Source organism: Heterocephalus glaber, unplaced genomic scaffold (assembly GCF_053883595.1).
Source record: "Heterocephalus glaber isolate CG9 unplaced genomic scaffold, H.glaber_assembly_v1.0 deba00001613, whole genome shotgun sequence".
In the NCBI taxonomy this organism is placed as follows: Eukaryota; Metazoa; Chordata; class Mammalia; order Rodentia; family Bathyergidae; genus Heterocephalus; species Heterocephalus glaber.
Window position 1 is genome coordinate 29,259,626 of NW_028258384.1, and position 60,948 is coordinate 29,320,573.

Consider the following 60,948-nt stretch of genomic DNA (forward strand, 5'->3'; position numbering starts at 1 on the left):
ACCAAAGAGGCCCTTTCAGCTGCCTTGTCTGTAGGCCTATTTTCAAAATCTTCCGTGGTGCTTCCTTTTTGATGATCAGTTGCATGAATGATTGCTATTGCTGCTAGGGGCATGAAATTTTCTAAAATTTGTCTAATTACCTGTGAACCAGCTTCTTTACTTTGCTAATTACAAAGTGACATTCTGCAAAGATTTTGCCAAAAGTATGAGCTACCTCACAAGAATATTTGGAATTTGTATAAATTGTACCCCCTTTCCCTTGTAGGAGTTTGAGAGCCTGATTTAAGGCATATGATTTACATTTGTGCAGACCAATCATTAGGCAATCTTCACCCTTCACAAAGAATCCTTGATTCTCATCAATTATGGCATAACTCACATCTTTTTCCCTCAGTAACTTGAGAGGACCCATTGATGAACAGTTTAACCTCATCATGGAGAGGGACTTCTCTTAGGTCTGGTATTCTATAATGTCTAGAAATTCATGTTCTATTTTCCTTGATTTTCTGAGTTTTTCCAGGGAAAACTAGCAGGGTTTGAACAAGTATCAGTAGCCATTACCAGATCATCTCTTTCTAGTAATATACCTTTATATTTTAAAATCTGTGGATCTGTTAACCATTCTCCCTGTCCTTTGGTTTAAGATATTTCTAACCTGGTATGGCATACTCACTATTAAGTCCCTCCAAAGGCTAATTTCCTACTTTTTTCTACCAGTAGTACAGTGGCAGCCACCACTTGTACACATTTTGGCCATCTCTTAGAGACTGGGTCCAGGCGTTTGGAAACAAAGGCAACAGGGTGTTTTTTCCTCCCCAGGTTTGAGTAAGAACTCCAAACACCACCCTCTGGTCCATGGTTACCAACAGGTGAAAAGGCTTCTCTAGCCTTGACAAGGCTAGAACTGGAGCAGAAATGAGGGCCTGTTTAAGGACCTCAATAGCCTGAGTTTTCTCTGGGAACCATCCTAGAGTGTCAGGTTCTTTTTCTAGCAATTTTGAATATAGATCTTTAGTTTTATGTGCATAAAAATTACTCCACAACCAGCAATATCCAATTAAACCCAGGAATTTTCTAAGTTTCCTTTTAGTCCTTGGTAGGAGCACACCTATTATTCCTATGATCCATTCTGGATTATGTTTTCATTTCCTTTCACTGACTAGATGTCTCAAATGTTTAACTTCCTTTTCTACAAATTATAGCTTACTTTTAGAGACATGCAGTCCTTTGCTCCCCCCCAAAATTAAGCAGATTTATAGTGGGCTCTGAGACCTGATCTTTCTTTTTCTGCCTGAGATTAGCACATCATCCACACAATGCAATAATTGGGTTGCTGTGCTTGGTTGAAATTCTTCCAAAATTCCTTCTAAAATTTGGTCATACAAGTTTGAAGCTTTGTTAAAGCCTTGAGGCAATACCATCCAGTGGTATTGCTGTTTCCTCCCAGTTATAGAGTTTTCCTACGGAAAGACAGAGATCTCAGCTGTCACCATCTAAGGGACATGCCCAGAAAGCATCCTTTAAATTCATCATACTGAATCATTTATGTTCCTATAGAAACTTACCAAGAAGTGTATACGGGTTGAGCGCTACTGGGAGGCAGACTTGAATAATCTGGTTTATAGCTCTGAGTTTTTGCACTAGTTAATATGTCAAAGGAGGAGAATTGGGGTGTTTTATAGTGACATACAAGGCTCCAATTGTTCATCTCTGATCAATTCTTCTATCACTAGTTGTAAACCATTTTACCCTCCATAGGAATGGAATATTGTCTTCTGCAGATTATTTTTCCAGGTTGTTTAATTCAATTTGTATTGGTGTGATTTTTTAGACCTCCTTTTGAGGGAGGAGATTAAGGCATGGCAAAGCTGGCTGGCGAATAGGTGTGATCTGTTAATTACAAAATCCCAGGATACATATGCAGAATAGTTTCCAAAGCCCTACACATAGATTTTTCATGAGAACTCAACCAGGCTTTTGATAGCATGGCCTAGACTTGATGTCAGCCTGAGGAGTGGGTGATACAAAAAGGACAGTTCCACATTGAGTTTTTGCCACTGTTGTCACTTTTCCATGGTGAACCACCCTCACTCTATGGGGCGTACTTCTTTTCCTACTTTTTCATTCAAACTCACTCTGCAGAGCCTATTTTTTCCTTCCTTTAATAGAACTTTGCTAGCATTTGTGCTTGTCTTGACCAATTCTTTTATCAAGGCAAAGAAACAACCTAGAAAGCACCTCTAGAAGGAGACTTCAGCACTCCCAAACCCAGTAATACTTGATTACTTTTCCTAACCCAGACAAGGGAATCAATTCTTTGTCCATCTTCTTCCATTAAAAGATTAATTTTTACTTTTAATTGGCTTTCCTCTATTCCTAATCCATGGCCCAATCTTAAAATCAAATCTCATTCTAGAAGATTCACTCCAGCTTTAGGAACACAGAGCAATGATCCTTTGATTTGTTTGGACCCTAATATGATTAACATTTTCTCAAATATGGGGACTGGAAATCCTTCTGGGACAAGAAATTAGGGATGGCAAAGCCAGCAGGGGAAGTAGGCCTGACCTATTAATTACACAATCCTGGGACCTGCACAGAACAGCTCCCAAATCCCTGCACATGGACTTCTCATGACAACTTGAGCAGGTTTTCAATAGGATGGCCTAGACCTGACATCAACCTGATACATGGGATCCCAGCACTACCTCTCACTATCCATATGTAGAAGTTCTTGCAGTTTTCCTTAAGATTTTCACAGCATAAAAGGAAACAGAGGCTATGAAGACCTTGCTCTTATGGCTTACCTCATGATAACCCACCCTGTGTTCTCCAGGGTGTACTTTTATCTCGCTTCTTCCTCTCAGGCTAAGTTCACTCTGCAGAGCCTGTTTCTCCCTCACTCTTCACTTTTACCTCTTCAAATAAACTTTGTCACTGTTTGCTTGTTTTGTCCAGTTCTTTGTTTGAGATAAGAAGAACCTGGAATCCAACTTCAGAAGGAGTGGTGAGCACCACAAAACCCAGTAACTTTTATTTGGCCAGCCACTTTTAGAAGGAGCTACCTGTAACACTTCTGCTTTAACTTCTGAAACTACTAGCTTTTCTTGAGGTAATTTTGTGGGGGGGGGGGGTTAAGAAAATCAGTGAGGAACAGGTAGCACCTTTATCTACCAAGAATGTTATTTCTTTTTCTCTTGGTCTCACTCTTAAATTTGTCAAGGGCTCCTTGTAGGACCCAGGTAAAAGGAACCCCTGACCTCCCTAATTCTCATCAAAGGTTTTTAGGGAAGTAACTTGTTCTCTCTTCAGTTCATGACCTTCTCTCTTGAAATGTACAGGTTTCTTGCATTTGTATCATACATTTGTTATCAGATCAGATTGTCTTTGCTTGTCCTTTGATGAATGTTTGGGGTTTTTACCCTTTTTATTGTAGGAGTCTTGATTTGGTTTCTTTTTAAAGACTTCTACCACAGAGACCCTTATCTTTGTTTTCTGTTTTTATTTTTTCTTCCTCTCTTCTTATATAAACTTTTTGTGCTTCTCTAAGCAACTCCTCAATTAACTTCTAATTCTATTCATCTAATTTTTGTAACTTTCTTGATATCAGGTCAGCTGTTAGTTGCAAAATTAACTTTGAGGAGGACTTGTTCCAATTGACTCTAGGGATCCGGCCCAGAGTTCTTTCTCATTTGGTCTTTTAATCTCTGTAAAAAGGAAGATAGAGTTTCCTCCTTTTTTTGTTGAACCTTAAATACTTTAGAAATGTTTTGTGACTGGAGGACAGATTCTTTAGTGCACATGATTATCAAATTTCTAAAACCTTGCATTTGAGTCCAGTCATTTTTAACATTGTTGTCACATTTAGGGTCTTCATTTGGGAACTTTTGATCTGCTGTGCCTACATCTGGTCCTGGAAGATGAGTTTTCTCCCAGGAATGCATAGTTGCCCTTCTTTGTTCCTTCCCCAAGAATAAATTGTTCAGGACAAGATATCAGTTCAGCCCATATGTGTAAGTTAGAGCCTAGAAATTGTCTAATTTTTCCCTAGCCCCAGATGATCTTCAATTAATAACCACACCTCCTTTCTTAAGGCTCCTGATTTCATTGATAGAGAGGGGAACATTAACAAATCCAATTTGCTGTCCTCCCCTTGGTACCTCATGAAGAGGAAACATTACAACTGGATTGCTTCTCAGGGAGGGGAAAACTTTCTAAGTTCCTTCTACATTGTTCTAATTCTCTTTTTAAATTTGGAAATGAAGGGGCCATTGGTGAGGTGTCCCTCTCTCTCCCGGGCTCCTTGATTACTTTCTTTCCCTCCTTGAACCTCTTCATAGTGGCCATCATCCTGAAAAATTCTGCAGCTGTACATAGGGTGGGGGAAAACAGAATAAAGGATCCCATGACTTTTTATTTTGAATTTTCTCCTCTTCCTTGAGGGGAAACCTTGGTGTTGACCCTGAAAGGCAACAGAGGGAAGAACTCTCCTCTTGTGAGGCTGAGATTTTATCATTTACAAAGAGGACTAACACTTATCAGATCCAGTCCTCCTCAGACCCAAACTTGGGCCAAAATACAGAAGTCCCTTTGATTGGCTCCCTGGGCCAAGAAAAACAATATTTAATCATTTTCCTCTTATTTTTATCCTTGGTCTGAGAACTGCCTTCCAAGTTCTCAAACATTCTTCCTGATGGATTACCACACAGGAGGGGGTGGGTGTCCAGGGTTTCTTTCTTCCCTGACTCCCTAGGCCTAGATTGTTTGTTCCTCATTCTCAAGAGATCCATGTTCTTGAATTTCCTTGGGCACTCACACCCCTCCCTCACAACCTGATCCCAGTGGAAGTTTCTTGCTCAACCACAAGAATCACTTCTGTCTCTGGTCATATCTCTTACAGGAGGATGGAACCGCAGATTCAATACTGCACTCACTTTGTCTCAAGTACAGGTCTCAGCCACACACACTCAACCTTCAGAGGATGCGACCCAACCACCAAAGGATAACTTTAGTCCAGTTTTTCCTATCTTGACTCCTGCATGAAATTATGGTTGCTGCCTTTTTTCTTTTTCTTTCTCATGTTGGTTGCATCATCTTCAGAATGTTCTCCCATCTTTCTGTGGTGAGATGCAAAGGGGGGATGAGCCACCTGAATCTGGGGTGGGAGGCATCTCCTCCTTCCACATAGGGTCGCTACAGGCTGATGCAAAAATTCCAAATAAGCCCCAAATTGTGAAAAAATGATCACTACTCCAGCCCCAAAAGAATAAACTCAGACATGAGAAGTGCAATGGAAGTGAGATGTTTAATCGTAGGAACTTGCAAGGAAGGTGCCTGTACAACAAACAGGCACATTTGATTTGAAAAGCAGTGAGCTTATATTCTCCAACTCACAATATTCCTTCCTGCAATCCTTCTTTGGCTGAGATCAGGGAGTTAAAAATCTATAAAGAGGGCACCTGTTACTTTCCCCTTTGACACCGCCCCCCCGCACCCTTTGCACATTTTTTTCTGTGTGGTTCTTTATGACTTTTTGGTTCCCAAGACTAAAATTTACGAAAACTTGTTTGCCTAGCAATTATCTCTTACTTCAGTAACTTATCTTTGAGTTTAGATTCTTTAGGTGTGAATCATTTTGCACCCTATATGTCCACGATTTAACCCAGTTATCTGTGGATAAGGGTATTAGCCAGCCACTAAAACTCTACTGAAGTGTTTGAGGTTAAAATGAAATATATACCATCTAATTATTTTTTCTTACACTTAGCAACAAAAAGTTTGGTGATGGGCGACCAAATGTGGCCAGTTTTTGTTAGTGTTACAAATACCTTCTAATTCCTCAGCAAAGTTGAATAAGGCCTAGGAAAATATAAAGAGGATAGAGATGTCTGGGAGAAATGCAAGACTAATTCTGAATGAGGAGGTGAGAAAAAGTGGATATTTGGAGCACAGTGTTGAAGGGAATAAAAGGGCATGAGCATAGGACACACAGAAAGGAGGGCATATTATGGAAAACAAACCAATAAATATTTTTGATTAAGTTTTGAGATCTGAAAATCCTAGGGTAAGGTGCTGTGAGATTACAGCTTTAGTAACTCACCTAATTTAAGAATTTCATATGCCCAGCACTCCTCACAAAGGGTAGGCTCCAGTTGTCCTGTATGTTTTAAACTTCCAAAAATGTGCCTAGTAATAGGTTCTGTATTTATATTATGACTTCAGCAAAAGAAACAGGTACTTGAGTCTTTTTATCTTCCCAACCTGAATCTATTTTCCAGATGTACATATCGCTATTATACTTCTGTTTACGAAAATTAGGTTTACTAAAAAATTGGAAAAAAACCAGGAAATTATCTGGACAAAAGTAAAAGAAAAAAGCACAGTTACAATCATCACTCTATTTCTTAACTTACTCAACCATTTCCAATTTGATTTCATGGATTGAACTGTAAGGGAAATGGTGGCTATTAGTGACTAAGAGGAAGGTGGGTAGAAGAAAGACTGCTACTTTTCTGTTTTTGTAGCCTAGAAAAGGATGAGTAATCCTCTTTATAAATACAACCACTTAAAAATTAACAATGGGAAGATACAGTCATGGTAATAGTAATCAAAGAATGGCAGATTAGAACCATAAGGAAAAGGGTCAATTTTTGACCTCTGAAATTAACAAAGACAAAAACAAATGGCAAGAACTTGCATGGTGGTGAAGGATTTGGTAGATCATTCACTGTTGGAAGGGAGGGGAAAATGGGGACCAGAGCTGGAGGATGACACAATCCGCATGTGATCAGGAGCTGATTTGAACTCAAATTCTTATATTCCCGGGCTTCTTTTCCCCTCTGGATATCAGCTCCTTACTACCCTCCAGACTTGCCTGCTTGTGGCCAAGGGAAAACAAAAGATAAATCCCAGAAGGTTGATGTGAAGGAAATGTTGGGATACCTGTGGTAAGAGTGGTTGAATCCAGTCATTCAAATAGGTCCACACTTTCTCAAAATCCCTACAAATTCATGAAAGATAACTATATATTTTGAAGGGAGAAAACAAAGAATAGGTGGAAGTCTCGTGAGAGACCACTAGATATTTACTGATAATTTAGAAAGGGTCAGCTTCTCTCATACTGGAAATATTTCTCTTTATCTTTCTCACTGTTTTCCCTAATTCATTGAAGAAAATGATAAGTCTAGAGTGTGGGTTGGTGGATGGAGAAAAACTGAAATCATGGGATGGAGACAAGATAAAGTTAAAGATCATTTGAAAATAGTTCCCTCGTTCAGCCCTGGCCTGCAGTTGTAGGGTGAAGCAGGGGTGGAGATGGAGAGTCTTGCAAGGACAGGGGCTGAGGATGAGCACAGAAATCCTGGAGGAAAGGAAAAGGACAAGAAGGGAATCAGACAGTAGGAAATTTAGAGCAGCAACAGTGAGCAAAATTCTGCATTTAAAATGATGTGTGTCCGTGGGAGCTGTTGTGGGATATGTCAGTCAAAGCCTGGGTGTCTGAGAACTCCCAGAGGACATGACCCCATTGTTAGTGCAGGCACAGGACGGGCTTACTTATGTAACCATAAATCAACCATGTATGTGCAGCAAGGTCATACAGCTGTTGTTTGTCAGTATGCCTTATTGTGTGATAACAGCTACTATAACTGCTGGGAAAATAAAGTTTTGCTGCTGCTGCTTGTGCCAATGTCTGCTCTATGTGCTCTCTTTTCTTTAGGACTCTGAAATGAAAAATCACCCCTTCAGCCACTTGACCCCAACAGTATCTTATCTTTGGAGCTGGTTGATCCACAAATTCCCTTTTTCCCCACACTTTTTCTTTTATTTCCAGGTTCCAGGGTTTGTGTTTAAAGACACCTCCTCCAGGCAAAGAAAGCAGAAACCTGTCTTGCAGCTGCACAGGTCAGTGTGAGGAGGCACTAAGACCAAGATTTGTGAGGATAGGAATTGGAAAGGAAAAAAGCTGGGTAAAATTTATGCCCACCTCCATGCCTGTTCCTCTTTTTCCAGCCATTGGAGAAGCCATTAACGTGGTCTGCTGGTGAAATCCTGAATTCCAGAGAGGGAAGGGTAAAGAACTGTGCTTGGGAGTAGGTCACCAGAGAGATTTCCAATTTCTAGGAGCTGGATTTGTGAGATGGGCATAAGAGATTAGGTGAATATCTTGCTTCAAAGAGAAAATGACTGTTCCTGATTCAAAAGTAATGTAGGGCCAGGGATTTAGCTCAGTGGTTCCGCTGCCTGCCCCGCAAGCGCAAGGACCCAAGTTAGATCCCCTGTACCAGAGAGAGAGAGAGAGAGAGAGAGAGAGAGAGAGAGAGAGAGAGAGAGAGAGAGAGAGAAGTAATGAAGCAATCCATGTCTACATTTTCTCTTTGGGGTTAAATAGAAAACAGCAACACCACTTGAAACTCATGCAAAGAAAATGAAGGAAAACCTAAGTGCACCCTGCCAACGAGGGAGGTAGGACCACCCCTATGGAAAATTTGAATGCCATCAAATGGAAAGGAACTTTAGACAAAGTCTGCTTCAGTCTCTGGAGGAATTTAAAGAGGACATAGACTATGGGCATTTTAAGAATGAAAAAAATGACAAAAGTGGGAGATAAGATGGAAAGGTTTTTGGAAGAGATAAAAGGTCTGAGGAAAAAAGTTATGGCTCAGCTTTGTGACTATGGGCATTCTCAGGACTGACCATATCCTATAAAATGCATTTCCCCATGAAATCATTTATTTTCTATTACTTAATATTGCCATTGCTTTCTGTCTGCACTTTCTTGCTAAATATTTGCAATCATTCTATTCTAACCTTTTAGTGTTGGTTAGATTTACATATGGGTCTTGGCAAGATCTCATCTTTTTACCCAAACTTACTCATTTAATGAGGAGGTCTCATTTGTTCCATGAGAAGATGCTCAATGTACATTGTAAAATAAAAATAACAAGCTAAAGAAAAGTGCATGAATATATATGTATATCATATGTACATTTGTATATGACATAATGCAAAACAAAGTGTTTGAATAAATATAACACCAAATGTTAACATTAATTTGTGTAATTTGTATTTTCTTCTTTTTTTGTTTTTGTCTATTTGCACCTTCTCATTTTCCAGAAAAAATGAAAATATATGTGTATATTATTTGTATTACACACACACAAAAAAAGAAAACTAGACACAATAAAAGAACTTGTCAATCATTTTTGGAAGGCAATGGAACACTCAGTAAACTCCTAATAATGGAAGTGTAAAACAGAAATCTAAACTTCAAATTATGTTGAGATCTCTAAGCCAGAGGAATAAAACTGGAAATTATTATAAGGGACAGTATATTTAAGATTTGGTCTTTGTGTGGGAAAATATTTGCCTCAGAAGGCTGCTGTGGGGAAAAATGATCCACTATGAACTCAAAATTCTACTTGGTGGCACCTTGTCCAACATGTGCATATAGAACCTCAGCCTGCTGTAAAAGAATCACTTCTTTGAGAGAGGGCCTGGCATGACTCAACCTGTGCTCAGAAACAATTTCAATAGGTAAATGTTGGAGGTTCCATGTCCCTCTTACCTATTGAACCCTGCCAAAGTCTTCACTCCTAGGTCCCGCTGTACCTACTGACCATGTTTGCCTCTTGTGCAGGGTCATTCACTCTCTGCTGGCCATCACCTCTGCTGGTGCACTAGAGGCCTTAAGTGCCAAACACTACTGAGTTTCTGGGAGTCCTCACAGAGTTGAACTCCCACTATCCACTTAAGCCTCTTGTTGCTTTATAGTAGTGACACTTCACATAGGTGGAACACTCTAGAGTCTCTATGGTCGTAATATCTTGCATAGTCCTCAGCAAAGCAATCTTTTCTGTTTTCAATCACAGGATCCTGCTTTGAGAGTTGAACCTGCATAAAAGACATCCTGGTGTAGTTAGAGTTGCTGCTATTTAGTCTAAGGAGTAAGATCTTGTCCTCCTTTCCTGAGCTAATCTCTCCCTGAAGTCCCTTGCCAACCCTTTCTTACTGGTTCAGGAGACTCTCAGAGGACATGTATAAATTGCACAAATTACTATAGGTAACAGATCTAAGTAATCGGTCACCTTCTCTCCACCCTCTTGAAACATGTAAATATACATATATACATATGTATATACATATAAATATATATGTTTTATAAGACTAATATATACTAATATACTAAAACTAATATATATTCTTTTATGCATTTATATTAGTCTTACAAAGTATGTACATGTATACAGTATATGTATATATGACTCTGCACCATTGATTATTTGAGTACCTATCCTGTATTTATCTTTTAGTCATGTATTGCATGTAGCAAATGTGGTTTCCAAGATTATTTCAAGGAAAGCAAAAGTATCAGCTAAGGTGGTTTCTAAGTCTTAGAAGTGTTTTATATTGTATTTTGTGGACCCACCGTACATGCCAAGGAGGCTGGGAAATGAAAGAGAGCACATACAGTACTGTTTGACCAAGTAATCTTACTTTCAGGATTTTAATCTGTAGAAATAAATGCATGCACACAAGTATGTACATTACAGGTAGAATTTTGTTTAGTACCAAAATGTGGAAACAATTTTATGTAATTTAATAAGAAACTGGTTGAACAACTTAAGGTATAGCCACACTATATGCATCAGTTAGTGCTTACTAGAGAAACAGATTTAATGCAAGATATACAAATATATAAGAATTTATAAGATTGGCTTACAATGGCTATCCACAAAGTCACGTGTAGAAGAGTGCAAAGGGTCTATCTATGTGCTGGAGATCGGAAAGATGCAAAGACCTGGAGCTCAGTGTAGTGGCCCATGTGAGCCCATATCAGGAGGCCAAAGGTTCAGCTATGCAATGCTGAAACGTCTGTGCTGAAGGCTGAAGAGTCTACCTTGGAAGCCAGGAGACAATGTCCAAGGTGAAGGCAAAGACTGGAGCTCCTCTGAAGAAAGAAGAAGGAGCTTTTATCTTTGTTTCCCTTTTATATCATTCTGGCAACAATCTTCCCTAGGGTGGGTCTTCCACATTCAGAACTATACTGATCCAATTTAGTTGGGCATTTCTTACTCAAGTTGACACAACTGGTTACTATCACACTATAGAAAATAGATTCCTTTCCACCTGTATTTACTGACCTCTGACAAGTTTTATAAGACTAAGTTGAAATAAAATGATACAAAATATGTAATTCAAAGTCATATGAAGAAACAAAGAACAAAGGCAAAGATAACTACATAGGTAAATGTAAAGACAAGTACCATTGCATATATGCTTATAACTCCTGGCCTTTTCTATGTGACTTAAAAGACAAATGCTTAGAACAATAATTATAAAGCTATATTGATATACATAGTTTCTATAAAGATATCAATTGTGACAATAACAACATAGAAGGAAGATGAAGCTATAATAGAATTCTTATACTGAAAATAAATTGATATGTTTATATAAAACAAAATCTCATTACAAACATAAGAGGATTATATTCCCAAAGGGAATCAATAAAGAAAGAAACTTAAAGATTCACAGAAAAAAGTAATTAGACTATAATTATGAGTACACAAGAAAACATCAATTAATCATCAAAAAGGCAGTAAAGAGAAATTGAGAAATTAAAAGATATAATTATACAGAAAACATATAGCCAAAAATAAAAAAACAAGAAATTCTGTAAGTCTTCCCCTATGGATGATTATTTAAATGTAAATAGTGTTTTTAAAATATCTAGGATTTGTTTCAATCAGGTATGGTAAGATACAATGACAAATAATTGTCATAAAGTAAGAAGTTTTTAAAATCATAGATTCCTACAACAGTGTGTCACATAGGGCTGCATGGGGGAAACACAAGTTTCAGTCATGAGGCAGAAGGATAGGGATGGAAAGGGGGACAAGATCTCTTATTGTGATTTTCTTAGGAATGAACAGATGTGGCTGGGTAAACAGGTTTAGGACAGGCTAGTTTAAATAATTTCACTGGTTCAGGGGTATAAGGGTTTTCATTGGTTTTCTGTTACCTGCCGGTGAGGAGTTTAGAGCTCATGAGTGGAGTATGAAAGCTTGATAAAGGAAGTGGTTGGGAGTATGGGCTCTGGAATGGTTGGTTTACAAACTAAAAGGCTGCCCACAACTGAGTTGTTGGTGATCTTCAGGAATTAGCTAACCTTGAAAGGAGCAGACTCTCTTGAGTTAGCAAGGCCCCAGATTGCAAAGTATCAAATACAGAGACTAGAAAATGTTTAGAATTAAACTCTCCAATGAAAGGGCAGATAAACAGCATATACTTTGGATTTTTTTTGTTGTCATTGTTTTGTTTTTGCAGTGTTGGCAATCAAATCTAAGTCTTCCTGCATTTGAGTCAAGTAATGTACCACTAAGTCACATTTCTCACCTCTAGATATTGAAACTTTATATTTCAATTCTCAACTGTTTAAAGAGGCCTTATTTTAGATTCAAAGGTATACATAGATTTTTTTAAATTCTTTTATTGGTACATTTATGTATACAACACAATTACATTTCTCATTGGTAACTTGTACCTTTACATGATGCATCTTGGTTCTTATTTTTTCCCCATTCCTAGCCCTCCCTTCACCCCCTCCACCCTTCCCTATTTACAAAGACTTTATTTCCAGTTTTTCCATTTCTCATCATTTTTTCCTTCCCTTCTTTCCTTTCCCTTGTCCCTCCCACTACCCCTACCCCTTTGGACCTTTTCTTCCTATTTTGCATTATTGACTATTCATTCTAATCATTGGTACATTTTAGGTATACAATATAATGACATTCATCGTTGGAAATTTGCACCTTTCCATAATCTCTCTTGGTTCTTATTTTTCACCCTTGTCCAACCCTCCCTTCAACCCCTCCATTCCTCCCTATCTATAAAGATTTTGTTCCTATTTTTCCATTTTCTCATATTAATTTCATATCCTTCTTTCCTTTCCCCTACTGCTCCCACTTCATTCCCCTTTGCCCCTTTTCTTCCTATTTCACATTACCTATTATACATTTTAGTCTTTATTTACACTTTCAGTTTCTCACACCAGAGAAACTATTTGGTATTTATACATGTGTGTCCTATTCATTTCACTTAAGAACACTTAATTTACTTCGCCTCAATGTGCATCCATTTAGCTATAAATGTCTCTAATTTCTCATTTTTTATGGCTGAATACTACTCCATTTTATTAAAAAACCACATTTTCTTTATCCAGTCTCCAGTTGATGGGCATTTGGGCTGTTTCCAAGTTTGAGCTATCACAAACTGTGCTGCTATGAATATGGGTGCACATATATCACTGTGGTATGATTCTTTTAATTCTTTGGGGAAGATACTCAGCAGGGGAATAGCGGGGTCAAATGGGACTTCCAATCCTAGTTCTTTGAGGTATCTCCATACTGATTTCCACAGTGCTTGCACCAGTCTACACTCCTACCAGCAGTGGATCATGGTTCCTCTTTGGCCACAGCCCTGCCAGCATTTGTTATTGGTTGATTTCATGATAGCAGCCATTCTTTATGGTGTGAGGTGGAATCTCAGTGTTGTTTTCATTTGCATCTCTCAAATGACCAGTGATGTTGAACATTTTTTCATGTATTTATTTGCTATTTCTACTTCCTTGTCTGAGAAATGTCTGTTCATTTCAGATGCCCATTTTTGGATTGGGTCTTTAAATTTGGGAGGTCTGATTTTTTTAAGTTCTTTATAGATTTGAGATGGTTGACCTTCATCTGAGGAAAAGCAGGTGAAGATTTTTTCCCACATTGTGGGATGTCTCTTCACACTGCTGGTGGTTTCTCTTGCTGTGCAGAAGCTGTTTAATAAGAAGAGATCCCACTTGTTGATTGTTTGTGCTAGTTCACAGGCAACTGAGGTTTTGTTCATAAAATCTTTTCCTACACCTATGTCTTCAAGAGTTCTTCCTAACCTCTGTTCCAACTAGTTCAGTGTTTCTTTTTTAATATTTAAATCTTTAATCCATTTTGATTTTAATTTAGTGCATGGTGAGAGATATAGGTCTAGTTTTAATCTTTGGCAAGTTGAAACCCAATTTTTCCAACACCACTTATTAAAGAGGCTATCTTTCCTCCAGTGAGGGTGTTTGGCTCCTTTATCAAAATAAGATGGCTGAGTGTGTCTGGCATTGTTTCTGCATCTCCTAATGTGTTCCACTGGTCCTCAGGTCTGTTTCTTTGCCGTTACCATGCTGTTTTTATCACAGTAGCTTTGTAGTATAGTTGCAGGTTGGGGATTGTGATACCCCCTGCCATGTCTCTGTTACCTAGAATTGCTTTTGCTATTCTGGGTCTCCTCTTGTTCCAAATGAATTTTTGGATTGTTTTCTCAAGGTCCATGAAGTATGCTGCTGGGATCTCAATTTCAATTGCATTGAATCTATATAACAGCTTTGGAAGTATGGCCATTTTCACTATATTAATCCTTCCTACTCAGGAGCAGGGGATGTCTGTCCATTTTCTGATATCATCTTCAATCTCTCTTTTCAGAGTGCTATAGTTTTCAGAGAAGAGGTCTTTGATTTCTTTTGTTAGGTTTATTCCTAGTTATTTCAGTTTTTTGGATGCTATTGTGAAAGGAATTGTTTGCCCTATTTCTCTCTCAGTGAGTCTGTCATTCGTGTAGAGGAAAGCTATTGATTTTTGTGTGTTGACCTTGTAAACAAAGGTATACACAGATTAAAAGTGAAGGGCCGGGGATTTAGCTCAGTGGTTTTGCCACCTGCCTCGCAAGAACAAGGACCTGAGTTTGATCCCCGGTACCAAAAAAAAAAAAGTGAAGGATGAGAAAGAATTCTATGTTAATCATAACCAAAAGAAAACCGAGGTAGCTATGATAACAGACATAGTGCTGTTTAAATCAATTTTTTAACAATAAAGCACATTATATGCTGACAAAGTGTCAATTCATCATATATATATATATATATATACACACATATATATATAGAGAGAGAGAGAGAGACAGACAGACAGACAGAGACAGAGACAGAGAAAAAGAAAGAGTCCACCAAAAAATGTATACATACTTCAGGAAAAGAAAAATAGTATAACATTTTTCCAACAGATGAGTACTCTCATATGAGGAACCCTAGAGGATGTCATATTCTGCAGAAAATCCACTACACTCCTGTCCTGTAAAGAAGAAACTGAAAATGCATGTACAGCAATCTCAGTGACCAAGGCTACCCAAGGAGCAAATCACCATACTAATAAATGTCTGAATGATAATGGCCACCACTTTGAGCACCTCTTATAATTGTAGAGGGCAAAGGTAACTTGTATTAATTTCATAATGTCTCAATAAATTTAGTATTAAAATATTTGTATAAGTTTTTCTTTTCCTGAAGTGCATATACATTTTTAGCTCCTCCCTCCTCTCTCTCTTTCCAAGAGTATAAAGCACACGAAGAAAATCTGACAAATTTAGGCAGAAATGGACAATTATGCAATAATAATTGGAAGTTTCAATACCTTACTCTCAATAATAGATAGAACAACTAGACAGAAGGTCAATAAGGCAAGAGAGGATTTTCACAACACTATAAGCCAATTATTCCTAACAGACATATATAAAATCTCATCTAAAAACAGAAAAATGCATACTCTCCTTGAGTGCACATGGAACATTATGTAGAATAGACCACATTAAGTTCACCAAACAAACTCAATAAATTTAAAAACAATAAAATCATACAAAGTATTTTTCCCAAACATAATTGAAAGAATGTTGAAACCAGTAACAAACTGAAAACTTGAAATTTCACATATGTGAATATGAAACACCACACTCTTTAACAACTAATGGCTTAAAGAAGAAATTATAATTGAAATTAGAAAATACTCTGAGATGATTGAAAATGGAAATAAAACTTATCAAAGCTTTTGGGCAAAGGTAGTGTTCAGAGGCAAAATTATAGGTTTAAACACTTTCATTAAAAAAGAAGAAATCTTTCAAGTCAATCGTGTAACTTCATGCTAGAAGTAACCAGAAGAGCAAGCTGTACCTAAACATAGCACAAGGGAAGAAATAATACAAATTAGTACAGAGATAAACAAAATTACAGGGATTGATTTTTATCAAAATGGCCCAATAGGAAACTCTGGACCCCTGTTTCTCCCCCATAAAAAATGTTGCAGCAAATATTCATATACAAATCCTTTTCTGAGAAAGCAGAAACTAATTGAAATACTACTGTACTCCAAGAGAATGTAAAAGCAGCCTCACAGAAGTTGGTAGGGAGATTTGGTACATCTTCTCCCCAGACAACCTGCCCCTGGCCACATGATCAGGAAGAAACTCTGTAGCTCCCACTGTCATCCAAGGGATAGAAGGCATTCATTTCCATGTACAGTACTCCAGATTTTCCAAAGGAGTCCCTGGAGGACTGGCTTATGTTTTGCTTATTTTGAAACTCTGGTTCAGTGCAATCTAGCTGCCTAGTGGAGAACAGAGGTGGTGGCTTGGGCTGGTGACACTTAATCCTTCCCCTGCTAAGCACAGAGCTAGAGGATGAAGAATCCAAACCCTCAGTTTCCCTCTAGTGAGGAAAAGAGTTGACCCATGCATCCAGAATTTTAATTTCTGTAGGGTATCAAAAAATATGGTATTGTACTGAGAGGCCTGGAGCTCTGAAAGAATTGGCAGTCTAACTGCCTGGGAGGAAATAGAAATGGCAACTTGGGCTAGGAGATACCCCTGATCCCAGTGATTCCTCCCTGCCACATACACACACCCCACAACTCCGTACAAAATTAAAATACAAAACAACTACCTGCCCCTCTCTAGGGGAGGGACAGAGGTAATAGAAGCGTCCAAAATCTCCGGTTAGGGAAATTGTTGGGGATCTTCTCCTGCATGAGTCCAGACTGTGAAGACTTAGCTGCCTTCTTTGAACAATGCTCAGACACCAATATAGTGTGTCAAATTTTCATAGTATTGTCTTTGGCTATGGATTCTTAGAAATGAGACGAAAACTGCAAGCAACAAGACAAAAATAAATAAACTGGACTTCATCCGAATTTAAAACCTTTATGCATCAAAAGAAACCTTCGAGGATATCAAGGGCAACCTACCGAATGGGATAAAATATTTTTAAATCACATACCTGATAAATCTAGTTTCTGAAATATATAAAGAACTCCTACAACTCATTAACAAAAAATATAAATACAAGTTTTAAAATTGGCAAAAGACTTTAATAGACATGTACACACACACACACACACACACACACACACACCACTCAAACATTCCCAGGCAAATTTGATGCAATTTCAATTGGTTCACACTTCTCCAGACCCTACCGAGGTCCCCAGTCACGGGGAACACACGCCGAATCAGCCCGCTACAGACAGGCAGGTCTGTGCACGCCCTACCGAGGTCCTGAGTCGCGCGCAAGACACCAAATCACCCCGTTGCAGACAGGCAGCCACCTGATTCCACACTAGAAAGACGCAGAGGTCACCAGACCACCAGAACAAGGTACTGAGTCACACTGTTCCCAGCCCAGAGGGAGGGGCTTCTGAGCCACCATCCTACTGCTCCTGGTCCAGAGGAAGGGGTTTCCCGGCCACCATCCCTCCAGCTGCTCCCAGCCCACAGGAAAGGGCTTTTGGGTCACCACCCCTACCTCTGCTCCCGGCCCCTGTCCCACCTCGCCCAGCTCAGAGGAGGTAATCCGTGCAGGTGCTAACAGCCCCCCACCCCAGTCGAAATGAGAAAACACTTAAATAAGTCTCAAAACCAGACTACCAGATCACCTACAGCAACCCCAAAGGGAAATGAGATGGAACACTCCGATACTCAACCACCTAGGCCCACTGAACTGGCAACAAAAGGGGATCTGGAAAGAATGAAATCAGAAATAATTTCTCAAATAACAGGAGAAATTGTGCCCCCAGTGCAAGACATGATTAATAAATCTAGAGAGGAGCTGAGGAACATGATGGAATCCAAACATAAGAAACAAATGGAATCCACAAAACAGATGCAAATAGATTTCCAGGACATGAAAAGCTCCATTGAAAGTCTACACAGCAGAATGAGCCAATGTGAGGACAGAATTTCAGATATAGAAGATAAGATTGCAATTAGTGACCAGGAAAAGAAAAATTGCTTCAAAATTATAAGGGAACATGAGAAATCAATCCAGCAGCTGCTAGATGATGCAAAGAAGAATAACATAAGACTGATTGGGGTCAATGAAGAAACAGGAGAGAGTGCAGATGACATAAAAAATCTCTTCTCGGAAATAATGGCAGAAAACTTCCCAAGCAGGGAAAAGAGCTTGACATACAGATAAGTGAGGCATATAGGACTCCAAATAGCCTTGATCAAAAAAAATCTACACATAGGCATATAATTGTTAAGATTCCAGAAACACACTTCTCCAGTTGAGAACTCCTGATCTATGTTAATCAATCTGGTCAGTAGGTAAGAGTTCCTTGAACAATGACCTAAGCCTAGCTGAGAGGCCAAAGAGGGGGAGGTGTACTGTTTGCCAGTAACACTGAAGCAAGGCTATGATCTTCCTAGGACTGTAGATATGTGGAGCAGAGCTCAGGTGTGAAGGGGCTAGCTGTCTGCACCACCACCATGCCAAGCCAGGAGGTATGAGTACATACAATTCAGAAAAAAGTCCACCTGGGCACTATGAATAAACTAAGAGAACAAGCATCCCCAGGGGTAGGAGAGATTGTGTGCAGACCTTCTCTGTAGCCAAATAAAGGCTAACTCCAGTCATGGAGAGGTGATATAGCCTGTTTCCTTCTATTGGAGGATGGTTGAAAGGCTCAGTGAACTGGGAATCTATCTCTGTCAATGAGGGAGACAGTATACTTCAGGTTCCAGGTCAGAAGCATTCATTTTTAAAAATCTGAAAATTTTTATCACATGTCGCCAATCAAACACATTTTGTACTTAGTACAAGTTAGTACAATGATGTTTCTTAATTGAAATGAAGTTTTCTTTAGAAAAATATATTTTTTTCTTGCCTTGACTATGATCTTTCACCAAATGAAAAATGCTGATATTAAAATTTCTGATTATCAGAATAAGAGAAGCTGACAGGAAAAAGAATGAAAGGAAAATTAAAAATTAGAAAGAAAAATTTTGCTTCAGTTCTACTGATCCCATTATGATACTTTGTATTAATTTTATGCATGTCCCAAAAAATGAATATCCGTGACTTTTGAGAAAAATGGACTAAGGAGGTAGATGCCTTAGGAGAGAAGGTGAGAAAAAAACATTTGTCAGAGAAGATGTGCCACTGGCCAGTAATCTTGACAAAAACTATCCCTCTTCTTCGGTAAACAGAAAAGGGAAATGAATGTCATAAGAGAAGGTGCCAATTTTTGCCTCTCAGACTGGCAAAAATGGGTGATGTGATGAAAGGGAGAAAGTAATATGAGAAGGCACAGACGGTGTGATGGGAAATTGGGAACTGAAGGCCACTGATGACACAGCTCTCTCACAATGAACAATTGCATTGTGTTGAAGTATTTCTACTCCTGTGAAGTCTTTTGTGTACTAGCTTCTTGTTGCCCTGGAGACAAGAACAGGAATGTAAGGCATAAAAAAGTGTTCTGAAACCCTGCATGACCTTGATAATAAAATGTGACAAGGACATTGAAAGAAATGTAATTCATAAGCAAGTCTCTTTTCTAAAAGTGTATGCAAAAATTAAAAATAAATATTAGTAAGTGAAACCCAGCAAGATATACACACATATTTGTGTGTATATACTTTGCAGATAGGGTATCAATTATATAGTGTACAGAAAGAGTACAGATAAATAAACAATAATATCACTGTTATTTAAACATTGTACTCCAAATATAAACACAATTAACTTATATTAGTGAATTCTACAACAGAAATTTTCCATATTTTATCATTCCCGAAATTGGAATGCATTTTACAATGAGTGTTTGTACTTACACTGTACTAAAAAAGAGTATTTAAAGGATATATAACTGAGGCCAATTTTGACATGAGGAAATATAAAATATTTTAAATGCATAAAATGACTGAGAGGCCTACTTCCTGACATCGGCCACTTCTGACAATAACTGAATGTCCTACAGTTCATTTCAATTCTGACACTATTACCCAGTTAGCATCAGATTCTACAGGTTTTAGGGTTCAGTACTGAAAAGCTGCCTTCACTTCAGATGCCATTCACAAACATTGGATCCCCAGATTTCACATTTCTAACTTGGCTACAAATTGTCCCGTTGCATTTTCAGTAATTTGCTAGAATGGCTCACAAAACTCAAAGAATTGATTCATGCTTAACAGCTTATTATAGAAGATACAAATAAATAGCTGGATAAAGAGGTACACAGGTTGAGGTCTGGCAAGATACTGACCGCAGAAGCCTTTATTCCACAAAGTTAGGGTGTACCATTGTTTTGTTCTTTTTTAACGGAGATTTCATCACATAAGCACAATGGATTATGAACTCAACCTCCAGGCCCTCACCTCTCCCTAGAGAATAGGGGTGGGCTTCCTGAGAACTTTGGATGTGTTCTCTTCATTTTTAGTGTCTGGAAGTGTTTGTGTGAGTTTAGTTTTCTTTTGTCTGTAAATATTTAGAAGAATAACCAGGGAATCAATCTAGATCTAGAGAATACTTTATCATTCTTAATAAACAGTTTTATTGAACTATAATTTGTATACCAAACAATTAATTCAGTCTTAGTACAGCATTCAATGGCTGCTAAGTATATTGCCAGAGTTGTGTATGTATTATCACAATCAATTTTGAAACATTTTCATTATTCTAAAAAGAAACTCCTTAAGCATCACCCACCAAAGAATGACTTGTCAGTCCCAGCCATAAGCAATCTTTGAACTACTTTCTCTTTCTAGAGATTTGCCTATTCTGGACATTTCACATGAATCTAATTAGCATATATAACCTTTTGTGATGGACTTATTTCATTTAGCAAAATATTGTCAAGGTACATCCATGGTGTAGCATATAGGAGTACTTCACTCCTTTTTATTACCAAACATTATTCCAGTGTGTGGATAGTTCAATTTTTATTTAGTCATTCATAAGCTGATGAAAATTTGGGTTTTTTGCACTTTCTGGATACATAGCTAATGTTGCTATAAACACTTATGTACAAATTTTGCATGGGCTATCATTTTTTGTAGTACTGGGGATGGAACCCAGGGCTTTCACACTGAGCTACACTCCCAGCCTTATTTATGTTTTATCTTTAGATAGAGTCTCTCTAAATTGCCCAGGCTGGGCTTGAATTTGTGATACTTCTACCTCAGTTTCCCAGAGTCATGGGGTTATAGGTGTGTACTACCATGCCTGTCTTCATTTCTTTTACTTAGATACTAAAGAGTAGAACTGTGTGATCATGTAGTAACTCTGTTTAAACATTTGAGTAACTGTTGGTCTATTTTTCAAGGTGACCAGTTTACACTGTCATTATCAGTGTTTAAGGGTTTTTATTTCTCTATATTTTGATAACACTTATTATCTGACTTTTTATTCTAGCCATTCTAATGGAGGTGAAGCATCTCCATGTGTTTTTCCCTTGCTTCTCTCTTTTTAAAATTTATTGTCTGATATGTAAAAATACATGTTTCAATATTTGTATACATTATATAATGTTTAAATCAGGTTACATATATCTATTTCCTTAAACATGTATCATTTCTTCATGAAAAAAACTTTCAAAACATTTCTAACTTTCTGAAATGCATTGCTATCTATTGTCACTATACAAATAGTACACGAGAACCTCTTGGTCCTATCTAACTACCACTTAGTGCCTACTGATTAACATTTCCCCTATTGGTGTCCTTCCTCCTACTTTCCTCAGACACTGTAATCATTGTTTTACTCTCCACTTCTATGAGGTCAAACTAGATTCTGCATCTGAGTGAGATGATGTGGTTTCTGTGCCTGACTTATTTCACCTAACATTATAATTCCCAGCTCTGTCATGTTGTCACAAATGACAGGCTTTCATTTTTTGTTGGCTGAATAGTATTCCATTGTACATATGTACCACATTTTCTTTATCCTTTCATCAGCTGATGGACATTTAGGTGGATTTTATATTTGGCTATTGTGAATAATGCTACAGTGAACATGGGAGTGCAGCGACCTCTGTGACATATTGATTTCATTTCCTTTGGATATATACCAAGTAGTGGGATTGCTGGATCATATGGTTGTGCTATTTTTAATTTTTTGAAAAACCTTCATTCTATTTTCCATAATGACTATATTTATTTATATTCCCAAGTGTGCAATTTTTTTCTTTTTCCAATATCTTCTCCAATATTTGTTATTTTATGTCTTCTTGATAATAGCCATTGTTACTTGGGTGAGGTGATATTTCACTGTGGTTTTGATTTGTGTTTCCCTGATAATTAGTAATGCTAGCCACTTGTATGTTTCATTTTAAGAAATATCTTTTTTGGTCTATTGTCTATTTTTATTTGGGCTATTTTCCTGCTACAGAGTTTTTGGATTTCCTTCTATTTTCTGGATGTCAGTCCCATGTCAGATGTATTGTTTGTGAATATTTCTTGTAGGCTATCACTGCAGTGTGGTTTGATTTACATATACTTGATGCTTATGTTGTTGAGTATCTACCTTCTCATACACTTGTTGATGATTTGAATATATTCTTCAGATAAATGTCTATTTAAATCCTTTGTCCATTTATTATTGAGTTATTTGATTTTTTATTATTGAATTGTAATAGTTCCTTTTCTACCCCAGATAAAATTCCCCGTGAATTACATGTTATATAAAAGATATATTCCATTTTGTGGCTTGTCTGTTCACATTCTGATTATGTTTTTTGAGATACAAATTATTTAATTTTGATGATATCTTCTTTACCTATATTTTTATTTGACTTGTGCTTTAATTGACATATCTAAGGAAACTTTGCCTATTCCAATATCATGAAGCATTACACCTAAGATTTCTTCCAGATGTTATAGAAACACCTAGTTTAATAGTTTCTGCTTTCACATTTAAATATTTGATCTGTTTGAATATTTGCTCTAGTTTGAGCTATTTTATATGGTATTAGATAAAGATCCAACTTCACTGTTGTTGTTGCTTTGGGGAGGAGTTGGTTTTTTTGTTTTGTTTTGGTTTGGTGGTTTTTTTGGCTATCCCCCCCAAGCACTGTTTCTTGAAGTGAATATTTTTCCTTACTGAGTGGTCTTGGCAACCTTGTCAAAGATCAGTTAACCATAGGGGCATGGATTTATTTGTGGACTCTATTCTTATATTCTATTCCACTGATCTTTATGTTCATCCTTATACTGGTAGCCCAGTGTCCTAATTACTGCAGCTTCATGATGTGTTTTGAAATTTTTTTTAAAATGTGAGCTCTACTTTATTCTTCTTTTAAAGTATTTTTTGGTTATTTGGTGTCCCTGATATTTCCATATGAATTTCAGTGTCATATTGTTAATTTATGCAAAATAACAGCTTAATTTTGATAGACCATATATTAAAATTTTTCAATTATTTTTTACTTTTCAAACTGTAACTTTTCACTTTTTTGTTGAGTTTATTTCCAATTATGTTATTCTTTTTGTCTGTTTGTCTGTTTTTGTGTTACTTGAAATTGAACCCAGGGGACAGGGAGCTACATCTCCAGCTCTTTTTGTTTTATTTTGAGACAGGGACTTATTAGGTTGTATAGGCTAACCTTGAACTTATGATTCTCCTGCTTCAGACTCCCAAGTAGCTGGGATTACAGTCATGCATCACCATACTCTGCTTTTGATACTATTTTAAATGTATTTCCTCTTAATTTTATATTTAGAGAACCTGATGATAGTGTATAGAAATACCGTTTGTTTTTCCTCAAATAAAATGAAAACTCAACCACATTTTATTTTAATTTTAAAACACTCACTGTGTAACTGTTAATCATAATATCAATTTGAATGGATTAAAAAGCACCTAGAAGATTAATAAAGCACAGCTCTGGGTGTGTCTGTGGATGACTGACATGTATGACAATAAACTGAGGGGAGAAGACCCACTTCAGTTGTGGGTGGCACCAAACAATAGACTTGTAGCCTGGATTAAATCGAAAAGGAAAGAAGGAAGTGTGCCCATTTTGAAGAACTGCATCTTCCTGAGCAGGCGCCCTTTGCTGCCATGACCTTGGACATTGCTCTTCAGGTTTCTGGTATCTTCAGCCTTGCAATGCAGACTTGCCCCTATGACTCTTCAGTGAGTTTCCTGTCCTTTGACCTTGGTCTTGTGCATCCTTGATCCCTCTTCTTTTGCAGCTTCCATCTTCCTGAGCTGAGTAGCTAATAGATCCTCTGACTCTCCAGTGTGCAGATCATCATTGTGGACTCTACTGCTTCTGATCCTATAAGCCTGCCAAATAAATCCCTTTTCATAATTATACATATATTTTCTATTGATTTTATTACTCTAGAGAACCCTAATGCACACTACTTACTCAAATTTTAACAGTAAATGAGCACAAATGAAATAGAGCAACTAATTGTGAGTTAATGGTCAAAAAGTAATAAAAGCAAGGGTTTAATTATCAAATTTAGTACTGAGAGAAACAACAGAAATACATTTTCAAATCTATCAGCTACATTAATTTTTTTAAATTTTGATAACATATATATATAACATAAAGAAATATATTTAAGGCATTCTCAAGTATACAAAGCAATTACATTCAGTGTTGTACAATAATTGGCATTATATATTTCCAAAAATGTTTTCTCAGCCTAAAAGGAAACTCTGTCTTTATGAGCAACACATCTCAATCCTTCCCTTGTCCTAGTCCCTCATAACCTCATAACCTCCAATCCACTACCTATCTCTATTAGTTTGTCTTTTCTAGATGTTTCATGTTTAAGTGAAATCATTCATCCAATATTGTCCTTTTTTGTGTCTAGATCCATGTTTTCCTAGTACTGGGGATTCAACCCAAAGCTTTTGCACTGAGCTACATACCTGGCTTTTAATTTTTTTATTTTTTTGAAACAAGGTCTTGATAAATCCTTAAGTCACTTAGGCTGGGCTCAAACTTTCAATATTCCTGCCTCAGATTTCTGGAGTGCTGGGATTGCATGTGTGTATCACCACACCTGGCTATGCATAATATTTTGATGGTCCATTCATGTCATAACATGTTTCAGAACTTCATTTATTTTTATGGATGAATAATATTTCATTCAGATCATTTTTACTTTTGATTATTGTGAATAATGCTTCAGTGAATATTCATATATATGTTTGAATCTCTATTTTCAATTATTGGGATATATATATTCAAATGTATATATAAATAGAATTTTTGAATCATATGATAATCTTGTTTAAAGTTTTGAGAAACTATCACAGTTTTCCACAGCCACTTCACCACTTTATCTTCCCATCAGCAATGTACAAGAATTATAATTTGTAAAATACGAGAAAAAGAAAAAAAAATTGAAACAAAGTCTTTGTAAATAGGGAAGGGTAGAGGGGGTGAAGGGAGGGCAGGGAAATGGGGAAAAAATAAGAACCAAGATACATCATGTAAAGGTACAAGATCCCTATGATGAATGTAACTGTATTATATACCTAAAATGTACCAATAAACTTAATGGGGGAAAAAAGAATTCTAAATCTTCACATTCTCACCAATACTTTCTGAGATATATATATTTTAGTACTGGGGATCGGATACTCAGATCCTTGTGCTTGAGAGGCAGGTGGCGGAGCCACTGAGCTAAATCCCCGGGCCCTCTGTTTTATATTTTTAAGTATAAATATTTTAGTGGGACTGAAATGATATCTCATTGTGCATTTGATTTGCATTTTGCTAATGATTAATGATGTCTAACACATGTTTATATTATTATTGGCCATTAATATATCTTATCTGGAGACTTGTCCTTATACCATTTTAATTGCCAGAGGTTTGTTTATATATTATTGTTGGGTTGTAGGAGTTCTTTGTACATTCTAGAGATTAAAGCATTCAATTGTGATTAGAGAAGATGCTTTGCATGACTTCAGTCTTATTAAAGTTTTTGAGACTTGTTCTGTAACTTGAATGATGATCTACCATGGAGAATTTTCAATATATCCTTGAGAACAATGTGTATTCTGCTCTTATTATGTGATGAATTCTGTTTATATTTTCTACACTTTATTTACAATGTTGTTGAAGTCCTCAATTCTTACTTATCGTCCATTATTGAAACTAGTGTTGAAGTCTCCAACTACTATTCTCAATTCAAGACTCATGGTACTTCACATATGCTGGAGACCTACTGTTGGTGCCTATGTTTCTAATTGTTGTATCATATTGATGAGATGAGCTTTTTATCAATATAAATTGTCCTCTTGGTTCCTTGTAACAGACTTTTAACTTACAGTTCATTTTTTTCTGACAGTAATATAGAAGCTACAGCTGACATTAGGTTACAAATAGAGTATTTTTAATCTCATTTTCAAACTGTTAGTGTCTTTGACTTTAAAGTGAGTTTTTTTATTAACAGCATATAGTTGGACCATGGCTTTTATATATCCTGCTGCCAATCTCTGCCTTTTGACTGGAGACTTTCCTTCATTTATAGTCAATTAATTACTGATGCAGAAGGACTTCCTTTTATTATTTCTGTTCTGTTTGTCTTGTATCTTTTCTAGTCCTCGTTTCTTCCATTACTGCCCTACTTTCTGTTTACTTGATTTTTTTCTTGTTAAGAACTGTTCTAGTTGGATGTGGTGATACACACCTGTATTCCCAGCACTCAGGAAGCTGAGGCAGGAGGATCACTGTAAGTTCCAGACCACCCTGGGCTACATAGTGAGTTCAAATCCAGCCTGAATTACACAGCAAGACCCTGGCTCAAAAAAAAAAAAAAAAAGAAGAACTGTTCTGATTCCCTGCTCACTTCCTTTTGTATATAGTTTTAGATTTTTTTTTGGTACTGGAGATCGAACTCGGAACCTTATGCTTGCGAGGCAGGCAGCGGCACCACTGAGCTAAAACCCGGGCCCTTAGATAATGTTTTTAGTGGTTACTGTGGAGGAGATTACATTTAACATCCTAAATATATCATAATCTAGCTTAAATTCATAGCAACTTAATTTCAATGGCATACAAAATCTCTGCTCCTACGCAACTCTATCACCCCTCTTATGTTATTGTTGGCACAAATTACATAGTTATAAATGTGTCCGGTAAAATAGATTTATAGCTATTTTATACTTTATTTTCTTTTTTAGTCATTAAGTTTATTGGTACATTTTAGGTATACATTATGATCGCATTTATCATTGGGAATTTGTACCTGTACATGATAAATCTTGCTTCTTGTTTTTTTTTCCCATGCCCCTTCGCTCCCTTCCACCCCTCCAGCCCTCCCTATTTACAAAAACTTTGTTTTCGCTTTTTTCTTCTTTTTAAATATTTTTTTCTTTACCTTCTTTCCTCTCCTTCATCCCCCCCCCCTTTCCCCTTTGGACCTTTTCTTCCTATTTCACATTATCTATTATACATTTTGGTCCTCATTTACACTTTCAACATTTGTTTTCTAAATCAGTCACACAATAAAAAGCGGAATTAAAATAAAAAATACAATACTTTTGTCTTTTATATGTACCTATTCAGTGAACTTTATTGGACATGTTCTTTTCTTCAGATGGCTCTGAGTTACTCTCGTATCTTTTCATTTTAACCTTATGAACACCCTTTAACATTTCTTGTAAGGCAGGTCTCTGAGCAAAATTTCCTTCAGTTTTTGAGAATCTGGGAATGGCTTAATTCCTTCCTCTTTTTTTTTTTTTTTTTTTTTTTTTTGGTACCAGGGATCGAACTTGGGACCTTGCACTTGCCAGGCAGGCGGTGGAACCACTGAGCTAAATCTCTGGCCCCACTTCCTCATTTTTGAAAGACAATATCAACAAATATAGAATTCTTGGTTGACAAGGTTTTTTTTCCCCTTCACTACTTTAAATATATCATTACAGTGCACTCTTGTTTCCATTGTTTCTGATGAAAAATTAGCTAATAATTTTATTAAGGATTTGTTGTATATAACTCTATTTGTTTTTCCTGTTGCTTTCTACAGTCTTTATTTTTGGCTTTCAACACTGAATATAATGTCTTTGAATGGTTTTCTTCTGGTATATCCTACTTGAATTTTATTGAACTTCTTTGGATGTACAGATTAACACGTTTCAGCACTAGTAAATTTTTCATTTCATTGCTGTAGTTTTTAGCTGCAGAACACTTTTTGGTTCCTTTTTGTAATTTTTCTTTTCCATGTTGCTCACATATTGTTTCCCTCATTTTTTTTAGTTCTTTGGCCATATTAGGCACTTTGTACATATTAAACACAGTTGTTTTAAAGTATTTGTCTAGTGAGTCTGATGGTTGGGCTTCCACAAGGTCTCTATGTCAATTTATTTTTCTTCTATTTCTTGGTATGCCTTGTAAATTTTTTGTTGAAAACCGGGTTCCCCTTTCACAATGTGATCTCTTCCACATGTATTACTACATTTGTGATTCCATCTGCCATGATGCTCTCAACAATAGCCAAATCAATGACACAACCCAGTTTTGAACTTTTGGTCTCCAAAACTGTGAGCTAAACAGAACTCTCTTCTTTATAAATTACCAAGTCTCAGGTATTTAGTTGTGGCAATGGAAAACTGGCAAATGTGCAATGGTAGTAGAAGCATACAGAAAAAATTTAATTCCTTCCTCTTAGATTGACTATTTTTGTTTTAGATTGAACTTAAGAGATCAAGCATGCTAGGCAAGTGCGCTATCACTGAGCTTCACCTTAAACCCTATCTTTCTTTTTTGGTGATGGTTGTGGTTCTGATGATTAAACCTAGGCCTTCACACATGCAAAACAAGCACTCTGCCACTTAGCTACACTCTCAGCCTTTACAGGGACTATATTATCATTATTAACTAACTCTCTTATTTCTAGTAATGTTTCTTGCCATAATGTTTACTGTAGTGTAGACTATCACAGAACAGAAAGACGGTGAGGTTGGGGGAAAAGAAAGAGTAAAAGTGTGTGTTGGGGGGTGAGTAAGTTCAAATAACTTTATATGCATGTATAAAAATGTCCAGTAAAATATATATTTCTGTGCAGTTAATATATACTAATAAGGTATATACAACAATAAAAACTTCATGGGGTTTTTCCACACACCAGTTTTCATTTCATTACCACAGGTACATATTTATTTTTTGACATTTTGATTTTCAAACACTCTATATCCTTATATTTAAGGTGCATCTATTATAAGTATAATATCATTTTATTAAGTCTAATTTGAAGTGTTCACTCCAAATTACAGTCACTCAAATTATTGACACATTTCTGTTTATGACTCCTACATATTACTTGATTTCTATTGACTACATCTGCTCTATATCTGTACAGATTAAATTAGACCAGAAGTTCTTAATAGAAGAATCTTATAGACCTGATAAACATGTGTTTAAAATTGTGTGCCCATAAAGGATACAAGGATGGTTCAATATACACGGGTCAATAAATGTAATACATCACATAAACAGAACTAGGGATAAAAATCATATGATCAATAGAATAAATTCAGTAAAAGCCTTTGACAAAATTCGACAACCATTCAGATAAAAATGCTGAAAGAAATAGCTATAGGTTTTTATCTCAATATGGTAAAAACTATTTGTGACAAACCTACTGCTTGCATCATATTAAATGGGGAAAACTGAAATTTTTTCCTCTAAAATCAGGAAAAAACAAGGAAGTACATTTTCACCACTCCTGTTCAACATAGTACTTGAAGCAACAGCAAGAGCATAAGGTAAGAAGAAGACATAAAAGGAATGTGTATAAGAAAGGAAGAAACTGAGAGAAGCTGAGCTGGTCCCAGCACCTGGAAGGAAGCTCCCCCACTGCCATCCCAAGCTCCTAGGGCAGAGAAGGTGAGCCATGTGGGTGCCAGAAGCACCCTACCCCGTGGAAATGAGAAGACATGTAAACATGCCTCAAAAACAGACTTCTGGATCACCTACAGCAACCCCAAAGGGAAACAAAATGGAACAATCTGATACTCAACCACCTGGACTCTCTGAACTGCCAACAAAAGAGGATCTGGGAAAAATGAAATCAGAAATAATTACTCAGATAACACCAAAGATTTTGCTCATGGTGCAAGACATGATTAATAAGTCTAGCGAGGACACAGATAAAAAAAAAATAGAGGATCTGAGGAACATGATGAAATCCCAGCATAGGAAACAAATGGAATCCATAAAATAGATGCAAACAGATTTCCAGGAGATTAAAAACACCATCGAACGTCTGCGCAGCAGAATGAACCAATGTGAGGATAGAATTTCAGATATAGAAGAAAAGATTGCAATTAGTGACCAGGAAAAGAAAAATTGCTTTAAAATTGTAAAGGAACAGGAGAAATCAATCCAGCAGCTGCTAGATGATGCAAAGAAGAATAACCTAAGACTAATTGGAGTCAATGAAGAAACAGGAGAAAGTGCAGATGACATAAAAAAAAAACTCTTCACAGAAGTGATGGCAGAAAACTTCCCAAGGAGGGGAAAAGAACTTGACATACAGGTAAGTGAGGCATATAGGACTCCAGCTAGTCTTGATCAAAAAAAATCTACACATAGGCATATAATAGTTAGGATTCCAGAAACCCAACAGAAGAACAAAATTCTACAAGCAGCGAAAGAAAAGAAACCAATCACATACAAAGGAAAGCCCATCAGAATTGCAGCAGACTTCTCAATGCAAACCCTCAAGGCAAGAAGAGCTTGGAGTGATGTATTTCAAGCCCTAAAGGAAAACAGCCTCCAACCCAGATTGATGTACCCTGCAAAACTATCTTTCAAAATTGATGGAGAAATAAGATACTTTCATGATAAAGAGCACCTCAGGAACTTCATAAATATCAAACCGGCACTCCAAAAAATTTTAGACAATACCCTAGGAAAAGACAGTGAGGATCACAACCCCAGGAAACCCAGCAGAATGTATCCATTGGGTGTGATAAATTAAATGCAAAGGGGGAGAATCCAACAAAAAGAAAAAGTCATGACAAGGCTTTGAAAACTTTGAACTTCATCTCCCTAATGAGTGTATAATTCAATCTTATTATTGTACTGATTAGTATTTTTCTGATTCTAGAGTTGCACACCATTCCTTGTGCTCTACTGGCTATTTATCATCTTCTTATGTCTACTTTTTAATTGAGCTGTCTATTAATGAGCTCTAAGAATTCTTTATATATTCTGGTCATAGGTAATATGCATTGTAAATATGGTCTGTTTAAGGACTACTTTTCATTTTAATGATGTCATTTAAAGTTCTAAATTTTGAAGGAACCTCATTTATCAATTTTTTTCTTTTATACATCATGTCTTTTGTATACTAGGAAGTTCTTGCCTACCCTGAATTCATAAACATTTTCCCTTATAATTTCTTCTTAAAGTTTTATACTTTTAGGCTTTCTTATTTAGGTTCATAGATCCCTTCAAGTTATTTTCATGTATGTAAATAAAGGGTTGAGGTTAATATTTTATATACGGATACCAGGTGTTCTAGTGCCATTTGCTGCAAACACTATCTCTTCCTTGGCTCTTGAATTGAGTTTATATTCTATAAAATGCTAATGTTAAATAATCTTTCAAAACTCAGTGGACCATATATGTGTGGTTCTATTTCTAGATTCTCTGTTTTATTCCAATGATCTATATGTCTTTCCTTACACCAACACTGCCTTGATTACTGTAGCTTTAGAAGAAGTCTTAAAATTAGATACTAAATGTCTTACAACACTGTTTTTGTTTCTGTTTTTTTAACTTTTCTAGGTCCTTTGTACTCCTACATAACTTTTAAATTTCAATATCCAATTCTTCACTTATAGCAAGTATACATAGACCTGAATTTTTATATATAACTTGTATTTTCTAATCCTGCTAAATTCAAATACAAGTTCTAGGGGCTCCTAGAGATTTCTTAGTATTTTCTCTGTAGATGATCATTTCATCTACATATAAAGATTTTGCTTCTACCTTGCCAATCCTATCCTAATTGTGTCATTTTATTGACAGACTATTTTGGTGGGGCCTAGGTTTCAAAGTTTAATGGACAGATAAAGAGTAAGCATATCTGCCCTTGTTCCCCACCTTAAGGAGAAAGCATTGTATCTTCTCCATTCATATAAGGCATTCTCACTGGAAGTATGGAGAACATGTCTTTGATCTGTTGAGAAGTTTCTGTTCTACTTCTAGTCTCCTGATAGCTTTAACCATGAACAGCTGTAGAATTCAGTCCAATACTTTTTCTCCAACTAGTGACAGGATCATATGGCTTTTTCCTTTCCTCTGTTAAAATGATGATGTTTGGGGGTGGATCTTCCAATGCTGAACCAATACTGCCATCCGTATAACAAAACCACTTTCTACATCCTGCCAGATCTGACTTCTAAGAGTTTGTTTTGTTAAACAAATTTCTATCTATGTTCATACTTTTTTCTTCTATTATCTTTATCCAGTTTTAGGATTAGCACAATGTTGATTTCCTAAAATGAGGGGAGAAGTGTTCCTTCCTTTTTCTGCTTTAATTGTTTGATATAATTTATCAGTTAAAATGTTTATGAGCCTGCTGTTGTCATATAGGTAGGTTTTCAAGCTAGGAATATACTTTCTTTAATAGGTGCTATTCAAATTTTATATTTCCTCCAGAGTCAGTTTCATTAATTTGTCTTCCAAGGTACTTCTTAGAAGTTGTCAAATTTATTTCAAAACAGATTTTTGAAATATGCTTTCTATATCCTTTTAAATTCTGTAAAATCTGTGGTAATGTCTCCTAGATCTTGATATTGTAATTAAAAATGTATAATTGATATTGTGTAACAGGAAGAAAAAGTCTAAAGGTGCAGGGGAAGTGGGCTGGGTAGGGGAAAGGAAAAAAGGGAAAAGAAAAAATTTGAGAAAGGGGAAAAAAATGGAAACAAAGTCTTTGCAAATAGGGATGGTAGGGCAGGGGAAGGGGAACAAAAAAAGAACCAAGATACTCATGTAAAGGTACAGGATCCCAGTGATGAATGTAACCGTATTTTATACCTAAAATGTACCAATAAACTTAATGGGAAAAAGAAAGAAAGTAAGAAAAGAAAGAAAGAAAGAAAGAAAGAAAGAAAGAAAGAAAGAAAGAAAGAAACTAAATCATTATTATTTGCAGATGACATGATATTGAATATAGAAGACCCTAAAAAGTCCACCAAAAGTCTCTTATAATTAATGAAATGAGAAAGAAATTAGGAAAAACTGGTGCAGGGATTTAGCTCAGTGGTTTTGCCGCCTGCTGCGCAAGCGCAAGGACCAGAGTTTGATCCCCTGTACAAAAAAAAAAAAAAGGAAAAATTATAATCCACAATAGCACCAATAAAAATTAAATGCTTAGGAATTAACCAAAGGAAGTGAAAGACCTTTAGAGTGAAAACTGAAACACTCTAAAAAAGAAAATCAAAAGAGAATACGAGACTTTGTTTCCATTTTTTCCTTTCCTCATATTTATTCCTTTTTGTTCTTTCCTTTCTCCTAACCTTTCCACTTCCCCTTCCCCTTTGGACCTTTTCTTCCTATTTCACATTATTTATTACACATTTTGATCCTTATTTACACTTCAGTTTCTCACACCAGAGAAATTATTCATTATTTACACATGTGTGTCCAATTGATTTCACTTAAGAGTATTGCCTCAATGCGCACCCGTTTAGCTACAAATGTCTCTAGTTTCTCATTTTTTATGGCTGAGTAGTACTCCATTTTATTAAAAAAAAAAGTACATATTTATCCAGTCTCCAGTTGATGGGCAGCTGACTGTTTCCAAGTTTTATCTATTACAAACTGTGCTATATAAACATGGGTGCACACATATCCTTGTGGTATGATTCCTTTAAGTCTTTTGGGAAGATACCAAGAAGAGGAATAGCTGGGTCAAATGAAACCTCCAGTCCTACTTCTTTGAGATATCTCCGTGCTGATTTCCACAGTGCTTGCACCAGTCTACACTCCCACCAGCAGTGGAGCAGGGTTCCTCTTTCCCCACAGCCCCTCTAGCATTTGTTATTGGATGATTTCATGATAGCAGCCATTCTTTCTGGAGTGAGATGGAATCTCAGCATTGTTTTCAATAGGGAGGGATGGAGGGGTTGAAAGGAGGGTAGGGGAATGGGGAAAAAATAAGAGCTAAGATATATCATGTAAACATACAAATTTCCAGTGATGAATGTCATCATATTGTATACCTAAAATGTACCAATGAACTTAATGAATTTTTAAAAAAGAGAACATCAGAAATTATAAAGATACCCCCTATTCCTGGATAGGTGGGACCAATATACTAAAATGGCCATATTTCCAAAATTGATGTACAGATTTAATGCAGTTCTCATCAAAATGCCAACATTCTTCATGGAACTTGAGGAAAAAAATTCTAAAATTCACTTGGAACTGGAAAAGACCCAGAATATCAAAAGCAATCTTGGGCAAAAAAAAAATGAAGTGGGAAGCATCACAATCCCAGACTTCAAGTCATATTACAAAGCCACAGTGAGAAAACCAGAATGGTATTGGCACAAAAACATACATAATGATCAAAGGAACAGAATAGAAGATGCAGAAAAAAACTGAAGCACATTCAGCTATTTGATTTTTGACAAAGGGACAAAAATATACATTGGAAGAAAGAGAGCCTGTTTAATGGTGTTGGGAAAACTGGTTATTCACATGCAGAATATTTAATTTAGACCCATATCTTTCACCAGACACTAAAATAAAATTAAAAAATGGATCAAAGAACTAAATGTTACAACAGAAACATCTAAGCTGCTGGAAGCCAAAATATGTAGAACTCTTGAAGTCATAGTAGCCAAGGACTTTCTGAAGAGAAAGAACCCTGTTTGGACAAGAAATAGTACTGAGAATCAACAGATGGGATCATATCAAATTAGAAAGCTTCTGCTCAGCAAAAAAAAAACAACCAACAGAGAAAAAACATGACCCATAGTATATGAAAAAATCTTTCCAGCTATAGCTCAGAGGACTAATAACTAGAATACAAAAAGAACTGAAAAAATTAGACCACATAAACACCCCCCCCCAAAAAATGGGCATCTGAAATGAATAGACACTTCATAGAAAAAGAACAAATGCTGAACATCACTGGCCATTATAGAAATGCAAATTAAAACAACACTGAAATTCCATCTTACCTCAGAAAGAATGGCCATCATCAAGAAAACAAATAATAACAAATACTGAAGAGGCTGTTCATGGGGAGGAACGCTTCTACACTATTGGTGGGAATGTAAACTAGTACAACCACTTTGGAAATCACTATGAAGTTTCCTCAAGAAACAAACTCAAAATTTCATTTGACTCCACTATTCCCCTTCTAGGTATCCTACCAAAAATGTTAAAGACATCATATTACAGTGATACATGCATACCCATATTTGTAGTAACACAATTCATAATAGATAAATCTTGGAAGTAGCCTATATTTCCATCAACAGATGAATGAATAAAGAAAATGTAGCATGTATACATAATGGAGTACTTCTTTGAAATGAAGAAAGATAAATTTGAGCCATTGGTAGGAAAATGAATGTACCTTAAGACTGTAATGTTAAGTGAAATAAATCAGACTTGCAAGCCTAAATATCACATGGTTTCTCTTATATGAGAAACCCTGAGTAAAAATAAAGAGCAAAATAAAAGATATTAGGAAGTAGAGAGATAGTTCCTTCTCAGAGGGGAAGGGGATCAAGAGATGGCAGGAAGGGATAAGGGATGAAGAAAAGGAACTGGGATGTGTTATGTACCTGTACCAACTCCACACAAGGAATATAAACATTATGTACTACAAACATATATTAAAAAATAAAGGAAGAAGATCAAGAGATAGGCAGAGTGGGGTAATGGAGGAAAGAGATGAAAAAAAGAATTGAGATGTCTAATGTACATGGACTAAGTTTCCACAAGGAATGTAAACATTATGAACTACATATATGTACTAATAAACTTAAATAAAATTTTTAAAAATAATAATAAATTGGAAATTTGGTAACAAAAAATCAGACACACATGTTTTAATATCACATCATTTCTCTTACATGAGAATCCCAAAATATAAATTAAAAGCAAAACAAAAGATAGATAATAGGAAATAGGGAGAGAAATCTTTCACAAAATGGAAAAAGACCAAGAGATGGATGGAGAGAGAGAGAGAGAGGGTGGAGGGGCAAGGCTTGAAAAAAAGTTAAGATATGTTATAGACATGTACCAATTCCCCATGAAGAACATAGTCATTAGGTACTACAAACATGTAGCAACAAAAATAAAAATAAACACTAATTTTAGGAAAATGCAGTTACCAAAGAGAAACAAATAGCTTAATTCATAATTTTGCCAAATAAACAGCTGCATTTTACTAAATATACTTTAAGGCTCTGTTAATACATGTAACACATACATATACATAATTTAAAATGAAGCAATGATGAATTTGCCCATTATTTGTAACTTTTTTCTTATTTTAAAATGCATAATGGTCATCTTTTTGTTGAACAAGTGAAACTCATCTGCTGACAAAGATTTATTAATTTGGTCATAATCAAGCATAATCTAGCAACACTAAAACTTTTGAAACTATTGGATCAACAAAAGTCCATCAAAAAAGGCAAAGGAACAGAAGGTGATGTTGAAAGTACAAATCTCAGAGAAAACTTCAATTTTTTTTTTTTTTGTACTGGGTAACGAACTTGGGACCCTGTGCTTGCAAGGCAGGCGGCGGAACCACTGAGCTAAATCCCTGGCCCAGAAAACTTCAACTTTTAAGGTATAAAGTAAAACTAATCATGGTGATAATTTATATGAATTATATCCATTAAAGCACTTCAGTGCCTTGAGGGTTTTTGTTTGTTTGGTTGTTTGTTTGTTTGTTTTTAAACCTTAACTCACTCATTTCCTCTAACAGCAACTCCATTTCATGTGCATCTGCAACCTTCCTATCAGCATTTTTTTGACAAGAGTATTGGGCATCTTCCCTTTAAAATTCTGGGAAAGTGGATTTTGGAACACTCTGTTTCCTTTAGGCTTTTGTCCTTCAATCTCTCTGTATATTGCAGAGATCTAGTCCCCTCTTTCAGGGCCCCATGCCCTTGATCCCCCCACCTTTTTCTTTTTTTCTGGAGGATATTTCTTTCATGGACTCCAATTTGCACTCCATTGCTCCTACAAGGTACAAGACCAAAGAAAAGCCTAAATGTTTGGTGGACATACCACTATGGAGGACAGATGCCCTACTCTGCACTTTTCAAGATTTGGAGCTCTGGCCATCAACAGCTTTAAATTTTCGAGTTGTTTTGTTTTGTTTTGTATTTCCTCACCAGAGAGGATTCCTGCTCCCTCTGGGAGGCTTCTAGTAAGAGCCTCTCCCTCCTCCAAAGCTTACTGTTTTGCCTAGTAGATCCTTCCCCAGGCATCAAAAGGCAAGACCCAGAGTCCAGGACCTCAGATTGACCTCTGTCTCTCCTCCACAGGCCTTGTCCCCACATCAACCACTGTTCCTCACTTCCACATTAGCCAGTCCTTATAGTTTTATTTTTCTACATATTCTCATCCTGAGGTGCGTGGCCGCGACACCTAGCCCCACAGACCAGCAGACAGCTGGAGTGGGGAGAGTCAGGACTGCTGCTGCCAAGCACTGGATTTCAATCCACAGCGATTCACTCACTCTCTTTCTTTAGGAACACGCTGCTTCCTAGTGTTTTTGCTTCTCATTCACCCTCTTCCTGTAAAGTGATTCTCAGCCCCTGGCACTACCTGCTGTTTAATATTCACCATAGTGTAAATACAACTTTTACCTTCCATATCGCTGTGTGTCTCCTGTGGTTCAAGTCCACACCCTTACAATCAAAATCTCTTACACCAAAATGGGCATGATACACAGCAAGTGGGATTGTATCCTTGGCAGCTTTCTTGCATATACTCATATATCCACATTTGTATACTGCTTGCTCCCCCAAACCACCCAAAATGGGCCTTGGGTAAGGAAGAGGTGTCAGGAACACAAACCCTAATCCACCTGAGTGAGAATTTTTACCCTCAGCCATCACAGCCCTAGTGTTCCCCCAAATTGCATGAATAGGAACACAAAGCTGCACCATTCCAGCAGAGGCAGCTGCCCCACCACCCTGACCTTTTATGTGATTTTTCCTCCTCTATCACAAGAAATATTAGTGAAGAGATATAAAAGACAGGAAAAGGGGGATTTGGATAGACTTCCTTCATGTGACCATTGCATGTTGAATTGCAGCTGAGTTGAGACTTTCCATCTTCTTCCCACTCATGAGGAGGACCACAGGAGTCAGTACCCTCTGTTCTTCTTTTACATTGTGTCTAGGGTATCTTTTTTTCTGCTTGGCATTTCAGTCAGCCAGACATGGTATTTGGCTTCCTCTTATCATCAGGGAGAAGAAGCATTTTCTCTTCAGGTTATTGCCCGTTTACAATTCTTGTGAAATTATACCTGTTTGAACTTCCACTCAACCTGTTCCTTCATGCTACCTTCTCTCCCAGTCCTTATATTTTGCCGAGGCTCTCACCAGCAAATAAATGGCCAGGAAGCTAGATATCAGAAAAGGAGGCTGGAAGTGGAAGTGGGACACTGACTTTCATCTGTGTACTTTTCTGTTGCAGTTTTGACTTTGAAATGCTCTCTTTTGGTTAGAAGTATAGTTCAGTCATGGAGTGGTTGCTTAGTATGCATGAAGCTCTGAGTTCTATCCTCAGAATCACAATAAAATGTTTTCTTTCTCATTAAAGAATATAATACTTGTACCTTTTAGAAAGAGTAAGTATTTATCCCAAGGTATCCGAAGATTTCTCTTTACATTGAGATGTTTTCATATCTGGCTAAATTAACATACATCAATTAAAAATGTTTTCCAATAGCAACAGGAGAAAGAGCAAAATTTTTGAAACATGCTATTTGTCCTTAACCTTTAAAACATACTTTTTGGGGGTAAAGTAATTTATACTTGTAAGATTTTCTACTGAATAGGAAATCTTTCCTTATATTTATATTTACCCATTAGAGAATATTTTACTGATACTTCTCAAATAACTTTCAAACAAACAGACAAAGGACAAGAGAACCAGTTGGAAATTTAAATCCTAACTTTTTCAAAATAAATCAATTTTTCAGAGCAGGGGATAAAAAAAATCAACACTTTATATATTCAGCCAATTAGTTCCTGGAGAGCCTAACAAGTTTCTTGTTTTTATCCTGTTTTAAAAAAAGTATTCCCTATTGTTTTCACTTCCAGAAGTGTTTAATTTTCATTAAAAAACTTGTTCAGTTATGTTTTTTAGAGGGATATAGGCTGTTAGACCTCTCACCGCTAGAGTCCTTACCTCCAGGAAACAGAGGAGGAGCCTAGGGTTGCTGCAGGACCAATACTTGTCAGTACACCCCATCCTGGTGGGCTTTCAGCCAGGCTTATATTGTGCCAAAGGAACTCTCATGTACTGGCTATATTAACTAACCTACAGCAGGCATTCTTAATTGAGAAAGTCTGTGAATGCTTTGAAATGTTACTCAAGTTTGTACACGTTTGATGGTACTAGGGTGGGGCATGGTCTTTTGTGGGAAGAAGGTTTGTGCCTTAGGGAAGCTGAAGTATCATTATGCATGAAATTACAAGGAAACTTAATCTATACAGTAGAGATAGGATATAAGAGAAGAAGGGGATGAGACGATATGGGAGACTGAGGCAGAAACTGAGCCAAGTTAATGAGAGAGCATTAAAGTACTCAGGTACTACCTCTTAAACATCCAATAGAAATTTGCCATCTGTTCTCATATTCCCTTGAGGTCATATTCTTTGCTGCCTCAAAAATGCTCACCATGGATCCTACCTCAACTAACTAGCCTTGGTTTCTATTCTCTAAAACTAGCAAGGCTATTTGAAATTGTGGTTATCTGTGTTTCTTAGAATCAACAAAATAGCCAGGCATGATGGGGCATGTCTGTAATCTCAGGACTTGCAGGCTGAGAGAGAAGGGTCAACATGAATTCGAGTTCAGCCTGGGATAAATAGTGAGTTCAAGGCCAGCCTGAACAACATAGGGAGACCTTGTCTCAAAAAAATAAAAAACAAAAACAAATCAACAAAATAGCAGTGGTTACAATAGATTGAAAACTTGGAAAGGGTACATCAATAGGATATAGACCAAAGACACATGTAGAAAATAACTGCAAGTTATTCAGCCTCACTAGGGGTCAGAATACACAAAATGAAAATTTACAACACTTATTTGCCTTTCAAACTGGTGAATTAAAAAAAATGCCATCCATTTTATATGAGATTATTCACATAGACTGTTAGTCCAAGCATAAATTCTTTAAATTATCTTATTGTCCTTCCTGATTATACACATAAAAAGAAGATTTTTTTCAGATACTGAGACCTAGGAATTTCTCTTTTAGAAAGTTTTCCTTAGGAAGTAATTATAATTGTGTACAAAGATTTTGGCGAAAGCATGGATTATAAGAAATACCTACAGGAAACCTAAATGTTAAACAAGAAAGGGTTGACTAAATTGCCATTGATTTTAACAGGATAAAATACAATATTTAATTGTGTAGAAACATTTACATTGCTTTGTTATCTAGAAATTATGTGAAATATAGTGTGCCAATATGGTAAACAAATTTTATATGCATATAATTACCTAAGTACTATCCAGATTCAGATTCCATAAATCTGAATCTATAAAGAAGTGGGAAAAAATTCTTGAAGTAGTACAGAGCGTGTCATAATGAGCTTGCACTGAACCTACTTTCAGCCATAGCCATCATCAATAGACTTAAAAGCCTCTAAAAAGCAAATGAACTTCTACCCAGCAAGAAAGCATAAGACAGGGTAAGATAACTAATGGTAAAGGCATAGGATCTGGGTTCCATCAGACTGTTCCTCTGCCTTCTTCTCTCCCTCCATCTAGGTCTTGCCCATCCACTAATACATAGGTTAAGACCCAATATCTTCCCTTCCCTTTATCCTTTCTCCAAATGGCCTTCATGTGAAAGAGACTATCTTCCTAGCTACATTACCTCTTCCACCCCTACCTCTTGGCTTGGAGTGAACAGGAGATGTGATCCACTCTCGAGAAGAAAGACCTGAAGAAAAGACATATGCAGTCTTAGGATTTGAGTTCCAGGTCCTATGTTTAGTGATATTTGTGATCATTAATTGTGGTACACAATCTTGACTTGAGTAAAAAACAAACCAAAACACACACACACACACACACACACACACACTCACATTACCACATTAGTAAAGCTCTGGATATGTCTGTGGATTTCTGATATGTGGGCTAAAAACTGAGGATAGAAGACCCACCCTAGATGTGGATGACAACCAATATTAGGCTTATAGCCTTTATAGAATAAAAGGGGAAAGAAGTAAGCCTTTCCTTTTCTTCTTCAGAGGAGCTCTGGTCTTTGCCATTGCCTTTGGACATTGTTCTCCAGTTCCTTCAGGCTTCCAGTGCAGACTCTTCAGCTTTCTAATGCAGACTCTTCAGCTTTCCAATACGGACTTACACCAGACTGCAGTGACATTCGACTGGATCCTCCAACTCTTCAACATGCAGATGGTCATTTTGTATTCTTCTACCCCTAATTCTACAGTTCTGCAGATGGCCATTGTATGCCTAGTCCATAAATCTGTCCTACTCAATAATCTCTTCTCTAATGAACCCCAACTGATATAACATTCTAAGATCCTGTCTCAATCAGCTTTCTGCTACTAAAATAAAGTACCTGAGGCAATTAATTATAATGAGAAAGGGCTTGTCTTTGGCTCATAATTTCTAGTCCAGTCCAAGATCAAGTGGCCTTATCACTTTGGCCACTGATGGGGGCAGTACATCATAATGGGAGCCTGTGCTAGAACAAAGCACTTATTTTATGAGACAGGAAGCAAAGAGAAAGACTAAGAGGCCACTATCCCACAGTCCCTTCACTGGCATGCCACCAATGTGACTAATATATGACAACTAACTTTATAAGGTCTTATAAGTACACAATGAATCTATTGCTGGAACAATAAAAAGAGGTGGAGCGAAGGGGAAAAAAGAATTGAAATGTGTTATGTACATGTACCAGTTCCTTACAGTGAATGTAAACATTATGTACTGCAAACATGTACTAACAAAAGTAAATAAAATAAAGAGAGCCGCAGACACCTAGGCGGCAATGTCTGAGAGACAGGCGAGTGATGCGGAAGCAGCAGGGAGACCTTGCACTTAGCAGGGAAGCCTGGGCTTTGGCCTCCTTTGGGTTCCCTGGAAGCGGGAGGCGGCCAGCGCAGGAGCCATAGCATCAGAGATGGAGCCTCCAGGGAGTCTCTCTCCCCCTCAGCCTGAGCCAGGGAGGCTTGGCAGTCCGAGTGGCTGGAGGGGCTTCCCTCCCTGAGAATGGGAATTCTCTTCACCAGGATATGGAGACCGTTCAATCACTAGGAACACAAAGTTATCATTGTTGGATTGGATAATGCAGGGAAAACTACCATCCTTTACCAATTTTCTATGAATGAAGTTGTATATACATCCCCTACAACAGGAAATCATGTAGAAGAGATAGTAATTAATAAATAATACATGTTTACTGATATGGGATATTGGTGGCCAAGAATCTCTTCGCTCTTCCTGGAATACTTACTATACTAATACAGAGTTTATAATAGTTGTTGTGGGCAGTACAGACACAGAGAGGATTTCTGTAACTAGAGAACTCTACAAAATGTTAGCTCATGAGGAGCTAAGGAAAGCTGGACTGCTGATTTTTGCTAATTATCAAGATATTAAAGAATGTATGACTGTAGCAGAAATATCCCAGTTCTTAAATCCTCAGTAGCACAGGAACTAGCACAAAGAATCAACAACTGGGATCTCATCTTATTCTGTACTGCAAGAGAAACCTCCAACAGAGCTCAGAGACAACCTACAATGTGGGAAAATTTTTTTTACCAGCTGTTCCTCAGAGAGTGGTCTACTATCTAGAATATTTAAAGAACTCAAAAATTCAGACCCCCCAAATATAAAGAACCAATTCAAAAATGGGCATCTGAAATGAACAGACATTTCTCAGACAAAGAAAAGAAGCAAATAAACATGAAAAAATGTTCAATATCACTGGTCATTCGAGAGATGCAGATGAAAACAATGCTGAGATTCCACCTCACCCTAGTAAGAATAGGTGCTATCAAGAAATCAACCAATAAGAAATGCTGTTGGGGGTGTGGGGAGAAAGGAACCCTTCTCCATTGCTGGTGGGAGTGCAGACTGGTGCAACCACTGTGGAAATCAATATGAAGATACCTCAAAACACTAGGATTAGAGGTCCCATTTGACTCAGCTATTCCTCTGCTGGGTATCTTCCCCAAAGAATTAAAAGAATCATACCACAGTGATATATGTGCACCTATGTTTATAGCGAGCAGCACAGATTGTAATAGCTAAAACTTGGAAGCAGCCCAATTGCCCATCAACTGGAGACTGGATAAAGAAGATGTGGGCTTTTTACAAAATGGAGTACTACTCAGCCATAAAGAACGAGAAACTAGAGACATTCATAGCTAAATGGATGCACATTGAAGCAATACTCTTAAGTGAAATCAATAGGACACACATGTGTAAATAATGAATAGTTTCTCTGCTGTTAGAAACTGAAGTGTAAATAAGGATCAAAATGTATAATTGATAATGTGAAATAGGAAGAAAAGGTCTAAAGGAGTAGGGGAAGTGGGAAGGGTAGGGGAAAGGAAAGAAAGGAAAAGAAAAAATACGAGAAAAGAAAAAAATGGAAACAGAATCTTTGTAAACAGGGAAGGGTGGAGGGGGTGAAGGGAGGGCAGCAAAATAGGGAAAAAAAATAAGAACCAAGATACATCATATAAAGGTATAAGATCCCAATGAGGAATGTAACTATATTGTATACCTAAAATGTACCAATAAGCTTAATGAAAAAAAAGAGAAATCTCCCAGTTCTTGAAGCTCACTTCTATTAAAGATCATCAGTGGCATATCCAGGCATGCTGTGCTCTTACTGGCAAGGGATTATGCCTAGTGCTTGAATGGATGATGTCACGATTTAAGATTAGATGATCTCTACTGACCTCTTCTTATAGACTTTGTATAAACAAAGTGCTTGACTTTACCTGAAAGCTGCAAAAATTAATGGTTTAGATATATTTATAATAAATTGATTTAAACTTTTTCTAAAGAAGAAAAATAAAGACCACTTATTTGAAAACAAGGATGAAGTTTCACCTTTCAATTTGCTTTCTCATTAGGTCCTTCCAAAGTATGTTATTAAAGCTGTGATTGATATTTTCTCATAATAAATCCTTTCAGGACACTGTAGGACCTGTGATAAGTACAAAGGGAGGGAAGACATTTTGAACTTTAAAAAGCTTTATTGTCAGTGTAACCCTCCATAGTTGAATGTTGTTCTCTTCTTATTCCATTAAGTCAAATATAAATCACCACATATTATTTCCAATATTTTGAAATGTAATGTAACTTACAAAAAGTATTTTGCTTAAGGCTGTGTATGTATTGTGTATATACTTCAAGTTCAAGTTAATGGTTTTGATTTATGTCCTAATAAAAGCAAATAACAAAAATTAATATCCTTAGTTGTTACCACAATGAGTTAAGTACTGGCACTGATGTTAAAGTGCTGTTTTGTACTTTTTCCCAATGTTATCTGTATTGTACTAACCAACTCCACCCCCAGATTATTGAGCTGCTCTTCAAAAAAAAAAAAAAAAAGAAAAGAAACAAAGAATGAAATGAAAACCTTGACATAGTATACCTATTTTCTGTTGCTTAACAGCACACGTGGAAACATAACCCAATCAAGTAGACTGTCAGATTCTTGGCTTGGTATTACTAATGGACCAAATTGAATAGTGAAGAATTACCATATTTATTCCTTTTGTTGGTTTTCTAAATTACTGAATAAATTGTTAATCCATTAATCAGTTGGTCATAAATTGTGATTAAAACTATCCAGTGATTTCTTCTTAATTGAAAACTATTATGTGAAACATGTCTATCCAGAGAGGTAACATTCTAAAACTATTGAACTATTTAGCTAAAGTCTTTTAAGGTACTAAATTATATACCAAGCAGTTAAAGTGAATTAGACAGTAGGAGTAAGGCATACTTTCCAAGCAGTATTGGTAATTTCTTAACTTGGGAATCTCTTATTTCAGGAGTTGGAATAGTTTGAGATTTTGGTTCGGTAAGTTTTCTTAGATCTTCTTCTACTACATAAATGCATTGCTTAACAATTATAAACTGCAATTTTTTAATGCTTTTGTGAATTTGATCGAGAAATTGCTTGACATGGTATATTATTTGTACTAAAAAATAATTTGACCCAAAACACCTTTTATATTTGTGTAGGGTTTTTCGGTTTGTCTTTTAGTATCTTTAAAGATGTTTCTGTCATAATTATAAACAAAATTAACCTGTGTTAAAAAATATTTTGGGGTACTCTGTTCATATATCTTTCATGCTCTGAAATTTTGAAGGTTAATTCAAAATGGCATATTATAGAATATTCAAGAAAAATAACTACTCTTAACACCAGCTTTTTAAATTTCAGTGAAAGTTTTGGTAAACAAAAATAGTATATACAATAAAAGCATTGAATCTTTGAAAGTTTCTTTCCATAAAATATAAATTACTCAATATCTTAAATCCAAATTAGGCATGGGAGATCAGTATTAACATAAGATTTTTGTGTTTTTTATTTGTTTTAATGTTCAAATGCAGATTAAACATTTAACATTTGTCAATATGCTTTTACAAAAGTAAATCTTAAAGTACCAATTCATATGTTCATATGTTCTCATACTTTTTCAAATCAATACAGGAAATGACTTGTTATGTATTTAAAAATCCCTTAAAACCCAAATCTATTTTGTAATTGCCTCAGAGACAAATATTCTGTAAAGTAGACCTGAAAATCTACATCTTTTATTCTTTTTATGTTTTAATTTGAATAATAATGTGTTTACTTTCCTTAACTGTTACCACATCAGTCCAATGTAATACCAGCACATCCCCTTGCCACTGAGATGTTGCCTGAAGTGTATTCTTTATAGGATACTTAAAGCATGTACTACATTGCTACAGTTAGTTTACTATAGTTGATTATTGATATCATATCATGAGAATGCATGAAATCTTATACTGCATATACAAAACATAACTTTTTGGTTGGTTTTTTACCCTTCTAGGGTATACATCAAAAATAAGATGGTAGCTATGTATTTGTACATAAAACCAAGATTACAGCTGGGAAAAAACAATGTAAGTTCGTGTAGGAAAATATCAAAATCATTTTAACAGTATTATTTCCAAATAAAATATAAAGCCTCATAAATAAAGACCTACCTCCTACAAGTCCCTACTTCTTAAAGATCCACAGAGCCTCCCAATGTGGCCATGCTGAGGACCAAGCCTATAACACATAGACCTTTGGGAGACACTCATCCAAACCATGACAGGCAGGATATAAGATTCTAGATATCTATTGTATGTTCTGGAAGAAGAGAAGATTCCAACTAGGCATATCATGCCCAATTGGTTCACCACTTCATGGGAAAGACACCATCAAGAGGGCTAGAGGCCTTGAGCAGAGGTATTCTTTGCTCAGGTTTAAGGTGGTGATAACTTTGGCATATGACCTAAATTCTTTAGTTTTTTTAATATATAAAATGGAAATGAAGTATCTTCCTTGCAGGGCTGTTGGACATACAAAAGTTAATAATGGCAGCAAAGCACCTTTCCCTGTTAAGGACATTCAAAAGGTTTCTAGAACCATTTCTATGAAGCCAGCAAAAAGCCACTGCTGTTCAAGATTTTTAATCTTCCCTAGAGACAATATATCCAAATATTTTACAGATCCCTTGCTTCTTTTGAAGTTGTGAGTGTTTGTCTGTGCTCAATTCTTTTTAGCAGGTAAACCCAATAAAAGGAGAGTAAATTATTGAAGGTATGTAGTCAGCTCTAAGTCTGGCACTGGAACTGTATTAGTACTTTTCCTACTACTATACTAAAATATCTGAGGCTGGGTACTTTATAAAGATAACCCATTATTTATGTCACGGTTCTGTACATCCAAGGGCATGGCATCAACATTGACTCTGCTCTGGCAAGAGCCTTCTGGCTACAACACAGCATGGTGAATGGTATCATGGCATGAGTACACGCAAGAGGGTTAGATCACATGGCAGGACAAAAAACCTGAGAGCAATTCAAGAGTTAGAATCACTGTTCTATAACAACTCTCCTGTGCAAACCAGGGTGTACCATGAGAACTACATTAATTTCTTTAGAGAGCATTACCCTACATTTCCTAATGACCTCCCAGTAGGCTTCACCTCTTAACAGTTCCATCCCCTCCCACATTACCACACTAGGGACCAAGCTTCTGCCACATAAACCCTTGGGGGACACATTTAAACCTTATCAAAACTACAGCAGGGACTAATAGCTCCTGTACCTCTTATCAGTGTTCTGTCAAGCAGACACAAAGAATTATATATTGAGTTTCCTAGTGCACAAATGCACATGCTTCCCAGAAGATATAGTAATGTGATGGGTATCAAGGGAAATAAAATGACAAGGGTTAAAGACTTTTTCCCTTCCACAAGATCCATTGAGCTCTTTATTTTCCTTCACAAAGGGCCATCAGAGCTTATACCATATAAAAATACATTTGATGGTTCCTTGTTTTATCTTTTAAATATTGCCTCTAAAAATTATACAGTTCTTTACAAATCTGTGACTTTTACCAAAGGCAACCAATATTTGTCAAAGACTGTCTGTTAGCCAAATGCCTTACATCAGTGTTATCTTTCAGGGGGATACAGCTCAATTGTAGAGGGTTTACCTAGCATGCACCAGGCCCTAGGTTTGCTCCTCAGCACTGAAAAAAAAAAGACATCAACAATCAGTTCTATGAATTGTATGTTATTATTATCTTCTTTCAGATGAAGAAACTGGGGCTCACAATATGCACCTGACAATTGATCGACTGATTATTCTTCAGGCAGCACAGCATCTTGGCAACACATCACCATGGTTTTAGAGCCAAACATTATTTCCTTCCATTTTTAACATTTTCCCCCTAAATGAAATCATAATATAATTAAAATAACAGTATGCACTTTTAAAGTACCTACTAACAGTTTATGCCAAGTATTATTCTAAGCACTGTACATATATTAATTCACACAACTAAAGTAAATTGTTCTTTGTCTTTTCTGACTATAAAAAGATAGAAGTTGATTTTAAAAAAACTACAGAAATATTAGGAACGTAGTCAAAATTGGATTTAAAAATCTCCCTCTTGATCTAAGTTTTTTAAATTTATTTTTACAACTGCTGTCCATCCCACCCAGCTCCACAACAGCTAAAGACAAGATTGCAAAGGAAATGGAGGCTGGAGGAGGGTCAATGGATGGAGGAGTTAATAATCCCGGGAAAAGACAGGGAGTGACAACCCTTGAAAGTAGTAAAAAATTTAATAGGTCTAGAAAAAGATGTATCCCTTCCTTAGTTATCAGAGAACAGCAAATAATGTTTTTCTTTCTGGGATGGGCACCTACAGAAAAGATTGACGCAAGTAACTATATAAGGAAGGGGAGGGAGTGCGGGGAGGGAGTAGGGGGCAGACCCCACGTCTGCCACGCTTTTGGTGGGAGTGGAAATTGGGGACCTGACCTCACTGCTGACGTAGATCTCATGTGACCACAAGTCGACGTGTGCAGAAGTCCTGCTAGTCTGGTCCTTGTTCCCGTGTGGGTACCAGCTTCCTTCAGCAGTACCGGCGGCTCTGCCTGAGGCCAGGGAAAGGAGGAAGTTTATCAGCATTTTACAGGTTGGTGTCAGTATGAACGTTGCCCGGGGACTTCTAGTGTGGAGGTGGTCTAAGGTGGAGACTTGAAGGAGTCCTAGTCAAGTCCATCCTTCTACCTTCTACCTCTAGGACTGCAGGAAATAATGATCCTTAGGAAAGGAACTAGGTGTCGGAGAGGCGGATAAGGAAACCCTAATAGTTTTAAAATAATCTCAGACCTCTTTCCCAGCACTCACCCGGTCCCCAAACATCGCCTCCGTAAAGATAGTTCGGAAATAGTCAGCTTTTCCCACTCCTTGTCTGATGAGAAAGACGAGCTAACTTGCAGTATGGAGAAAGCTGCGGGGGCGGGGGGGGGGGATGGGAAACTTTTTATTGCGGAGACCTGAAATGAGGAAAGCTAAAGCTACAGTGCTTGCTCTCTGCTGCTGGTCGGCCTATCAAGCCCTCGCCCCACCCCCTCCCTCTCCGTTTTGTCTGCGGATCTGTTCTTAGCACCGCCCAAAGGTAAAAACCTAGGAAGTAGAAACTGACCAGAACGGCACGAGGTAAGTGAGAGAGACATTGTAGAGACTCCTGGCATGGTCGTGGGTGAGGGTCCACACTGTCCCTTCTCTTTGCCACTTCCTTTCTTCTCCTTCCAGCCACTCTGTTCTAGGAGATAGATGTTACGATCTGTGAGACAGAAGGGTTTGGGGAGGGCTGAGAGTCTGAAAGGAGGAGCTTGGAAAAGGCTGGAACAAGGGACCAGACCGAAGGGAGGCAGAGAAAGTGGGGATATGAAGGGAGGGCGGGTCAAGGTAACCCAGAGGGCTGGGCTTCTTGGGTGGAAAATATTTGGTAACGATAGATCTGAAACTCAAAAAGCAAATGCCTAGAACTCTATGCAGAGCACCTGTACACTCACCAAGCCTTTGACTTACTGCCTCCTTACTTCCTAGAAATAATTGCATTCAAAGGGGAATACACAGGAAAAAAGAAAAAAAGAAGAAGGAAGGAAGGAAGAAGGAAAGCAGATAAAAGATGAAATCCTGTCAAAAAATTGAAGAAAAACCAGAAAATGAGAATGAGCCAAAGTTTGAGGAAGAACCAAAGCCTGAGGAAAAGCCAGAGGAGGACAAAGAACCAGAAGAAGAAAATGCAGAAAAAACTTTTAGAGAAAGGTTGATTCAATCTATCCAGGAATTTAAAGAAGATATACACAACAGGCACTTAAGCAGTGAAGATAAGTTTAGAGAAGTGGATGAAATAGATGAGATAAGGAGAGTAAGAAACAAACTTACAGTGATGCGTTGGAAGGTTAATCGAAGTCATCCTTATCCCTATTTAATGTAGTTTAGTTTGATTTCTGTGTTATTTGATATTAACATTGACATATACCTTTTCATTAGCATTTTATTAATATATCTTTGTCTTTCTACTTTAGCCTGTTATTTTTAGTGGTTTTAGATGTATCTCTTGTTATCTGCATCTCATTGTTTATTGTATTTTGAGCCAATCTACAAGTCTTTATCTTTTTAAAGTTGTTTATTAGTACATGTTTGCAGTACATAATGATTACATTCATTGTGGTGAGTTGGTACATGAACATAACATATCTTAATTCTCTTTACATCCCCTTACCATCCCTCCTCCCTCTCTTTTGTTTTTAGTATGAAAACCTTACTCTTTTATAAAAGAAAAATGTTCCTAATGTGATACAAAATGAAAAAAGATTACTAAATTGGTCAGTCATATGTTAATACGGTATTTTTGAAAGGTAAAGATACATTTGTATGCAACATATATAGATATGAAAACTTGTGAAGAATGAAAGACAAAATGTACAGTCATTGATGGGAAGACAAAATGTACAGTCTCAGTGGTGAGATTATGAATGATTTTTCTTCTGTTTGTATTTTCCACATTCTTAAAATGAACACACATTATTGCTGTTAAAATAATAAATGTTTTATAACTAAAAAAGGAGCAACCAACAGTACTTAGCAGCTTATTTCTGAAAGTACTGGAGCACTTATTACTTAATATTATAAGCAAATGTAAAATTCAAAGTGCCACCAAACCATTTAGCTAGACTGAATTTTACATCTCTTCTCGTCTGTAAAATAAGCATCATAATCTCACAGAAATATCATGGAGGTCAAATAAATGATTGAGAGCTATTTGACAGGGTTTTGTGCCCATCTTTTCATGCAAGGTCCAAACTCCCTAGAGATTTGTTTCAGCTATTTGGAGTGATGGAAAAAGTAGTTGACATCTGTACTTGAGAACAAATCCAGGAAACTGATAGCTGAATGCCACCTTTATATTCTGTCTTTCTGTGCTTGCCCAGCCTCCCATCTACCTTCTCTTGATACTAACATGTATTCTGAGTATTCCTCCCCCTTTTGCCAGATCCTGCACATTTCAAGCCCCTATGGCTGTGATGTGCTTGATTTCTTAACTAGTGAAGCCTAGCTTATTCTTTTGGAACATCCAGTGGTCTGAATCCCCAGAATGACTTGTACATAATTGAGGAGATGCCTACCTCTTCAATTTGGGTAGACACTTAGGCAGTGCTCCTTGGCAATGATGTCTCATAGATACATTGGCAATTTTCAGATTTTAACCTTTTCCCTTTATACAGTTCAGACATGCTGGGTCCATCTAGGAGTTTGACTAGACAAGTCTGAATAACAGACGTTAACAAATATTAACAAATAACAATAACAAAATTGTTGCTCTGGGTCTGAAGATGCCATTGTATCTTCCTAGCTTCTATTTCTTTGGCTGAGTAATTTTTTTCTGAAGACTGGTGGTGATAGGCCCTACTTACTGGTTCAACAGGTATCCTAGACAGGGAACAAATTTTAAAGGGAGATTTAAGTCAGATTTGGGGATACTCACATCCCTGACTGGAAATATACGAAAGTGCTATGTAAGGTGTGTGTCATTTTTTTCTGTGATATTTCAAGAGCTTTTCATGTCTGCAGACCATTTTTCAAGGGTATGGCAGCACGACAGGTGCAGGTTGGGACTGGAATTTCAACTGGAGTGAGAAAAGGTTCCAGGGACTCACTGTGCCTGTTTTACAAGGCAGGATAAATTCAGCCCCCTGGCATTCAGAGGTGTGTGGCACTTGGCCAGCATGTGGAGGGGCTCACCCAAACTACATTCCTCTGTAGCATGGGCCTTCCTTTAGTTTCTCTGCTCCAGCTTGCAGCAGGTGCTAGACTTCAGAACTGAGGCCCAGGATGTTCTGGACAGAGTTGCCTGCAGGAGGACTTCTGTCCCCATTGCTGTTTTTCCTTCTCAGAGGGAGCTTGAAGGGAATTTTTTAATGTCACAAGATAATAACTCAAAATCACTAAGTAGAAACATTCGTTATTGTAGTCATTGTCTAGGACGTGACTGCTCTTGATGTAATCAGTGAATGTAGGGTTAAAATAGCAGGGCCTGGTGGTAGGGGGACATGATCATAGATAGTACACAATTATTTTAAATTATAATTTTCATGTATTATTTGAATGTGTATTAACGTGTATTTTCACTTTAAAGAAAATAATAGGATTGTGGGTGGTATAGAATTTTCTTTTCAAAAAATTACAGCAATTATATAAGTGAGTCCGTTTAAAGAACAACATTAGGTAGAATACAATATTAAAAGCATGTCACAAATATGGCAAAAAACATCTTGTTAGGAAATATTTCCCTAACATAGCATAACTGTTTTAATGATAATATCTGCAAGGCAAGTCAAGAACAGTGCAGAGTTGGAGGCTTTACTCTATTTATAAGCTTACAAGCTAGCTTATACCATTTAATGGATACCAGCAGAACACACTAGACTTCTAGATCAGGTAACAAGGACATTATTACAACTTAAGTGGTAGCCATAGCTTCATGTTGCTTTGTATCGACTCCTTTTGATCCCTGAGTTCCATAAAGTGGCATAGGCTTAAATATACAATGTTTTACATTATAGGAAAGAAAGCCAGTGTTTGGGGGGAATTTGCAGTTTTCGTAGTAAACAGAAGCAAGCCTTCTGTATGTCCAGCGGAAAATGTTACCCCATCCCTCAAAACTGGTTGCTGCAAACACAATGAAAAATGATTTGTCAGGGTGAAAAGTGGTCAGGGCATTACATTCTTGGCATACCCAATAAGAACTTTCAGGGATGTTCAAGGAATATGGCAGACTGCATCTCCCAATAACAATTTTTTCTTTATAATAAATCCTAATGTTAATAGAAAGTCTTAAGATTAAACAGTCTCTGAGGAACTTTAAAACTACACTAAGACATAGCCAGCCTGACATCACAAAATAAAAGAAGTAAAAATGCAAAGCCAATAGATTCATCAAGATTCTCATTCATTACTGAGAGTAATTTCATATAAATGTTTTCACTAGGAACCTGACAAGAAGACGTGTGTTTGAAAATCAGCTCCAGATTCCATACACAGTCACCACAGTCTCTGTAAAAAGCAAAGACTAAGAGGAAAGTTGATTTCTTCTAGCTTCAAGTAAAATTCAAAGTAGGTAAAAATCAGAGGAGCAGGAACCTTACCCACATGACAGTACTCAAAAGCAGTTATTTTGATGTTTAGACATCAGCATTTGCAAGAGCCTTAGCAAAACAGTTGCATCACTTGCTGAATAACTTAGGTATGGAGCACCTTTTCACTTATTGGTCATGTATATATATTTAGTTTGAGAAATGTCTATTCAAAGTTTCAGCCACGTCCTCATTATTTTCAGTGCAGTGTGATAAAGTAGCTATTTAAAATAATGAGGTAGATTCATGTGTACTACATGTTCACCTTGCATTGTTAAAAGAAAAATGGAGAAAAGTAGATAACAGTACAATACACTATAGGTATCAAGATGAACCTCCTTTAGTTTGCTAAAAGGAGAGATACATTTTTTTAAGTTACGCTTTGGAATCTCACCAGGCCTCCTGCCTTCTGTTTGTTTAAGGAGAAATATTTTTTAAATTTCGGAATGAGCAATCCTATTATCCTTGAATTGTATCTTTCAATTTACTTCTTGGTCTTATACAAGTCTTTCCATTCCATGAACTGATTCATTTTCCAGATGTTATTTCATTAACTTATTATTTTATATAAAAAAAGAATGTGAGGCTTAGCCAAGATCATCCAGCTATTAAATGGAATGGTCTCCTAAGGTCAAAGCCCTGACTCTTAATCATTGCTCGGAAAGAGTTGGTATATAATAAATGGTAACAACAGTGCTGTAGTGAGTAAATCCCTCTAAATTCCTCAAAGCCTTATGCCCTTTAAACTCCTTGCCTTTCTTCCCATATTCTCCTTGCCTAAAACTTAAACTAAGCTTTGCTAGATAGGTCTCAATCATCTGTGGGGCATTTACTGAGAAGCAGTTACCCTTGTAAATATGTATCTTTCCCAGCTCAGGAAAAGAATAAGGCTTCTGCCTCCAAGCCTCCGTTGGAGAGAATCCCAACTTTAAAAAAAAAAATTATTAGTACATAATGATTACATTCCTTGTGGGGAGTTGGTAATTACACATAACACATCTTAATTAACAGCCAACAAACTTGGCTAGCCTCGTCTCATTTACATGAACCAACCCTTTTTAAAGGTATGATTTAAAACTACCATGAATGTTTACATTTAAAAACGTTATTACTGCCAGGAATGGTGATGCATACCTGTAATCCCAGCACTGGTGAGACTGAGGAAGGAGGATCTCTATGAATTTGAGGTCAGTCTGAGCTATATAGTAATCTCAAGACCAGCCTGAACTAGGTAGCAAGACCCTGTGTCAAAAAATTTATTACAGTAAAAGACTCATTGCCATTAATTCCACCTTGCTTTTGGGATAAATATCATTCTTGCCACCTTCTGAAGCAGTTCTGGAAGTCCTATTTTCTGAGATTCTAAAGATTCTCAACTAAAGTTGGGCTGTCGTGATTAATTGATGTCCTAAATTGATTCAAAATGTTTACCTTTTATGGTCATTTTAACTTTGGGGAAGAGCCAGAAGTTGCACAGTGCCAGATCTAGTGAATATTGTGGATGAGGACACACCATAATATTTTTACTAGCCTGCATTTCTGTTGGATAATAGTTAGCAATAGCATTCACCATGTTTTTAATCAGACCTCATAAAATCACCAAGTAAACTCTAATGTAATCTATGGACTTTGAAAATGATGTAGCAGCATAGGTTCATCAACTGTAATGAATGTATCACTTTGGTTCAGGATGTGGATAATTTTGTATGTGCCATTTTAAAACTTGAATTGTTAAAACATAGTTAATGCTTTTTTTCCTTTTCCTTCCCAAAAGGATATTTTTTTCCATTGGAGAAAATTTAGAAGATATAAAAGATCACTGTTTGATAAAGAGCAATAGAAATACATCCTTAATCTTAAAGATGAGAACAACCAAATGGGAGGGGATGAAGGAGGAGCAAAAGCATCAAGTCACAATACATGCATTACAGGTTTCTAATTATAAAATGTAGTACAGGATACTATCATGCTACTAATCCCTGGGAGACTTGAGTGTCATGATAAAGCTCCAAACTTAGGAACTGAGGAGCTGAGGTAAGGTCTAGTGGGCAAAGGAGGAAGACAAGAAGGAAAGAGGTGTGTGTGTGTATGTGTGTGTGTGAATAAATAAACATTTATCTTTGGCACTTTAGCTAGAGATATGCAAACATTATCTGTACTACCAATGTTAAAATACTATCAGTTTTAGTAGTTCTTTTTTTAATATTATTTTATTGGTACATTTTAGGTATACAATATAATGACATTCATCATTGGAGATATGCACCTTTACATAATCTCTCTTGTTTCTTATTTATTCCCCTTCCCCTGACCTTCCATCAAGCCCTCCATCCCTCCCTATTTACAAAGACTTTGTTTCCATTTTTTCATTTTCTCATATTAATGCCATTCCCTTCTTTCCTTTCCCCTGCCCCTCCCACTTCTCCTTCCCCTTTGGCCCTTTTCTTCCTATTTCACATTCTCTACCATACCTTTTAGTCCTTATTTACGTTTTCAGTTTCTCACACTAGAGAAACTATTCAGTATTTACACGTGTGTCCTATTTATTTCACTTAAGAGTATCGCCTCAATGTGTATTCATTTAGCTATAAATGTCTCTAATTTCTCATTTTTTATGGCTGAGTAGTACTCCATTTTATTTTTTTAAAAAACACATTTTCTTTATCCAGTCTCCAGTTGATAGGCAATTGGGCTGCTTCCAAGTTTTAGCTATTACAAATTGTGCTGCTAGGAATATGGGGGCACATATATCACTGTGGTATGATTCTTTTAATTCTTTGGGGAAGATACCCAGCAGGGGAATAGCTGGGTGAAATAGGACTTCCAGTCCTAGTTCTTTGAGGTATCTCCATACTGATTTCCACAGTGGTTGCACCAGTCTACACTCCCACCAGCAGTGGAGCAGGGTTCCTCTTTACCCACAGCTCTGGCAGCATTTGTTATTGGTTGATTTCATGATAGCAGCCATTCTTTCTGGGGTGAGGTGGAATCTCAGCATTGTTTTCATTTGCATCTCTCCAATGACCAGTGATGTTGAACATTTTTTTCATATATTTATTTGCTACTTCTACTTCTTCATCTGAGAAATGTCTATTCATTTCAGATGCCCATTTTGAATTGGGTCTTTAAATTTGGGAGGTCTGATTTTTTTTAAGTTCTTTATAGATTTGAGATAGTAGACCTTTGTCTGAGGAACAGCAGATGAAAATTTTTTCCCACATTGTGGGCTGTCTCTTCATACTGCTGGTGGTTTCTCTTGCTGTGCAGAAGCTTTTTAGTAAGAAGAGATCCCACTGGTTGATTGTTTGTGCTAGTTCATGGGCAACTGAGGTTTTGTTCATAAAATCTTTTCCAACACCAATGTCTTCAAGAGCTCTACCTAACCTCTGTTCCAGCTGATTCAGCATTTCTATTTTAATACTTAGATCCTTAATCCATTTAGATTTGAGTTTAGTGTATGGTGAGAGATATAGGTCTAGTTTTAATCTTTGGCAAGCTGAAGCCCAATTTTTCCAGCACCATTTATTAAAGAGGCTGTCTTTCTTCCAGTGAGGGTGTTTGGCTCCTTTATCGAAGATGAGATGGCTGAGTGTGTCTGGCATTGTTTCTGCATCTTCTAATGTGTTCCACTGGTCCTCAGGTCTGTTTCTTTGCCATTACCATGCTGTTTTTATCACAGTAGCTTTGTGGTGTAGTTTCAAGTTGGGGATTGTGATACCCCCTGCCATATCTTTGTTACATAGAATTGTTTTTGCTATTCTGGGTCTCTTCTTGTTCCAAATGAATTTTTGTATTGTTTTCTCAATACTAATACTTATTACTAATTCTTAATACTAATTTATTGTTTATTTTTATATCTACATGAAGAATATTTGAAAAATTATAAAGTACAAGATGCATGGTTTTGACATATTGAAGCAGGAGATATTTAAAGAAAAGTCTGGTGAAAGAAGGGAGGGCCACTCACCCTAGATCCCACTTTCTGGACTAGATCTGAGGTATAAAGTAACCAAGGAAACAGCTGGGGAAGAAAGGAGAGCACACCTTAGAGCACACTTTCTGAGACTATATCCACATCCTGATTTAAACATTAGCCTAGGACCAGTACACCCAGGCCTAAACATAATGGGAAATGTAATCAGGTAACTTAGCTTATACACAGTAAGTCTCAGAGCATGCATTAGTGTTCTTCTATAATCCTTTGCAGACCCCAACCTTAATTACTGTGTCACTGACTGTGCAGATTTGACACCCCCACTCCCCCCTTGTGGGCTTTGGATGCCATGACCGTTCCTCCAAGGGCCACAAAACGTCAAAAATTCCACAGCGCAACAGAGGGGCTGAGTCAAGCCGCTCGTTGGCAGGAGCCATACCTCAGACCAAACTCTCAATCCCACCCCAAACCATAAGTTTTAAAACCCTCAACACGAAGCCTCCTGGATGCAATGAGCTCTTCTCATTTGGTCATTCCCACTCTGTATCTTATTTGTATCTCACCTTTTCTTTTACAAATAAATCACTGATATTGCTGCTACTTTTGAGTGTCTGATCAATTCTTTGTTTAGGACATCAAGAGCCTGGACAAGACTTGCAAACTGATAATAATATCACCCATCATGATAAGAGCTTCAGGCAATCACAGATAAAGTGTTAGAATATTTGCTTTTATATTTTTATATGTATAAACTTAAAAATAAGTAAATATATAAGTATAAAATTCTGTGACCTGAATGTTTATGTCCTCCACCCATTTTTTGACTTTTATTGGTACATGTTTGCAGTAAATGATGATTACATTCATTGTAGAGAATTGGTATATGGACATAACACATTTCAATTATTTTCCCCTTCCCCCCACCCCCTTTCATTTTACCAGCATCAGATTCATGTATGTGTCTCATAAAACCTTAAAATGTTAATTATCATATACACAGATTATAAATCATACTAATAGGCCAAAAAACATAAGACAAGTAAGACAATTGTACTAAGTCAAGGTACATTTTAGATTCATTGTCTGTGCTGCATTAAAGTAACTTTTCTTTTTTTCCTATTATGTCTTTTATTTTGTACTATATATATATTAAGATTTTCATAAACCATACAATATTTAAGCTTCTGTTTCTGATTTACTTCTCTTAATATTGTGGTCTCAAGGTGCATCCATTTTCGTACAAATGATTCAAATTTATTCTCTTTTATGGCAGAGTAATACTCCATTGGGATTAAATAACATTTTCTTCATCTATTCATATGTTGATAGACATACAGGCTGTTTCCAAGATTTAGCTATTATGAATTTTGATGCTATAAACACGGGTATACATGTGTCACTGTAATATGATAACTTTAACACTTTGGGGACTATACCTAGAAAAGGAATAGCTTGGCCAAATGGAATTTCTAGTTTTAGTTTTTGAGAAATTTCCATAATGAGTTCCATAGTGGTTGTATCAGTTTATACTACCTCCGACAATGAATAAGGGTTCCTTTCTCCCTACAGCACCACCAGCATTTGCTGTTGGTTGATTTCATAATGTTATTCTTTTTCATTCATGCATTGTTTGTTTTGTAGGGCTGGTTTAATAAAATACAACAAACTGGGTGGCTTTAAACAACAGAAATTTATTCTTTTTTTTTTTTTTTGAGACTCTTGAAGTTTTATTACAATTGGGGAACAAGAAGGGTAGGCAAGGATTCTTCTACCTACAATTATCAAGAAGCTTAAAAGAGTATGTCAGTTGTGTCTGTCTGGGATGACCATTCATGATTAATTACTACTGTCCAAAGAAAGAGGCCATGGGGTCATCTGGCCACTGACATTTCATTCTATAGGCCTCCATTTCCTCTTCAGTGGGCTCCCGAGTTTCATACACACTATTATAAGGCCGCTTCCTCTCATTAATCTGCATGATCTCTTTGACTTGAAGAAGGTGGGCTTCCTCAACATTCAATGCCTTTTTCAATTTTTCCTGTTTCTTTTCCTCATCATCACTCTCTGAGGTGCTCTTTCAGTGCTTCTTTTTCTTTTTCTTCTTCTTTTTCTCCTCTTTTATTTTTTCCTGGTGCATCTCCATGAGGGTCTGAGGTTTTTTCATAGATTCTTCTCCACTTATATCATTTGTAATACATTCCTCTGAATTTACGACCTCCTTCCTAGCTTCACCTGTATAATAGGAATACTTGAACAAGTGGCAGCATTTGTATCCCCAATTGCCCTCTTTCCTGTAAGATCCCCAGATATGTGTGTGATTGTCGACTTTCACATCTTCCTTGTACTTGGAGCAGGCAATGGCCCACTTCTGTCCTTTAATGACAGTGCCATATCTTGAGTACTCCACATAGTCTTCAGTCTGGGCTAAGAGCAATTTAACTGGAGGCACATCCAAGTGTTCTTGGCCACCATACTTTTCCAGGATGCTTTCTTTCTGCTGTTCTTTGAAATCTTCTTTTTTGACTTTTAAGGAGTTATACAACAGCTCTAGTTTTGTAGAATCTGCCTGTAGATGAACTTCAGATCCTCTGTAATAGGCTTCCCAAGCAAACAACTGTGTCTGAGCCATTGAAATAGTATCTCCTGTGTATCTAACGAAGTTATCTCCAGCCTAACTCACTTCATCTGGATTCTTTCCTGCATTGGCATATGGATTCTCTCTCAATGATCTAGTTTTTGGATCATAATAGGCAGAATTTGGATCCAAATTTCTCAAGTGTTTTGCAATATCTTCTCAAATACTGAGATTATGGACAGTAATTTGTCTCTTAGTGTCAAAATTCTGTCTAGGCATGTCAATGTCATCTGCATATTTATCTTCATTCTCATCTTCACTGTTATGATCTTTTTCCATCTGAGAATTTGGTTCCTCTTCTCCTCACTGGTGTTTTGGAGAATTAGCTTGTTCTACAAATTTTCCTGAGGCTAATTCTTCTTGCAGTTTCTGGGCTTTCAATGTTCATTTTTCCAGATTATTACAGTGATATATACAATGAATTGATTCTTTTGTCATAACCAACACCTACTAAATAAAAAAGGAAGGGAAGGCTTGCTGCTTTCTGTTTCCTTCCTGCCCTGCCATGGACTACTTCTCCACCATGTCCCTCTGCCATGCTGCCCTACCTTGGAGCCAGCTGACTATGGACTGAAACCTCTACAAACTGTGGCTCAAAGAAACATCTGTTCTTTTAACTTGTGGGTGTTGAGTATTTTGTTCTAGCAATGAGAAAGTAACTAAGATACACAGCATCCCAGCTTTAGTCAATAGTAGGCTACCAACTATTCAACCCAGGTTTAAATAAGAAAAACTCCAAGCTGTAACCAATCAAGTGGTCTCTGTACTTCATCTCCATTGTATGTACATTTCAATTTACTGTCC

General features: G+C 36.9%; 2 protein-coding genes and 2 pseudogenes across 2 annotated transcripts; 3 read left to right on the forward strand and 1 right to left on the reverse strand.

Moving 5' to 3' along the window:
- Positions 1-8,415: 8,415 nt before the first annotated feature.
- Positions 8,416-8,723, forward strand: Tceal7 (transcription elongation factor A like 7; the record flags this gene model as incomplete). Its single annotated transcript, XM_004921232.1, is given in 3 exon segments — positions 8,416-8,466; positions 8,468-8,584; positions 8,586-8,723. Coding segments are annotated over 3 exon segments (306 nt in total), but the record flags the coding sequence as incomplete, so codon positions are not given.
- A 33,855-nt stretch (positions 8,724-42,578) lies between these two features.
- Positions 42,579-44,267, forward strand: LOC101702680 (ADP-ribosylation factor-like protein 5A; annotated as a pseudogene).
- Positions 44,268-48,897: 4,630 nt separating this feature from the next.
- Positions 48,898-51,019, forward strand: Tceal9 (transcription elongation factor A like 9). The gene is made up of 2 exons (XM_004875097.4): positions 48,898-49,062; positions 49,983-51,019. Exon 2 carries the CDS (start codon positions 50,065-50,067, stop codon positions 50,374-50,376), a length of 312 nt encoding a protein of 103 aa, XP_004875154.1. The 5' UTR covers positions 48,898-49,062; positions 49,983-50,064; the 3' UTR covers positions 50,377-51,019.
- An 8,029-nt stretch (positions 51,020-59,048) lies between these two features.
- LOC101704597 (pre-mRNA-splicing factor SLU7 pseudogene) lies at positions 59,049-60,582 on the reverse strand (annotated as a pseudogene).
- Between the last annotated feature and the right edge of the window lie 366 nt (positions 60,583-60,948).

Excerpts from the sequence above, each read along its gene's own strand:
- Tceal9 (XM_004875097.4), top strand. The coding sequence starts at position 50,065 with ATGAAATCCTGTCAAAAAATTGAAGAAAAACCAGAAAATGAGAATGAG.